This window comes from Triplophysa dalaica, chromosome 17 (genome assembly GCF_015846415.1).
Source record: "Triplophysa dalaica isolate WHDGS20190420 chromosome 17, ASM1584641v1, whole genome shotgun sequence".
Lineage (NCBI taxonomy): Eukaryota > Metazoa > Chordata > Actinopteri > Cypriniformes > Nemacheilidae > Triplophysa > Triplophysa dalaica.
The window spans coordinates 2410288-2482376 of NC_079558.1; the positions used below are offsets into that span (position 1 = coordinate 2410288).

Genomic DNA, 72089 nt, shown 5'->3' on the forward strand with positions numbered 1-72089 from the left:
AAATTGTTAGATGTTAAAAGATGTCAATATGAATTTTCCCCAAATACAGATTATTTATCTATAATCTACATTAATTTTACGGCTCCATAATCTTAAAGTAACAGTTCACCCAAAAACGAAAATGATTTCATATTTTACTCGCCCTCTTCTCATTTCAAACCTATACAACTTAATATCTTCTGCAGAACATAAAAGAAGATATTTTGAAGAAAGTTGTCAACCAGCACCTATTAACATGCATTAGTTTTGAGTCCATACAATTGAAGTCAATAGGTACCAACATTGTTCGGCTATCAACTTTCTTCAAAATATATAAGAAAATTATACTGGATTGAAATGACAAGAGGGTGAGTAAATGATGAAAGAATTTCATTTCGGGACGAACTACCACTTTAATACTTTTTAACAATTGTCTCGTATGTTCTTCTTTCAATTCTAGGAGAAACATCTGAGACTAAGTTGATAACTATAAAAACAACAGGGAACTCTTTTAAATCCATTGAGCTTGGAAAAAGCAAAAGAGCCATAACATTTTCCTCTGGGATAGTTAATATTCCTATCTTAGTATAAAAATCATTGCGTCTATAAAAGTAATCCTCACTCGTACATCTTCAAAGGTGTGTGTGTGTTTGAGCGAGAACAACAGACACTTGTGTGTGTTAGAATAATTACCTGCAGATGCCGGCCTTAGTTGGGGGGTATAAATCTCTAACCACATCAGAAATTATCCATAAAATTTACAGTTTAGGAAAACCATGTGTGTGGCTCTTTAGCACCCTAAATCTACAAAGCCTTCGCTAGCGCTCTCCCACAACAGGACATCGAGATGGGGGGTGGGGGGGCAGCGCAACGGAAGGAAATTACACCAACCCTCATCGCTAAATAGTTTTTATGTAGCCAACGCAACCTGCCCCCTCGCTGTCATGCAAAGGAAATAAATCAGTCAAAACAGCTCCGGTAAATGCTATACCTCCAACCGCGAGCCCGATGGATTGAATAATATTTTTATAGGGGGCAAAAAGCTAGACCATCATTCAATATAATATGGAACAATGGCTTAGAAATACAGTTGTTAGGATCGGGCAAGAAATGCTGTACATGTCGTGATCTTAACAAGAAAATATATTTGCCCATAAAGCGATTACTCGAAGTTTCCACCGGGGCTGGCACGAGTTGTACATCTGAGATGCATGACTCCAGATGCATCAATCTACTGGCTGTCTGTTGATTTACACAAACATGTGGTTCTGGGCTACTGTGTACTGACTGACAGCGTTTCGGAGCTTGATAACATTCTAGAGGAGCGTAATGATGCTCAGAAATTAAATCAGTATGAGATGGAAACTAGAGCAAAGGTGACGGAAGGTTATGGAGTTCATAACCTTCCGTTTGGTAGTGACTGATGGATAAGACATTACACGCTTGGGATTATTGATTTGTTTTGATTCTGGGGTTGCGTCTCAATTTCAGTTCGAATTCAGAGGAGGGCATTTTGTGTGAAAAAACAACAGTCCAGCCATATTTTAAGGCCTTTATATATTTTATGTTAATTCCAGACCTAAATAATGGAAATGTAAATGACAAGATGTAAAATATACCGATGACTCTTGCACTACTCATCTTGGCAGTCGTGGCCTAATGGTTAGAGAGTCGGACTCGTGATCAGAATGTTGCCAGTTGGATTCTCTGCGGGTAACGACTGAGGTCCCTTTGAGCAAGGCACCGTACCCCCACTTGCTCCCCGGGTGCTGCGGTGATAGCTTCCCACTGCTCCGGGTGTACGTGTGTTCACCACTTGCTGTGCATGTGTTCACTACTCTCTGGATGGGTTAAATACAGAGGTCACATTTCGGTTATGGGTCAACATATCTGACAAATATGTCACTTTCACTTTCACTTCACTTGTTGTCCAATCAAATGCTCTCTACCATTAGAATGATATAGCATAGCATAGATTTCTTAAAGGTGCAAGCTTTAACCAGACCAGGAGTTGAATTGAATACCTCAATTGAGTTCCACAAGTCCAAAATCTGGACTTGGCCTTTCAATGGCCTGCTAAAAAACAAGAACACACAAGAATGATCAAAAATACAAGAAACACACAGCAAAATGTAGCATACAACAAAATGAAAAACTGCCAAAATGATTTGAAGACCGGGTGAACCTCTTTTAAATCTCAAAATAAAGGTTTTATCTTAAAAACCCAAGCTTGGAGAGTAGCCATGTGTTTAGTCTCTGTCCACCGCTCTGCTTGCGGTGACATCATCAATATTGCTGAGAGTGTTGTTGTCTGCGTCCTACCACATTGATGTGTGCAATTCATAAAAATCTGCTTAAAAGAAAAACCTTCTCTGCAAAAAACGCAACGCAAACGCTGTACGCTCTTGAAATGGCACGACAGGTGCTCACCTTCTGCTCTCAGTGATGGAAAATGAAGTGGAAACCAAGCCAGTGTATTTCCCCCGAGGCTCATCTGTTCTTCATGGAGATGGTGGGAATGGGTCAGAAGATGCAGAGAGAGAGAAAGACAGAAGGATTGGTCGTCCTGTCCTCGTAATGATCTCAGTGTATTGGATGGCGTCAGAAGGCTCTAGGAGGTAATCACAGTGTTTATTGTCACAGGTGGACCACTGTGTACGACTCTGTGCTGGAAACCCAGCTGTAGGGATCAGCGTTACTGTCGGCCAGTGTGTGGTTGCGTGTCTGTGTTTGTTGCCGTGTGCGCTACATTGCCAGAGGCCTTTATTCTGACAGTGCTCTGAAGTTATGACCTTTGACCTTACAAGAAATAGGGAGAGTGTTAGTAAGATAGCAGAAATATTTCCATGTTTGGAACATTTCAACCCTTATTTCACCCCAAGGTCAAAACTTCACCAAACAATCAAATTCTTAATGTAAGGCTCGGCTCCCTGGTATTTCATCAGGATTTGAATCGCGGCATTACAGTAGCATTTTATAATGTTTCGAAAATAACGTTTAGTAGTAAATCATATTGAATAATGAAATAATTATTTTTTTTACTTTGATTTTATTTGTATAATTGTATTACTGTTTAAAATCTGTACTTACTTACACAATTACATTATATGAACTATACATTGAATTGAATTTTTATTGTTAAAAAATGATGCCTTCAATGAAAATTCTCCATCCCCAAAGTTATAGTTCTCCCAAAAATGAAAATTCTGTCATCATTAATTCCCCTCTTTATGTCATGCCAAACCTGTCTGACTTTTTTTCTTCAGTAGAACACAAAAGAATGTATTCTGAAGAATGATGGTAACCGAAAAACGGCCATTGACATACTTTAGTTGTGTGTAAATACAATACAAGTGAATACGTACCGGCGTTTTACGGTTACCAACATTCTTTAAAATATCTTCTTTTGTGTTCAATAGAACAAAGAAAGTCATATTTTTTTAAATGATAAATAATAATTTTTGGGTGATCTATTCCTTTGATAGATCTTTACACTGCTCCAGGTGTAAGTGTGTTCACCACTTGCTGTGCATGTGTTCACTACTCTCTGGATGGGTTAAAAGCAGAGGTCACATTTCAGGTATGGGTCACCAATGGATCTTCACCAATGGTGACTCACCATACCTGACAAACAGGTCACTTTCACTTGATTAGGCATTGAACAATTATTTTAAAGACATTATAGACCACTTCGGCAGACGTAAACAACGTTTTTCTATTTCACAGGTTTGAACAAAATGTAACCAACAGAACATTTAAAACCGAATCAAACTGTTAATCTTTAAAAATTATAAAAAAAATAATAAAAAAAATAAGGGCAATTCTAAACTTCAAAAGTTCTAATAAGTCTTGTTTTAACTAACTGTACAGTTTTAGTCACTATTTCCTATCAGTCGCTGTAGCTAAAATAAAAACATAATTTATTAGTGTTATCTATACTGTCCAGTGCATGCCACTGGAAAACAAATTATTATGATGTAAAACGGATTGAAGGAGCAGCAAATGATCAGATGACTGAATTCGAGATCGATCAGCTCAAAAACATCAGCGGAATAAAGATAACATCTACACAGTGGCACTGAGTCAAGTCAATTTTCCCTGTGGAGATCAGTGTAAACAGCACCGGCGACAGGAGTGGGATTTGATTTGGTCCGTGCAACAGATGGAGAAACAGGAAAGCGATGGGCTGGGGTAGAGCGTAATTGCAAGTGAAAATGATAGTGGGATAGAGACAGACAGATAGAAAAGACTCTGCCAGACAGTGTGGCGAGTCTTGGCTGAGCTCTTGTTTTTACCAAACAGCTGATGTCTCGGTTCATCCTAGGACAGATTTTAAGGGACCCAGACGCCCAATCTCAAGAATCAGAACCCAGACTAGCTCACTGAGCACCAATGACATCTACAGGAACTCGCAGTACACACATAAATGCTCTCGTTCCCTCTGGAGCTGACGAAAGGTTAGCCAAGTACCATAAATCTTCTCTCATCACTTTCTTTTATGGGATCTAATAATAGAGAGCATGGTCGTTACAAGGTTTTGAAAATTAGTGAGGTCCGTGTCGGGGTGTCAATAATTATACCTTATAATACTAATATATGCTATAATCATTAGACTTTAATAAATATAATGAAAAGTAAATAAACTAATTATACATTTATATCTATAAACAGGGCTTGATACTGTGGCTAGTCGTTTTCCAAAAAATTCAACTTGGCCTAAACGGGTCGCCAATCAGCATCGCTCCAATGTGGAGGCTAAGTGCCTGTTGATAGGGCACTTCTTGAAATCGGGGAGTCAGATTTACATGCACAGCCATCCCTCGCTGGCCTCCATTTCACTAGCCACCCAGTATTTTCACTGTCAACAATTTTGTTTTTGGGAAATGATTTTATATGACTAAAGTTGACATGAGATTACTCTCGAAAAACATGCCCAAAATAAAAACGAAAATGTTCCCATGCGCAACTCCCCACTTTATTAACTTTCTCTAGTGTGTCATTATGTGAAAACGTGTATGCGAGTGTGTCACTACAGGTACCCACACACACATTCAATCACAAATCTTTCGATCGGATGACGCCGCCAGTCTCCCGCATCAAGTAAAATTAATCCATCTTTTAGACCATGGACAATAAACTACTTTGTAAACTGTATAGACTGAATTATATATGTGTAACGAATGAGTTAATAATGAATATTTATTCAGATCTTCACATTTTATTTTTCAATATGAAAAATCACAGAAGTCCGGACCTCGTGACTTCATAGCTGACTACAGTCATGATAGAGAGAGAGGAAAAGAGTAAGAGACAGAGACATCTTTACCATTTCTGTGAATGAATGAAATTTTTCCATACTGAAACCAATCCGAGATTTATTGCATTTTAGTGCCGAGTTATGAGTTTATATTTAAGAAACCCAACGTTACTTTTCATATGTAATCCAACATTTCATTTCTCTCCTCCATGTCTTTTCGCTCTTATGATTTCATGCTAAAGCAGCTTCTCTGTCTTGTATTATACTTTACAGAACTTTAGAGAAGGATTGAGGTCAGGACCTCTTTGTAAATATACGTAATCTGCTTGAAAAATCAAATGGCTGTTTACTCATTAAAGGGATAGTTCACTCCAAATTGAACATTTTGTCATCATTACCTCATGATATTCCGACCCCGGGTTATTTCTTTTTCGGAGAACCGCAAAAAGAGATCTTGGGCAGAATGCCACAGCTTCTGTTTTTCATACAAGGATTTTCATACAAAGAAGATGGTGACTTACACTGCTAAACTCCAAAAGGTTAAAAAAGAAGCATAAAAGTTTTATGACTTATTATTTTAAAGTATCATAAAAGTGTCAAAAGTCTATATGCTATGATCCAGGATATCTTCCTTGTATGGACAAGCTCAGACATTCTGCACAAGATCTTTTTCTTTTTTTTACAGAAGAACGTAAGCATAAATTGTTCCTTTAACAGAATCATATGTGTTATGTCTGCTTTTCCCACCTGCCTGAATGCACTGTTGTTCAAAAATATTTTTTACTCTAAGATTGGTTGGAAATAAGTCCAATGTAATGAGGTTTGCTGCAGTAAAAAAGCAAACAGTATAATTCAATTAAAATGATTATATATGTATATATATTTATTATGCATTTATAACTGTGCAAAGGTCACATGTCTTTTTTTATTATAAAAAAACAGCTTATAAAAACAAATGCACGACACATTATCTCAGCGGTTACAATATCTCATTCAGCAACGGAAAACCTGGAAAAATTTGATCGCTGGAAACATTTACATGACTGCTCTTCTCCTGTGTTTCTATCTGCAAATAAACAGCAGATTTTCCTATGCTATGTGCAACACCGGGAGTGTGTGTTTGTTAGAGTGGACAGAGATAAAGTGAGAAAGATACAAAAACACTATGTGAGTCATACCGAGCGCTGTAAATATTTTACACATGCACGCACTAGAAGAAATTCAGTATAAAAGGCAAGCAAAAACCATATTTCCACAAACATGATCAAAACATTTTTCTCTGAAAATTGTTTCATCATTGAAACATTTGCAATAAAAGTAAAAATGTAATGCTCATGACGGGCATCGTCTACTCACGTCTCTAGCAGTCAGTGTTCCATAAGTGTTTTTCCCCATTCATTTCATTGAGATTTTTCTGAGCCTGGAATCAAACCAACAAGTTCCAATATAAATCAAAGTAAATGATATAAAGAACAGAAAGTATTTGAAAATCACTAAAAAAGACATGAAAAGAATGTGTACTCGTAAGGGAATGAATGAAGTACTTTTTCTGCTTAAAATATTTTGACGGATGTAACCAAATCAGTCAGGAATGTATTATCCCATTTTAAGGTAGGGTTACAACTTGACAGAACAAGATTCCAGTTAATGTTTTCGATATACAGCTGCAGAAAAAATGTAATTAAGAGACCATTTCAATATTATTATTTATAGGTATATGTTTAGGTCAAATTATCATTTTTGTTTATTCTGTGAACTACTAACATGAGTTTCCCAAAAATTCACATAAAAATATTGTTTCTAAATAAATTTGCATTTATTTGCAGAAAATGAAATATGGAGAAATGACAGAAAATAATCTTTGTATTTAAAAATAAATAAATTAAATTATTTGGACGAATAATTGATTACCCATTGACTACCATAATGGAAAAATTTACATTGGTAGTCAAAAGTGCCCCAGAACAGGTTTCTGTTCTACATTCTTTGAAATATCTTCTTTTGTGTTCAACAAAAGAAAAAAATATATAAAGCGATTTTTCCTACTATGATAGTCAATGGGGTCCAAGAACTATTTTGTTATAAGCATTCTTCCCATGAACAGAATAATTTTTTGGGGGGTGAACTGTCCCTTTTATAGCACACACATGCAATAGCCAAGGGACTATTAATTCTTTGATGTTTTTCTTGCTCTCATTTGTAAAGTTATTATTTGGGTAAAGGACTGGTGAATGCATCATGCTTCATTAGACTGTTCTGGCCTAACATACTTCACTAACCTGCGTTAATTAGCATATTGAGCCCTTCCAAAGCGCAAATGGAAACAAGACTGCCGGGCATTCACCGTGGAAATCATTTTCCAAGCAGGAACTGGATAAGAAAAGAGACAGAAAGTGATAGAGAGAAAGACAAAATGGTCAAATAATTGTGCAGCCGTCTAATTTGATATTGCATGCGTTCTGAAAAAAATGCAACATTACCAATGTTCTCTGTGAGGTATCCAAAGTAAGCTAGTAAAGAGCACACAGACCACCGCGCAGAACGAAAACAAATGGTATTTTTAGTGCAATGGAGAACGATCATTTACGTCGGACTATTTCCAAAAGTGAAATTGCTAAAAACCACTCAATTGAAGGGGCTTGCAAAGGGCGATATGTTCAATTTACACAAATAAAACATAACAAACGGCAGACAGAAATGTTTATTTTGTATGAAAAGCGAATAGACCGTTTGATGGAGCTAATATAACCGTGGCGACCGATGACGTTTAAAACACGGGCATTAAAAATAGCATCTGTATTTGTGCACTCAAAAACACGCTCTCGTCTCGCTAAAGGGTCAACGTGTGACCGTGAAGATCTAAAATATAGAAGCAAAACAGTCTGACAGGACGGTGACATCTTTACGAGGACTTCACGAAAGCCAGCAGACCTTTCAGTTTCACCGCTGTTCCGAAGCCTTAACTCAAATCACCAGGAAACTAAATCATGCAGATTTTGACAGAGAAATGAGATAATAAAGACATAAGCCTGAACCAAAAAATGGAAAGAGAAAAGGACTGAATGTGAAATATAACACGGAAAAGCAGGTCTGAGATGGAAACATCTGCGTGGAGCCAAGCGGTCGGGTCTCTCACGGGCAGGGCTGAGGAAGGGTGAAAAACGGCCAGGGAAAAGTGGCTATTTCCCCTCGCTGTGCTCCATCAGATTAGCATCAATACGCGGCCTCATCGGCAGTGACGTGAGAACCGTATGAAACTGCGACACAAACGTGAGCTTCAATGGACCACTGGAGGACCCAACTCAAATGCCAGGTTTTTAATGCACACCCTGGAATACACTCAATTTAAAAGTAGCTGTAAAATGCTGTAAATGCTTAATGTGGTCAATACAGCACGTGTTACATGGCCATCAAACCCATGACCATTGTGCAGTTGCCGTAATTTAAGTTACAGGAACACTTGACACAAGCTCCTTCTCTAGAAGTCTGGCTCGAGTTCCTGTTTTTCCCTTTAATAGCTCACATGTGAGATAAACAAATGACCCACATTGAACCAGGACTGACACCATCACAATGTTCTGTAGACAGGGTGGCCCACAGGGTCCCTGCAGTACAATAGTTTGTTTATTTGTTTGTTCGGTTAACTTGAAGAACAACACTTAAATAGGGGATGCTTTCTGAACCATTGGACACCAAATACCTTGAATACTCACTGACACGCACAAGCATTCAAAATCCTTAGGAGAATGAGCGCTAAATCATTACTGTTTACGATTGTCACTCATCAGGGTCAAAGCTAATTTAACTAGGTGACAACTACCACAGCGCTTGTGCTGATCGTATTGGGCAATTAAGCACAATGCATTGTGGGATACAATATGCTGTGTGTTCTAGTTGTATGCAGGACATTATTACAAAGGTTGTAGATCATGTGTGACCCTGGAAAACAAAACCTTTTCGAAACTAAGATTTAAACATCATCTTAAAGCTGAATAAATAAGCTGTCCATTGATGTATGGTTTGATAGGATAGTTGAAAAAAAAATTAAATATTGAGAAAATCCCCTTTAAATTGTACAAATGACGTCCTTAGCATAGCATATTACTCACTGAAATAATATTTACAGTAGGACATTTACAAAATATCTCCATGGAACATGATCTTTACTTAATATCCTTATGATTTTTGGCATAAAAGAAAAATCGATAATTTTGACCCATACAGTGTTCATTCAGTCCATTCAGGCCAATACTGTAAAAAACTTAGCGCCACTTCAAGCTTTAATAGGTTACATTGGCAACACTCTTACATGTACTATATACGGATTGTAAGACAACTAAACACTCTTAGTTTGTGATAACTCCTTTCTATTGCAACATAAATCAGACGGGTGGTAACGAACCACAAGAAAATAGGCTAGTTGCACGAAGCCGCCATATTATATTTCCGATCAGCGATTGTGGGAGGACTTTCTTCCGGTCGTATAACATTGTGTGGGAAAATAAGGATTTGTAGCCGGCAAATATGAGCGCTTTTTAGATGATGAAGTCAAAATTGATGTATCCGTGATATGACAGAAAATCCTTAATATATTTCTGAGTACCACGTTCAGCCAACACAACTTGACATCACAGCAAAAAAGGCTGATGATGTTTATACCCGTCTATGCAACTCCTCGCGTTTCATCCATATCACCATATTGTTTAAGCAACACAACAATAAACTCGTATGCACTACTCACACTGCTATCACTTAAGTTTTGTCTCTTAGTTTTAACTCATCGTTACAACATTGTTATATGATGAAAGTCAGACGGATGGAATATTCTGCGTTGTGGGCAAGAGTGATACTCATTTTGGTTAACCACATGAGCATGGAGAATAAAGGTATTTTTTCTTTTAAATCGTGTTGTGTTGGCCTATCGAGAATCTCAGCCATGTAAAGAGGTTTTTCTGTTATATCACGTATACATCCATTTTTACTTTTTTTTATTTACAAAGCGCTCATATTTCCCGGCCAAAAATCATTATTTTCACGTACAGTGTTAAACGACCGGAAGTAAGCCCGCCAACACTCGCTGATCGGAAATCTAATGGAGGCTACGTGCAACTAGCCTATAGAGCTTGGCAAACTAATCACTGCGCATTGAATTATGGGTAGTCGCCGCCATGTTTTAGGTAACGGTCGTACGCCGTCAGTATTACAAGATAGTAACATTAAAAAGAAAAAAACAATGCACCGATCCAAGTAAAAGCAAAATCTTCCTTACCGAGAAAAGCTTAATGAAGTTTCAAAGCTGTGGTTATTAAACATTTTAATTAGCAAGGTAGCAACACGCTATATTTACATGCCTTGCTTTAACAACAAAATCAGTCGGATGTATTTTGTTTTTGATTTACCTTTGTGGAAATGCATTGAACAAACAAAAATGTGCCTGGGATCTTGGTAGAAGTCATGCTTTTCCGTCTCACTGCTACTACACACGCCACGCGATGCCGTTTTGTTAACTCGGACACTTGGGATCCAAGGTGCTTTTTCCAAGTTGGAAAGCTGAAAAATCCAACATTTGACAGTCGTGAGTGCGATTGTGGCAATTAACAACGCAACAAGGAGATGGTGGTCTAGTGGGTTCCGAGACTAGCTCCTTATCCTCCACCATTTGCACAATAACCTGCATTTCACCATTAGTAAACAATGCTTTAAACAACCGGGTGTAAATGGACCTCTCACTTTTCACATATAGCAATGATTAAATTCAGGCAAACTTTAGCATATAACTTCTATGGACGAATAAGTATGTCATTTCTCTAGAATAGTAACAAATGAATACATTTATAGTGAAAACTAAAGCATGACTTCAACCTATAATCGTTTGGATCAGTGCTAATCGTCTCAGTGGTTAGCACATGGCGCTATCAACGCCAAGGTCATGGGTTAGATCCCAGGGGATTGCACATAGTCAGAAACAAATGTATAGTACAATGCAATGTAAGTCGCTTTGGATAAAAGCATCTGTCAAATGCATAAAATGTAAAATGTAATCCTTCTGGGTCCTTAATGGACTTGACATTGGGAAGGTTCCCAACTAATGAAATCTAATCTTAGACTGCAGTGTGTTCACTTGCTTTCTCTTTTTTTTTTAAGTTGAAACGATTTGATGTAATAACAGACTGCAGTTCTTTCTGTTTAAAACAATAAAACCACAAAGTATTTGCAGTAGGCTATGGTATAAAAGGGTTTTATCATCTCATATCTTTTATATGGTTTGCAACTATGTTTTGTCAAGGTGTGCATCATCAATTAAAATACACAACTTAATAAAAGCAAATACATTTTGCAGTCATGCAGTCATTTTACCATTTACAGAAGTAAAGGTTTAATATTTCTTTAGTTCAATATTTTCTTTAATCTTTAGGTCAACACCACCTATTTTGCAGAAATTATATACATTACATTATAGGGGTAAACTAGGCTACTTTAATTACAAAAGGAAAGTTAGTCTTCCATAATAATGTAATAGATACAGAGTAATTGCATGGAATAAGAGAACATTTAAGGGATATACAGTAGGGACACTTAAATGTTGATAATAATAATATTTATTAAATATTATATCAACTGAATACTTTCACTTCACAAGGGATAAACTGAACACATTAGACAATGTACAAGTATGCTGGTATACAAAACATCTGAAAACCTGTGTGGAAACTGCACTATTGAATGACCCAAATCACTTTAAGATCAATGGTTAACAAAAGACTACGTCTGACACAGGTTTCCACTAGTCAGAACGCTGGCTAAAATACGTTTCTATTACATTTTCATATGAATAATCTATGCACTGTAATACATTACTGCTCCTCATATAGAATAACTAAAACTTTATTTATTGATTGATTTTTTTAAAGAAGCGTTTAATCATTTAAAGGTACATTTTGGTAATTAAAAAGACAACCAAAAATATAGCGTGATTGGACATGTTTATTTCTAGTTCGAGCTTTAATATTTATGGGTCATTTTTATTTGTAGCAGGATGGAAAGGTTCCGGATGCTGAGGCATAATCTCTTGTTTCCATTGCAATAAATTTGCGTGTAGGCAAAACAGCAGCAACCTGCCCGGAGTCGGTTTATAATTTATCTTTACTTCATTTCTCAAGCCATGGCAAACGGAAAGATAATGGTCCTGCATTTATGAAATCAAAGGAAGGGCCTGTTTCTAACTAAAAGTGGCCATAAATAAATAATGTGGCCTATAGACCTATACAAATTTTGTTTTTGAGAGTATGAATGGCTGGGTCCCTGATGTTAAGTTAGCTGTAACTCTAGATATCTAACGACAAGCAATACAGGTACATGTTGTCTGTGTTTACTGTGACAACATGGCCTCACTCCCGGGAGCACGTACAGCTTTATTTTACACAGCTGTGTCAATTTCTTACTTGTATGTATTTCTGTATACATACCAAAGCCAAATCTCTGTTTGTATAGGAGTTGTGACAGACATAAAGTCATATTAGAGATGATATTGTCTGGAATGACCATTAATCCAGGTCATTGGTGAAATTTTATAAATTTGAAATTGAATGAAAAGGTCTCTTTCCTCTTTTATTCCTCATAAGATTTGGTGGATTTCCCAGTTGCATTTTATTTAAGTATTAAGGAAAAGTCAAAACCGTTTTTGAAAAAAAAAAAAAAATGTACAACTATATTATAAAAATGTCTTGAAATAAATCCTGTTTGTTTGTTGTGTAAAATCCATTAGCATAGTCACTATGGCTCCACGCATGCACATGCTCTCTCTCACACACACAGCAATTGTAAATTTTGTCTGAGCATAGGTACAGGTGGGCTGGATCTGTCACACACGCACCCAATCAAGACTCTACAGCCAGTGCAGTTTGTGTGCAGGACACAGGTTAAAACTTCAAAACACGCCACACTCTTACAGCGACAGCAGAAGACGCAGAACAGGTAGGGATCAATTTTCTCAGTCTGATTTTTATGCACTACAAACAGCAACCATCGCTGACCTGTAAGAGACAACAATACATCATACAAGCAATACATGCTGATTAAATAAAAGCAGTTGAGCGCTCACTTTTCCTAAATTTGGCAAAGAATAAATCTAAGTTAGTCTAATTGTAAACTGCGTGTCTGTCTATTTACTCACCATCATGCCTTCTTGAATTTGTACTTTCTTTCCTGGAACACAACAGGACTCATTTACAGCACAATGTCAAAGCTGTGGTTTCTTATTCAACGAAAGTGAACTGAAAATCCTTATTGACAGCAGTAGTCGCAATGAACAACAGCTTAGATTTCAAATTAAAGCACATAAATGACACCTGCATTTTTTTAGAAGACAAGAGTGTAAACACGTAAATTGAAAGTCATCGAAGTTTCCCGAAATTAGGAAGAGTAAATTATGACAGAATTGAAAATTTCTCATTAAACTGCTGTTGTCCGACAATGATCACGTAATACAATAGCGGGCAATCAGGTTTTATGATGACAGACGCTTTACCAATTTTAACAGAATTGCAGGAATGAATATTTGTATTTAAACTTTTGTTTTAAAAGGGGTACGAGATGAGGTCAGAAATGGGTGAAACCACCGTCCAAAGGTCCAGTCATCCACCAAATGGTATTCCTTGCTTCCTGTTGTTGTCATACAGAGATCAGGGGCTTGTGAGCAGAGATAGAGTCGTCTGGTTTTCGGGGCGTTAGAGGAAGGGCTGAGTCAGGATATGGGCGACACTTGAGCTGTATTTAGGGAGTACATGAACATGTCTTATGCAACCGGAGAACATGCCGTATTAGGAGGAAAAGCACTGGACCCAAAAGACCCACACGCTGAATAATATATATTTTTTACCAGTGAATTCTACATTTAAAAGATATTTTATTTCTTATAAAAGAAATTACAAATATTTGTTCGCAAATGTAAATAGGGACGAATGCATTAAGATGAAATTCTTCACAGGCAGTAATACATGTCGTTTAACTTCTGTAGACCGCCCAACAGACTGTGTTTTTACAACGTCAAAACAGCTGACTGCGCATAAAACAATGTTGCATAAACATTCCAAGCTAATTTGTTTCTACTGATCTTTAACTTACGCAATGCTATCGTTCATGTATTCCAAAGACGTTAAAATGTCAACATCTCTGTTTCTGTTAAAGTGTTACAAGCAAAGATTAACGAAGCATAGCTAACAAAGTACTCATGTTAGCGTTAAAGCTACACGAAGCGTATAATACTTAAAAAACGTCCTACCGAAGACTAAACAATGCAATCCACTTTAATTGTGCTGCAAACAAAACCTGTGATCAACTTACCAAACCATGACTTTAAAAATATAATCAACTTCACCTGTGATGTGCCATCTTCCAAAATCTGTGATATTTAAAAATTATTTAAATTATTTAAATATTTAAAAGCTGCTCTGGTTCCGCATGAGCCTGTGACAGTACTAGTAAAACTTTAGCTAAATTAAGTTCCTAATACTTCTTGGAAAACTGAAACTGAAGGTCATTATGGGTGAGACAGGGCCCGGGGCGAAGAACTTCTGCTCCCCACACACGGGATGGTTTCGTGCCACTGAGCCCTGTGTAGCTGCATGGACGTTATGCAGCTTTAAGTGGGCATGTAATGGTCTTGTTAAGCCCTGGAGCAGTGCAGGAAGCAAAGTGGAGGTAGACTATACTAGGACTCTGACATTCAGAACATTGCCATATGTCACCCATCAGCAGTTTATGGTTACACCCTTCAGCTGAGCATGAGCAGAACAATCATTCGGGGAACAGAGAGACAACCTAAACATACAGTACAGTTACATATACACACGCCAGTGCGCACAACCTACCTAAAAGTTGGGGCATTCTGTAATTTTTTGTGGACATATTTGCTTAGCAACCGAGAATTAAGATCGACTTGTAACTCATCTGGTAAAACATGGCAATAACAATTAAGGTCAAAGGTTTGTTTACCTCCCAGGGAACACATGCATACTGATAATACAGTACCTATTTCTCATCACAATTCTCTTTTTTAAATAGTGCCTCCAAAAATGCATCAACGCTACAGGCTTTCGTGGTAAACTCTCCGCTTTACGACTTAAAAGTGCTGTGTGTAATATTTAGGAGGATCTACTGACAGAAATGCAATTTAATATGCATAACTTTGTCTTCAGAGGCATATAAAGTACATAATGAATCATTTTTATGAACTTAGAATGAGCTATTTCTATCTATATACACCGCGGGTCCCCTTACATGGAATTCACCATGTTGTTTCTACAACATCCCTTAAAGGACAAACTGCATTACAGAACACGTTTCGTTAATATGTTATCTCCTTCGGCAAAGATGCGAAAAAGCTGCAACATCTTTGTCCTGTGAGAAGCATCGTAGTGTTTCGAAAGGGGGGGTGATGGGTGGCGTGAGGGGTTGGTTGAAATTCACAACCTCACCGCTACATGCCGCTAAAATCTCAACATTGTTCTTTTAATAGCTTTTATCAAAAGCTATGTGAAGAAGTCCTTATACATCACATACATTATTTATGAGAAAAAGTGTATGACGGAAATTACGGAAAATTATGTTGGGTTTAATTTGGAACCTTCACGATACGCATATATGACCCACTCCAGTATTCTGAGTGTGGAGACTTGGGCCATAAAACTCTTAGGCCAGTAGGCATGTTTACTTTCATTTCAATCACAGGCTCAATAAATGTAATTAATTTGCTTTATGGTCAGGGCTGGCTCTAGGCATGGGCAGGGGGGGGGGGCTGAGCCAACCGGTCTTGCCCAAAAATGAGAATAAAAAAATAACACCATAAATTGCAGCATTTTCTATTGGCTTGAAAGAAATGTCACTCTTCACTCACAGAGCGGCTTTAGTTTGTAACAGAGAAGCATGCTACATGCTACAGTAGTAGAATACTTTGCAAAGGAATTTTAGACGCACTGCACGCTTGCTTTGAGTTTATTATAAACAGCATGTGCAGTGAAATCAGATTAATGTATTATGACTGGAGTATTAGCAGTGTTTTATGCTGTTAAAGGCAGGATAGGTGATCCTGTCCAGAAAAAAATTGTCATGCTGGTAGGAAATCTCTTTACATCCTGATAGCAATAAAAAAGTATAGTGATAAAATTATAATTTTATATCGTCTGTGAAAGATGTAGGACCGGAAAACGTTCACTCCAACAAAAAGTTTGTTTTTGAAAAAGGCATTGACGAAAATACATCTGGATCATGGAAGAGGAAAAATTTGAATTAACATCTTTCCAGATTTTACACGATGGAGACAGCTCAGGCAAGCAAAGGGTCTGAAAGACGATACCATTAATCTCTTTCTTTTGGACAGGTATGTACATGCTTCGAGAAGAATTTAATGGATTTAGTTTGTAATTCCTTACATGGATTTGGGTTACATGGGTTCATGTGTTTGGAGGAGGCGTGGCATTGGACAGCGAATCGCATAGAGAGTGGGATTATAATTTCAGTGCTAGCAGGCTAATTTTAGCATACGGACCTCAACATATGATGTAAAGTTCATTGTGCAGTGTAATCAGATTCATTCATTAAAACGGGACTTTTTTGCTACATTAAACAGAAGTCAGTGATTGTTCAGTGATGGGGAATGTTCTTAGCCTGCTTTCTTTATAGGCTTCTATTTATGTCCAGTTTACATAACTGCGTTATTAATGCGTAATAAATCAATAAAATCCAACCCACACAGCTACTATACAAAAGGCAATAATCAACAATAATTATTTTGTTTTAATCTTGCAGTCTTCTATAATGAAAGCCTGTTTTATAACATCATAAATAAAATGCAGTGTTTGTTGAATTCCAAAAAGGCAAAAATCAATAGTGACTGTCAACAGAGAAAGACTGGGAGCATGATAATAAATTAATTTAACAAAATCAGGTTTATTTCATACAACCTTTTTTTTACCTTTTCTAATACATGTTCAAACATTAGTTTTTTGTTGTTTAAAACTTAATAAAACCTTTTTTATATTCAACGCAGATAGAGTTTTCATTTGTTTTTACCTGTTTTCTACAGTTCGTTTTCTGCAAGCAAATGCAAATAAAACAAAATTTGTATATGAAATTCGGCAGAAATTTTATTAAAAGTTCACAGAAATAAACAAAATTATCCTTTTACCAAAACATATTCTTATCATAAAAATATTAAATACTTTTGAAATGGCATCTTAATTTTTTCTGAAGCATTATACCGTATGTGAGGTTGGGGTATATGACCACCCAGGATATTTGCTAGCCCACCCTTTTGAGCCTGGCAGAAACCGGGCTAGTTTAGAGTTGGTAGTTTTGGCAAATACATTCACCTAAATCTAGTGATACATTCATAAATGTTAATTGACTGTGGTGGCTACACAAAAAAGTGAACGGCTAAATATTATTTTAAATCACAGCTAAGCATTGAGAGTTAATTACAAGTATTCAATTGATAGACTGACATAGCCAGATAGTCCAAAAGAGCTGGCTCAAGCTATGGTGCAATGGTTCGGGTTTGTCCAATGACAGACATGTTAGGAAACCCTAATTATTTGTAGAGGTAATTAGTGAAATTGTGCTTCACAGTTGTATTTGTACCGTTTTAAATCTATCAATATGCTTTGTCTTGTCAGCCAAACATGCGATGGAGACCAAAAACCTCTCAAAAAGAAAAATCAATGTTGGTAGTCGACAACAGAATACAACTGGATGACAATCTGACTCTTTCACACGATTATAGAACCATTGCTACATAATCTGACATGCATGTCTGTCCAGAAGGAAGTGAACTCTGGTTCACTTACGACAGTTAGCTGGTGGAACCTGCAGTCCGGTTTGGCTGGATGGTAGCAGCGATCAGAGCAGAAGATGTTTACAGTGGTTTGGCTCTGATAGATCAGAAAGCTGCCAAAGGCTCTCCCAACAGGATCCTTCCAATTTCTATCCTCTTTAAGTGTTGCAGTTCAAAAGAGTTTCCTTTAATGGTTAACGGTGAAGCTCAGGACTCCACCCAGATAACAGTTGCTGCTGCCCTAGCCGAGCATCTACTTTCCAGCAGTTTGAAACCCCTGAGCCCTTTATTAATCCAGAATAAACTTTTGAAAGAATATTCTGACAGCATAATAGCAGTCTGATAAAATGTGAATTATATGAAACCATAATTGTCTCTGGCAAATATAAAATTGTAGGGATAAACCAATGCAAGTGCAAATAGACATAAGCAACTCACAGTGATGTTTTACAATAATGTTGCATTTGTTAACATTAGTTGATGCATTGACTAACAATGAACGATACTTCTGCAGCATTTAATCTTAGTTCATGTAAAAAAGCATTTACTGAAAAATATTATAGAAATCAGACATTGTAACTGTTCACATTGATCTCAACATAAACAAGGACTAATACATTGCTGATAATTACTTTATGATTTCATTGTAATTGCTTTAGATAAAACGAATAAATGTAAATATGAGGAGAATTTATGTGGGCCAGAAGCATCCATTAAGAAAAGTAAATAACCTAATGATTTCCCATTGCTTAAATTAACATTGCTTTTAAATCATTTGTTCATTCATGAAGAATCTATAACTACTATTATAAAAAATCATGACACATGGGAGTTTTGTTCATTTGTTTGACGTGAAACCTAATATCACTCACGATCAACAAACAGTAGATTTACACGCCATTAGTACTTAAATTACAAACAAGCACGTGTAAGAATTACTCGGCAACCAAAGTTATCAGGTGAGAAGGGACTAAGAAAAGAGCGCAAGCATTGGAGATATTGGATTTCTCTGTACACATCTTCCACACAATGCTGTGACGTTTCAAGAAGCCCACAACCTGGAAAAATCACAATGGTTTGTTGCAATGAGGTCTGTATCCCCAGGCAACCGATCTATTATGATAAACTGTATTGACACTAAGCAAAGAGAACATCGAAAAAAATGACCAAATGGTAAACATTCCCAGATTGTCATCTTTAAATAGATTCGGGAAGCCAAAACGTACCGGTCAAACCAACATCTGACAAAACTCTTATGAAATGGATGAAAAGATGAAAAAATAACCGCTACAAAAATCACATCTAGAGTATTTCTTTCTCTTCTGTGTATTTTTTCCACTAGTATAACATCAAAAGACCAGAGACAGAACTCTGCAAATATTTCTTCTTTCAAGTTGTGGCAGAAATGTAACCTTCATCATGTTCTTTTACAGTAAGTGCATAAAAAAACAGTACCAGTTTAGTGGAGGGTCACAGAGTCCAATGTAAACAAGAACATTTAGGAGGAACATGGCTGTATCTCATTCACTTATACTTGAAGCTGAAGATATTACACAGATAGTGACAACTAAAAGTGAATTCTTCATCTAACATTGTGTGTTCCCCGAACACTGAAAAATCAACAGTTTACGCAGTGTACAACTAGATTGAGGCTGTTTCCAGCCGTGAAGGGCCAGCTGGAAGTACATCCTTTGATAAAGGACAGGGACACTTTTAAATCAAAGATGCCAGGAATTCCCGCTAAGACAAGGAACACGCCGTGCGTGAGATGTAATTACAAGTATCCGTTCGCTGTTTATTCCACGTTAAACACAGACGGACGACGCTATTATGGGTGGTGTGGACAATTTCATAAGTTGTGTGATGTGTGCATGAGGTTTGGCGTGTGCGTATGTTAGTACGAAAGAAAGTCAAATAGCAAAAGTGGGGGAAACTAAGTGGTTGTCTGTGCAGATTTGTTTTGCCGCAGGAAAAGTTTTGCTGCTGTATCATTACCACCAAAAACATATTTTTATGGCATCTCATTCATAAATTTAAGGTGTGTGTGGGGGGGGGGGGGGGTGGTGTGGCTGTATGTTTGCTCTCCTATTAGGCTAAACGGCAAACAAGTAACTACATCATCTTGCTAAAGGGGAATGTCCACTTTTGAGCCTTATGATGTAAAATAAACAGACACAAGCGCTATGAAGTGTCCAGAACATGTCTGTTTGCATAACAAATTTCGACACAAACATTAGCTATAGATTGTATTTTATTACAGGGAAAAAACAGAGATACCAGTCTAGACTTGCATTATCTGGAAAGGGGGCACCTGTTTTCCAACAGAAACATAAATGTAAATAAAACAGCTTAAAACGTTGGCCCCCAAAAAAAGGCTCATGGCACACCAAGCGACAAAACATGGTGGTGTTGACAAAATATGTTCTCGTAAAGGGTTGCGATTACCGCATTTAGCAAAAATGCACTTACACAACATTCCGCAATCTGGGTACGTCCGATTTACTTACACCGACAAAAACAACCAACTCAAGCCATTGCAAGATATGATAGGATGTTTACTGCTTAACCGTACAAAACAACAACCTGCCTTTTAATTGAGACGATTGCAAAACTAACTATACTACAAAAACAGCATCTTAATACATATATGCAGGGAAATAAATGTAGTTTCTCTGTATTAATACAGCAAACTTCATCAAAATCATTGATGCACACTTAAAAATAAATTAGAAATGAACTTCCCCATTAAAATTTAAAATGCCAAAATATTAGTTCCTGTGGTTCAACATAGAAATAGGTCAAGTGCAAGTCACCATCATATCTAGTGTTTTCGTCTGCTTTATATTAGGTTTCGTCCACTGGAATCATATTTTGCATAAATGTCTATTCTCGGTATTTCAAAAATTTTGCATTGTCTCCAATTAGAAGATTAGTTACACACAATGAAAAAAATTGACCCGGTGTGTTAAAACCCAGCAAAATGTAATTAGACATCAAGCATCCCAGTTGGATTTTTATCAATAATTTATAATATTTTATTTATTATTTTATCAATAATAAATAATAATTTCAATTTCTGACAAGGCCTTACGCAGACAATTTAAAATACCAAAGGTTTATAGAGATGTTCTTTAGCTTATGTAGGAAAACAGTAAATCACAAATGACTTTAGCAAGGTTTTCAGTCACTGGGTCAAAAATATGTCCTATTTGCTTACCCTCATAGTTTGTTGTTCCCATGATGTTCTGTGTAACACACAAGAAGAACTTTAGGAGAATTGTGTTCGTTCTTCTATCTTGGCATTTACAATGAATGGGGCTTTGAGATTCTAAAAGAAAGCAAAAGAAACATAAAAGTATTATTGAACAATAATAAAACAATAGAGATACAGTATATTCAAGTTATTTGAAGTCATACTTCATCAATTCATTCATTATTTTAACTTTGAAACTTAGCAAAATAAAATTGTCGAATTCCTTTTTGAAAAAATATATTTAGCAATGCAAAAACCTATAATTTAATCCTTATCAATGTTTTAAAAAACAAAACATGAATTTTGCATGCTTTGCATTTCTTTATAGTCAGTGCGGTGGGATGAGTATGAGTAAATTTGAGTGCATTTCTCTCATCTCTAGACTGACCCAGCATGAGCTCACGTGCACCACAGTATTCCGGAGTGAGGTGCAGTGATGACGTACCCCGCTTGCTCACTGAAGACGTCTGCTACACTAAGAGAAAACGCTACGTAAAAAAAGATGGGAGCTGTAACATGGAGGTGCGTCACGTTCCAGAAAAGTGGCTCCTGTGGTTCACGGACATCTTCACTACCCTGGTGGAGATCCGCTGGAGGGTCATGTTCTTGACCTTTGCCCTGTCTTACATTTTATCATGGCTCTTTTTTGGAGTCGTGTTCTGGATTATTGCACTGTCCAACGGAGACATGAAAGACCCTACCAATGAGCCATGCATGTATGAGGTTCGAAGCTTTACAGCGGCCTTTCTTTTCTCTTTAGAGACCCAGACCACCATTGGTTACGGCTTCCGGGGCATGTCCGAGAACTGCATGATTGCCATCATCGTAGTTACCATTCAGGATGTCATTAGCGTCTTTATTGACACTTTTGTCATTGGTATTGCAGTGGCCAAGATGGCCTCTGGCCGTAAGAGAGCCCAAACGGTTGGTTTCAGCAACTGTGCTGTGGTCAATTTGCATGACGGGCACCTGTGCCTGTCCTGGCGGGTGGGCGACTTTCGCAGGAACCACATGGTAGATGGAACGGCACAGGCCCAAGTGGTGCAGCACACGGAACACGCCACTGGGAAAGTCGACGTCTCGTACAAAGATCTCAACATTGAGGAGAGCAATATCATCCTGGCCACCCCAACCACCATAGTTCATAAGATCGACTCAAGCAGCCCTTTGTACAAAGTGAGCTTGCAGGACTTGAGGAAAGAGACCTTCGAGCTGGTGGTATCTTTAACCTACACGGACGACTGCACAGGCACACTACACCAGACACGCACATCCTACACTCCGGACGAGATCCTGTGGGGCCAGCACTTTCAGGAGATGATCAGGGTCACCCGCAAAAACTACAGGGTGGACTACGCCCTGTTCAACCACACGGTTAAAGTCCCGGTCGCAGAATTAAGCGCAGAGGAGTATGACCTTAAAAAGTGCACTGAACAGCCAAAACACAAACCGCTCCACACAAGTTCTCCAACAGCAGCTGTGGAGTTAGTTAATGGGAATAGGCTCGAGGCAGAAAAAGCATCCACCAGCATTGCTTTCCAAGGGAACAAGCTATAATATTGGTCCTGACATATCTTGACTCTACTTTAAAGCACTTTAAAACGGGGCTTCCTTAAAAGGCATCAATAAATGTAACAATATTGTATTTAAACTTAGCTTAAATATTAAGGGTGTGCTGTGAGTAAGTGGGACATTCTTGAAATGCACCTTTCTAAGAAAAATAGCGCTTGGACCTGGAATCATCACCTTAAAGTCATGAGGTTTTTTATGGCCTTGATGAGGAACCAATAATTCAATGTTTTCGAATAACTGTATGTTTTTCGTGTATCTATTGTAGCAGTCTTGCACAAACACTCTCTTCGAATAAAAATACACATCTTTGCTTGCTATGAGATCATAGGTAATACAACTTTGAGGTGCACTACAGACTCTTACTCTACAACCTTTACGGTTGTTTGACATCCAAGGACTTTGTTTGTTAAATTTCGCACTTGACCTACATATGAGGCTATTGTTGCATTTTAAAGACACTGACGTTAAACTGACCCAACTGTGGTCAGTCAGAGTCTCTTTGGCATCAGCTGAGGATGTCCAGAACATCGTTCCACCTTATTTTGCAAAGCGGTTAACCTTTCCGTCCAAACAGCTAATAAAATATTTTGGAAACAGAGGCTCTTCACAATGTGCAATTGGAACACAGCAAGCATCCAGTTCCCCCCAAGGACAATTTAACAGGTGATATCAGAAGCATTCAAAGTACAGCATTGACAAATGACTTCGTTCCAGCTATAGACGCCCCTTAACAAAATGTGTTCTTATAATATATGTATTCCTATATATACCCTTATAAATGTTAATAAACGCAATTAACATATATTGTATTTATAACAGCTATCACTGTAATGTCATATGCAATCATATTGACCAAACCCCCAAGCACGTGACATCAAATCAAGCACTTGATGTCCTTCTTAAGACACACCAGGAACCAGTGGCACGTATTTTGTCAGTTATTAACAAAAAACACATGGCCATCAGAATAAATAAAACGGAACTGTAGGGTCTCGGGAGATTTTCCTCGGCAGTCTCCAGCTCTCCACCTTGTGGTTGGACGCAGCGCTGTTCAAGCATCGCCTCAAATTAGGCTGAAAGGTAAATAGAGAAGGGACAGCTCACCGCACCACGTTTCGCCTATAAATAGTCCGTATTATTTATAGACTCGAACAAGAAAGTAACCAAAATAAGCTCTTTGAAACAGCTTTACAAACACAAGTCGAGCACGGCTCATTACATATGATAAGTAAGCAGTGTGTGACACGCAGCAGCCAGGAAGAGCAAAGGCCTGTGAAACTAACATGCAACTGATGAGTTTCATTGAAAATTTCCTTTGACTGTAAAGCAAACATCATTCATTTCTTTTACAGGGGTCTCGTATTAACAAAATGTATAGAGTGAATTCTGGTATATTATGGACGGGTTTTCACAGTCGTGCGTCAATATCAAATAACCAATAGTATTCCTGATCAAACGCCTTGCTCGAGACCATCGGGATGGCAAAACCATTGGTGCATTACAGACGCTTTTTCTGACTTTTAAAATGATTATTATTTTGTTATTCTATTTTGGCTACACGACAAGAAAAGACAAAGGAAAACATACCTCGTGGTGCTTTGTGTCGCGCTTTCATATGTATATGATTTTATCTATGAGCATATCTTGTATTTGACAACTGTAAAACAAAACATGTCTATTCTTGAATAGGCTACATTGAACGCAATGAAACGTTTATAAATAAGTGTTAGACCTTAATGCGGCAAATGGTCAACTTGTAACCGTGTGTGTCACGTAACTTTCACCCTGTTACGCGTTTGTTTGTTATACACAAAAAATACGTACCGAGTTAATATCCTACAAGAAATCTTATATTGTGATCAATTCGGTTCTCTGTCTATTCTCCACAGCGGATTCTCGAAAACAAGACGAGAAATCTGTTGTCTCACAGAGTTTAATCTCACCTGAGTTTGCCTCTTATTGACACTTGCCGTCCAGTCAGAGCTTTATGCGCGCGTGAAACTCTCACTCTCTCCGGATTGGTCGTTTGTAAGGGAGAGGGCGTGGCAAGCCGGTGCGTGTTATTTAAACGGCTTTGAAGCCTAGACGCAACAGCACATGAGTTACCGCACGCTACTAACAAGTGGAGACAAGTGAAGATTTCTGATCGTTTATATAAAACACCACAGATCGTTCGTGGAGACAACATCATCAATGAGGAGACACTGTGGATAGTAAACGTTTGGGGATATATATGAAACGCTTTCTTTTCATTTGCAAATACATTGGTAAGTGTGCATTTCATATGTGCATATGTGCATTTCGTTTTATATACCTTAATAAATGTGGATTTAGTGGCGATCAAAGTAAGTTTTCATTCATGAAGATTGCATTGTTCCGTACTCAATTGAAGTACATTATACGCACTAGTTTAAAGGAATATGCGAGTGATCGATCTGATAAAATAGCTGGACACGACCTCTTAGATATCTTCAAAATGCTTTCGGACTGTAGGCTAGGAAACGATTTATTGAATGACTCGTTTTTTTTCTCCCGCACCTGTTGACTTCTCGGTGCTTTGACCGTATTATGCATATAGTTGCATACAACCTTTCAGGGTTTAATGTTGTTGCTTTGTAGTCTGTTCTTCTAAACTGACTGTTACGTGTGCATTTGTCTATTTGAAGCACAGCTGCGCTCAGCAGTTGTCAGCCGTCAGTCGCCGGACAGACGCACAGTTATGCCTTTACTTGCAATTGCCATCTAAATTGCATCTTAACTTGTTTTTGTCGAGACCACCAACTGTAAACCGTTACCAAGTATAACGGGGGAAAGGAAATTCCCCTAAATATGCAAGCCGGTGACGAGCATTCGAAGAACATCCTAACTAGATCACTTAAAAGAATGTAGACTTTTATGTAACATTTTCCATTGATCTTGACTATTCCACGCCAACAAAATAATATTCTTTCCTGGATGTAAACATTGTCATATTACGTTTCATGTAAGAAATATGTGTGTCTATCAACCTGCTAGGGACCACATTAAAAAAGAGGGAAAAAAGGGAGTGGGAAATGTAATAACAGATCAATTATTCAAATGGGCCTTTTTCAGTTATGGTTGCTAGTAGGAACATTGAAGGGAGAAGATAAGCTTTAATGAGTAGTGTTTTAGACATCCCAGGGGAATTGTCACAGGGCTGTCATTATACTGCTGAGAGAGAAGATGAGTTCCCAAAGGACAAGCTCTCAAGTCAACAAGCTTGGTGTCGGTCCCTGCTCTGCACCCTGCAGAAAACCAGTCTAAGCTTGTTTTTTCATTTGCTGATGTTTCAGCAAAAGTTCAGAATGTTTTGTGCTTTGATTTGGTCAGGCACAAACTACAGTAGCTATGTTTGCATCAGAATGCATGTTTTGAAGAGACGAAGAGTAAAATATCAAAGACTTTGTTTAAAAGGAAAAAATGGATGCATGATGCAAAACAGCTTTCAGGCTTTTACCTGGATTGTACATAAAATCTCCTTTAAAAGACATATTGAAAGCTTCTTATTAACATTCAGCAGACTTAAAATGTATTATAAAGGCTTCTGGTCTTGAGTAATGTCTGAAGAGTTTCAGGACTCCATCGTTGATTAGATGTTCTTTTGCCAATTTGCATTAGTGTTTGATAATAGACATCCATGACTGAGCAAAACAATTTTCCATCCACCCAAAGTCTGATTACCACAGTACGTGAAAACGGTATTACTAATGGTCCTGTGGGCAATAAGGCAACAAATGAAAGCGCATCAACAGGCAGGCTGCCATGGCATTAACAAGTTATGTGCACAAAAGTATGTGTTTTGTAAAGACCGTAAAATTCCTGGAAAAGTGCCTATTGTGACAATGTAATACATTTGAAATTGTTTTCAATGGAAGAGTAAAAATTGTGAAGTTGGAATTTTTTTTTAATAAAAGAGTTATCACTATACAACCAACAAAAATAATGAATGACCATACCGTTGAAAGGAAGCTTTATAATTTATTAGCCTTCATCATTCTTTGCAGCCTCACTGAACTTCAGATTGAAAGAAGTCAGAGTTTGGTTCAGCTTTGTTATTTTGTCTGTTTTGAGTGAAGTCTTGTTGGCTCACTGTGCTGTTTTTTTTCTAAATCTGAAAGGAATGGTCAGGATCCTCTTGAGTTTCAAAGTACGAGTATTTGATTAAGCATATACCATGCATCAAAGTTAGTTTTATTCCACGTGACGCTAAATTCAGATGAACGTTATGATCTAATCAGTGTACAAATTTATAAGTTCAAGCTGAGGAGACATGAGAATGCGTTAGAATTATGTACATCGACTTCGGTCTCAGAGACACATGCGTCTGAACCGGATTTTCCTTTATTGTGATTTAAGCTAAACTTTTTCAACCAAACTATAAGAACAATGTTGCTTTGGTTTTATGGCAACGAATTCTAACTGTTGCATCTTGCCTCTTGTTTCTGATAGGAAATTTGATCGATGTCATCACCTGATCCGATGAGACAAGCGTGACCAGTCCACCACTGGCTCTTTAGACCTTTCTGACAGTCAAAAGGTCCTACTGGAGCAAAGAGACGCCTCCTGCGTCCGGCTCTGAACAACCCCACCATTTCCTGCTTGTGTTGGTCCCCTTGAGTGTTTCAAAACTGTTTCTCCAACGCTTTTTCCAGAAACTAAGACTGTTTTCCAAAGCAGAAACAGCACAGACCTCCCAGACTGAGGTGATGGGAAGTGTGCGGGCCAACCGCTACAGCATTGTGTCATCAGAGGAGGACGGTATGAAATTGGCCACTGCTGCGGTACCCAATGGGTATGGTAACGGGAAGGGCAAGGTCCACACCCGTCACCAGACCCAGAGCAGGTTCGTGAAGAAGGACGGACACTGCAACGTGCAGTTCATCAACGTCAGCGAGAAGAGCCAGCGCTACCTCGCTGACATCTTCACCACTTGCGTGGACATTCGCTGGCGATGGATGTTTGTCATTTTCTGCTTGGCGTTCTTGCTGTCCTGGCTCTTTTTTGGATGTATCTTCTGGCTGGTGGCCATATTTCACGGGGACCTGGAAAATGGCAGCCCAAAGTGTGTCTCGAACGTGAGCACCTTCACAGCGGCGTTTCTCTTCTCCATTGAGACGCAGACCACTATCGGCTACGGCTATCGCTACGTTACAGACGAGTGTCCCATCGCGGTGTTTATGGTGGTATTTCAGAGCATTATAGGCTGCATCATTGATGCCTTCATCATCGGTGCTGTTATGGCTAAGATGGCAAAGCCCAAGAAGAGGAACGAGACACTGGTGTTCAGCCACAACGCTACGGTGGCCATGAGGGACAATAAGCTATGCCTGATGTGGCGCGTGGGCAACTTGCGCAAAAGCCACTTAGTGGAAGCCCACGTTCGTGCTCAACTCCTCAGGTCTCGAACCACCGCTGAGGGCGAGTTTATTCCTCTGGACCAAATGGACATTGACGTCGGCTTTGACAGCGGCATCGATCGGATCTTCCTGGTGTCGCCCATCACTATCGTCCACGAGATTGACGAGGACAGTCCGTTCTATGACATGAGCAAACAGGAGATGGAGAACTCTGACTTTGAAATCGTCGTCATCCTGGAGGGTATGGTGGAAGCCACCGCCATGACCACTCAGTGTCGCAGCTCCTACGTGGCCAGCGAGATCCTCTGGGGACACCGCTTTGAGCCCGTCCTCTTTGAGGAGAAAAACTATTACAAAGTAGACTATTCTCGCTTTCACAAGACCTACGAAGTGCCCAGCACACCCTTGTGTAGTGCAAGGGACTTCGCTGAGAAAAAATACATCCTATCCAACTCAAATTCTTTTTGCTATGAGAACGAGGTGGCCCTTTTAAACAAAGAGGAGAAAGAGGAAGGGAACAGCGATAGCTTGAGTCCTGGGGGGACGAACACAGACACTAGCTCGGACTCTGACCACAGCCAGGCCACCGTTCCTTTAGAAACGCGGCCTTTGAGGCGGGAATCTGAAATATGACTGTGCAGAACTTGCGGAAAGGTTTAACGGACACCTTTTCATTCAGGCACATTGAGCTGAACTGAGCCCTTCGGCGAGGCAGGCTCAAGCTAACGGTACAGTTACGAGGAAGATCGATCGGAGAAACTGTACAGAAGTGTTCTTACGAGTATGCATGGTTAAATAAACACTGCATAGAGGCACTGCATAGCTATTGAAGAATGCACGTCCAAGCGAAGAGAGGGTTACCCAATTAGACTGTTGCTTCTAAATCACACGAAGCTGGGAGATGTGCTAGGCAAAACTTGAAAATGAGCAGGCATGTGTCCGTGTGCATTTGTCCTGAACAAGTTTGATATCTCTGACATATGAATACGTCTGTTATTCGCTCCTGCTGCTGCTATGAAAGTTTATTCCCATACATTTTAAATTGGCATGGAAATTTGCACCAATGTGTTATCCAGTTTTGCCCATTTCAATGACAAAATTTCTAGACTTGTTTGATATACAAGTAGTCAGTGGCCCTCTGCACATTTTAGGAGCGCTTTTAAAGATGTGGGCGAAAACGCACAGACCCATGCCTGTTTATTGCGATACATCAGACAGGCTCTTTACATCAGTATCAGAGACATCACAGACATTTGTCGGCAGAGACAAATAGAGTGAACGTGTTATTGAATGTCTTTCTACAAGTGCTGCTATGTTGCATTTTAAATCGACTTTTAGACTTAAACCAAAGAGTATTCAAAATGATCTTTAGGTAAATTATTTTAAGGACGACAGACAAGTCAGACCATGGAGTACAATATACATATGTATATATATATATATATATATATATATATATATATTTACTGTATATATTTGTAAGTGGACTGATTGTTTGTTTGCTAATGCACGCGTATGGTCTATTTTATTTCGATTATTTTCTTATTCGAAGCCAAATGTGTATAGGACAAAGATAAAATATAAAGTTGAAAATAAGCAAGCTACAGGTTAGCTAACCTTATTTTCAGATAATCTCTTATTTTCTTCCCTTAACTTCAGTGTTACTGTAGTTTAGTGCTACATAAGTGTTTGGGTTGAAAACTGTTTCTAGAAACCCTTTAGATGTAAGGTTCTTTGCATGGATTACACATATATTCATTTACAGGCGTGTGAGTGTGTAATGAAGGTTTGGGTTTATAGACTTTTTAACGTAAACGAAATTCACTTTCTCGTCTGGTTTAAACCTTTTTTAATAATTCATTAATTCTCAATCAACTCTAACCTCGCCTGACAAACTGCAATACAACCCAAAGCACTCATTTGGCAGGTGTACCGAGAGCCGGGTATGTAAGACTGGGTTATTAGACTGAGATCATGGTACTGTGATCCAATGACAATCAGAACGCAGAATCTGAGCTCAGAACCGCACTTGCACATGAAATCGTGCACTTGTGATATCACGCTTTGATAGTGATATCAAACCTGTATCCTGTTTTCTTAAATAGGCCTGCCTGAAGTTATTCAAAGACGGCCGCCAGAGCATGTTCTCCTGAAAGCTCTATAAAAGGAGACGATAAATTAGGGGATTTTTTTCTTGTCATACGTCTGTGTTCACAAAAAGAGTATAAAATGCTTTTAGTACAACTTCATCTGTAGTAAGCCTGGTGTGTACCGGACTTCTGCTGGCTCACGGGAAGCAAATGCTTCTTTTATTGACTGAATGTCTATAGGCAGCGTTTCTCTTTGTTGTAAATAATCCCTATACTTTATGCAGTCGTTTTGTATCAGTCTTCCCTAATGTACTGAAAAATAAAACAATGGAATGTACAGATTTTTATATTATGATTAATATTATTGTTCTTATAATAATTATTATTATTATTGTAATTATTATTGTACATGCTATTTTATTTCATTTTTTAAATAAAACAAGATTGAATGGTCAAATCGTTGTTTGTTTTTTTGTAAAGTGTCTAATTTGATAGATATTTTAAAATCTGGTTTGATCTTGCATGCAGGAATGAATGGCTCCAACTATATTTAAATCACCAACATGAAGCAATAATGTGAGCAGGGAATATATTTGTTTAATTGAGCAAGGTGACACAAAAGTAAAACTTTATCTTTCAAAAAATCTTAAGACTAGTACAAACAATTTATAGACAGCTGCTTTAAGTTGCTCGATTCCTCTGTTTTTGCTGGCACAGCACCGCAACCCAGAAGATTGTCTACTGCCAAACAAACCAAAACATAGAAAACCATCAAACAATGAAACTATAATGTTACTGTTATGTGTCCCTGAACTGGGATAGGCCTACATTAGAAAGGAAATGTAATGTCCATGCACTGGGTTGAATTTGTGCCTGGCCCTTCGTGTGTTGCCAGTGCCGCCGTTCACAGTGGTGTCAACCACTTTGTCACATCACTATATTTTATTATGGTGCTTCTGATTTTCATTCAAAAAGGTCAGCTGTATCCCAGGGCATGTCGTGGTCATGTTAAAGAACCTAGCTATGTAAATCTCTCAACCTGCTTCTGTGAGATAAAGAATGAGTCAGAGGTTTAGTTTCTCACAGAACGTATCCAATATTTTTTTATTGAAAGTAGATATTTGGCATCTTCTATTGATCTTTATAACCAACTGCTACAGTTTTCATTTTAAAAGTTCAAATTAAAGTATAAAATGCTATTACAGAGTAAAAGTATGTACTTTATACTTTAATTGACTGCTAAGAATGACTTCTCTACAACTGACTGCTGTGTTTATAAAAAATACCAACCATGAAAATGCATGGTTCATAAGTGCTACTATTAAACACTTAAAGAGACTTTCTTTCACACCTCTCACACCAGCACTGATCACATCCCACCAACATCATCAATATAAGAGATTACAGTTTGTTAAGGAGGGGAAAAGAGTTCATTCATGATGTCTAATAGGGAGGTTCTACGCTGCACATCTATGAGTTGTGTTTTAGAAAAAAAGGAGAAACTAGATTTAAATGAGTGCCATGGAAAAATATCTGTATACACAGGAGGGTTAGATTGACACTAATGTCAACTGAGGTAGCCTGGATTTGTGGAGCGATGGAAAAGGAAGGAACCAAGTGTGTGTGTGTGAGAGAAAGACAGAGAGAGAGACAGCTCATCTGCTTTATTCGTTTGTGGTCATTAGTAGATGCTCTGATGTGATTCTCTGAGGGACAGGAAGAAGAGAATACCAAAAAAGCAAAGTGAAACGTTCTTGAAAATTTGCTACATGTATAAAAAATACAAATTCTATTGAAGTGCTACAATAATAACCAGGAAAAAATTGCACATCCACAATGAATGTCTCTACAATGCTATAGACGTAATGAAGAAATGATGCTAAATTAAAAGTGCCTTAAAAATGAAAAGTGGGAGTGATTATTGGTTTAATGCAGAAACAATTTGCATCTGACAAAACGAAAAAATAGCATTAATGTGAATGTGAAACGCTCTTTGAGGCTCGTACGGGACATGCTGTCATACTGGTGGGAAAATACGGAATAGGGTGTCACCCGTTTTCCGGTCACACCATTTAATATTCGATTTATTTATTGAATTATTCATTTTACGCTGTGACCAGGAAAGGCGCAATGAGCCTGTGCTTCCTTTCTGAAAGGATCGCATTGTTGGGCAAGATGCAGAGTAACAGAACTTACTAGGTGATTTTTTTTGCTTCCCGTTTCTCCACCCACATGCTTTAGATTTCTCGTGTGAGTCAAATAAGCTGCAACAATGTTCTGATAAAACATACATTAAGGGCACAACCACCATTTACCTTAAAAACTTATTTATCAAATTATGCATAATTGTTAAAGCCATTTATTATTATGAATCATAAGTCATATAATTCATAAATCAATATCACGAAGGGGTCATCTTTTTTCCTCTGTGAGGTATGTTATTATTGTTTTTTGTTCCATAAACAGCTATACCCTACATACTCCTTCGGTTCACAAAAGAACATATGCTGTAACGGTGGATTAACTGACAGAAATTGAAGTATTTTTTGCTCATTTGCTCTTCTTGTGTTGCCAATAATTATTGTCAAAAGCTTTTGCAGCTCATGGTTAATAAATCAAATTAAAAAAATCACTGGAAGACATTGAGTTCTGAAAGTTACGGTATGTTTTCATAGTACAATGAGCTCTTTTATCTCAAATGATCATGGAAAATTCTTCAAATTATTCATGATATGACTCCTTTTTAATAATTATATTTCTCCCATATGGAAATGTTCAATTGCCTTTAAACTTTGGTATTTAAAAAATATCTGATCAACAAACCAAGTGTCCTCCATGAACAGGTTCAAGTTATGGGGCATGGTGGTTGATTTAGACGAGGCTCTGCGTGCATCATAAACAGGTGATTTCTTTCAAGTTTACTGCCCAGCTGTGATCTGAAGGGAAGGTAAACAATGCTGAACTCACAGGCCCTCTGTCCAGGCTACAAAAAACAATCCGTGTACTGACAACTATCACCGGAATAACCTTCTAACAAACCAACGTCTGGGAAATGGCTCTCAGACACTCAAAGCGCTGCTGCAGGTCTGTGAACCTCACGCTTTTGTGCCTGTTTATAGAGCACATCGTTCCGGTTTCACACAATCTCCTGCAGTAATGTCTTCCAGAGCGCTAAGAGACCAACATTTCTGGCATAGTGCAAAACACAACTTTCACAATTGCTATATGAAGAATGCAGAACATGATGGAACATGAAGCGAGATGCATAAAAAACACTGTACATTGAGCGTTTTTATAGACAAGAAAAAACTTGCAAATCTCCTTTTTTTGGAATTGGTGAGATAGTGAGACCTATAATGTCATTCAGTGAAATGCACTGCAAAGCGCAATTGCTCCACTTTCAAAGCAAAGAAGATTCTCAAACTGTGAGGTTGGGACAGATCAGAAATACAGTAGTAATGCAATCTGAAAAATAGAATTAAGAGAATAGAAACCACTGAGAATGATTTACTTTAAATATTTAAATATTCAAAAAATGACAACATTACTATCTTTCATCACACCAAAGAGTTCAATTTATAAAACACCTTTCATGAAACTGCCGTATGTTACAATAACTCACTAAATGAACTAAATGAATGCGTACAACAAAGCACGACTTTAAAAAAAGTAACTGGGCAATGCATTGTGCTTCAGCCTCCTTTTCTGAAATCTGAAATGTCATTCCGTCCCTACCACATCATTTAGTTACAGTAATACTGTAATAAGAATATAAATGTTGGAAAAATTATATTTCTAGCACATAGTGCATTTAGTACCTGTAACTGAGAAGGTAGCTTTGTTGTATATCTGGGCTAACCTGTATATTACAACAGATATTTCATGATATGCACAATTCATGAGTTAACCTACTTACTAAAACTTTAACAGAATATTTGGTATGACCCCTTCGTCTAACCATCTGAAAGAGAACTCCCATAAGGTTTTTTAGCATCTGGTGATTTCAAGCCCCAGGCTACAAACATTGTCCTGCATGTGGTACAGTAAACCTGAGGGTGTAAAAGGCCTGCAAATTCAGCAGGGACCGTTTTGCAGAAGTTTAATGTTGAGTAGCTATAAATCACACTGAGTTCTTTAAACAGGCTATTTTTCTTTTGAGGCTTGTGGGTCGCTGGAAAGAATGTAAGGTATGGACCAAAAGCTGTCGAATCAACGGGCACACATAGTATGCAATAAAAATATATGACAGAGTTACAAGCTTTAATGTTGAAGAATGACATACCTTAGTTTTACACCATTTGGGGAAAAATGTGATTTTGAGCTTCCTTTACGTAAACAGGACAAACTCACTAATATCCAAAGTTTTAGTTCAATGTTCCGTCTGCTCTCTTTCACACTGTCCTGTTAAAAGTAATACGACCAAATATTTAGCTCTGGCTCAAAAATGTTATAGCCCTACATCTCAGTTATCAAACCAAATGATTCCTGGACAATTTTTACACATGACAGTAAATGACAGTTTTATAGGAGATTGATATTGAGAATTTTACACATCTGTCGAGTTTTACTGTGCTTTTGTGATCCTTTAAGTTTGCAGGACAAGTTGCAAAATACAGTCATTTTGTAAAATAAAATACTATGTGTGGATGGTTGGGTGGGTGTGTGTATGGATGGATAGATAGATAGATAGACAGACAGACAGACAGACAGACAGACAGACAGACAGACAGACAGACAGACAGACAGACAGACAGACAGACAGACAGACAGACAGACAGACAGACAGACAGACAGACAGACAGACAGACAGACAGACAGACAGACAGACAGACAGACAGACAGACAGACAGACAGACAGACAGACAGACAGATAGATAGATAGATAGATAGATAGATAGATAGATAGATAGATAGATAGATAGATAGATAGATAGATAGATAGATAGATAGAACGATGGATGGATGGATGGATGGATAGATGGATAGATGTTGGATGGGTAGATTCTTTTGTGAAATTCACACAGGTTTAAAATGAGGGCTCAGTAAATGATGACTGATTTTTATTTTGTAGGTGAACTATTAATCATTATTCTAAATATGCTGATCAATACGGTAATATTGTGGTAATATATATAGTGGTAATGTTTACCACTAAGCACTAACATTTTCCCATTTTTTGTAATTTCCCCATTTTCCCACAATGTATAATGTGTAGTCAATGAAATCAAATGGCTCTTCAAAAAACTGACCCACTTTCAGCGGGGGAGGACATGGCCTTCTTTGTTGTTTGTCTGTGTATCCTCTAAACAAACATCTTCATGTTTTCTCTCCCGTGTCGGACAGAATTAGCCCTGATGGACAGGAGATAGAACCGGCATATGCAGTCATGACCTTGATGAGACCACAGAGCTGAATAGAGTTCAGGCTTTTGGCAGCAGGTCTCTCGTAGACATACTGAAGCTGGCACAAGGGTTAAAACCCAACAAATTTTCCTTTGGTCACTCTCATTTAGTGAGAGGAAGAGGAACAAGTGATGCAGAGATGATTGCTTTGGTATCTCCAAGTCCCAGTTCTTTTTGGGATATGAGAGGCTGGGTCAGAATTTTCCAGCAAAAACAAGGCATGTCTGATTTTAATTTCGTCTTTTGTGGCCGCTGCAGCATTCTTTCAGTAGTTGCTGAATGAATCGGAGAACAATCGTGACGTCTCTAAAAGTCCATTTGAAAGGCTTGCTATAACCTGAGACTGCACTGAGATGTATACTATGGGGTAAAGTTTTTTCCTGACATTCCACTGAGTCATGTCTCCCATCTCACAGATCACTGGGGTAAAGAGATGATGATGAATTAGTATTTTCCATCCGTCTGTCCCACCGTAATACTCCTGACTGAAATAGACCTGTTGTAGGCAGAATCTAGTCTGAGATAGGCAGCTGTGATATTATAAATGAAGTGTAAATCCCATGTATCTTCACGTCCTGATAAAAGATACTCAAGATCGTGAGGTACTAAACATACGTCCGTGTTTTTTTTTTTTTAATCAATCAACTGGAATTTATTGGCCTATTTGTATTCATCCCTTTCAGATACGAGAGCTAAAAAGATCCAGTCAGGTTTTGCTCGTGCCAGGAAACTGGAAATCATCACTGCTTTTAATTCATCAGGGTTTAATAAGAGAAAACCTCTGCTCAGCTTCATCGCAACTCAGATTCATAGAGCGGGGCTGAAATGAAGAATGGAGACTCAAATAGCGCACAGCAAACACTTTATTTTACCACACGCACACTTTCCCTCTTCAAACCAATTAACTTAACAATTGCCAGGTACTAAAACACAGAAGCTGAGTGCTTTTCTTGGAACTTTTTCAGGGCAAACAAGAAAATATTGATGTTAATTTGGGGTTTAAATGACTCTGATGTTAACTTAAGATGTGTTCATTTGCCAAAATCCATACTTTTTTACAACTAACCCTAAATTAGTTAAAGTGATAGTTTACCCCCCCCCACAATATTTTTTGTCATTATTTATTCAGCCCCTTGTCATTTCAAACCTGTATGACTTTCTTTATAATGCAGAACACAAAAGATGATATTGAATGTTTATAACCGGCACACATTGACTTGCATTGAAGTGAATGGGTCCCGGCGCTTTTCAACTTTCTTCAAAATATCTTCTTTCGTGTTTTGCGGAACAAAGTAAGTCATACAGGTTTGAAATGACAGAAGGATGATTAAAATTAGAATTTTCGTTTTTGTGTGAACTATCACTTTAAGTACATACAAAATAGTCATTTTGACTTTATTTGATTTCAACCTAAAGATAAAATAACTAGTTGTTATCAGTTTCAACAGTAACGGTGACTGCAACTGGTAGAATTTTTAACCCTTTGACTGTAAGATTGACATTCTGAGGTAGGTCAAGAAACCCGACTGTTGTCCAATTATATCAGCTTGGTTTTAAAAATAAAAAGTAATAATATTCCATAAAATATCACTGTTGTCATGTCTATGTTTTACGATAATTAAATAATGGTTGACATACTTCAGGAAATAGGAAATTCCTTTTTTCTATAGCTGTTTTGAACAACACTGTGGCGCTAACTAACGCAGACTGACAAACCATGTGAAGGTCTGTAGCTCCATCCATGAACATGGCTCCATACAGCCAACCAGGAAGAGCCATCATCATCATCATCAAGATCATTATCGAGCTAGATCCTTGAGTTAATCTGATCTGGTCACTCTCAAGTCTAAATTTAGAACATGACACAACCTTCTTTCCTCTCTGATGCCAAGGTTACAATTTGCTAATAGAATTTATACTCTATTGTTGTGTCCTCTTTGAGCACTGTTATGCAAAAAAAAGATCTAACAGCCCATGATAAGACAAAACAGCAACATGCATATGTTAGGTGTTATGTTAATGGGAAGCACATCTGCCTTGGTGACTAAGAAGCACGTTTAAATGTGTCATATGCGGTTGTTTTCTCTGCATGCATTGCTGGGTGACAGTAAAAACTCACAGCTGAAGAGATTATGTGGAAGTGTTCGCGAGGATATGACAGCGATCAGGATGTTTTTATAAAGCTGATTTGCTTTCAAAACAGGCTGATGAATAAAGAATTCATCCGGCATCATTGTTGGGAAAAATGTAGACCAACACAGAGTTTAAATACAACAAATCTGGAGTATTCATTTCATTTTAACACACTGCTGTATTTATCATTAGGGTAATGAAACATCTTATGTTCTTGAAAGAGTTAACGCTACACCGCATTGTAGTGTTAATTATATTTTTCGGTGGTTTGTTTAGATGATTTCCATCAGAACAGGAAATTTGCTGTGAGCCCCAGTGGGCCTAAGGGCTCTAACATTATGCACCACCTCTCACCCCATTAGTGACAGTTTAGACAATCGCACATGTTAAACTTTTGTTGACACTGATGTATAGACAGATCCGAGCTATGACAGTATATGAAATGCTCAGACTTCTCTGAATAGGTCACTTGTTGTTCATGCCAACTGGGCTTTTCCTGTGGTTGGTAATGGTTGCGATTACAGCATGCACGGGGTGGTTGCAGAATTCACACTTCAGTCAGCTATTACGTTGTTTAGTGCTAGTATACAAAATGCAGAGTTGGCTTTAAATTAACCTATGCTATGTTTCAGACCCAAATGCTGGAATGTTTTCAACCCACGGTTGGGTTAAATATGGACATTCTCTAGGTCAATTTAAAACAACCATGGGTCAAAAGCAATGTAGCATAAAATGTAGTACTTTGTTTTTTCAACACAAACATAATTACACAATTAAAAGAAATTAGATTGTTTACAGAACTGTTAAAGGCGATCAATTTATATGCAAAATACCAATGTTTTACCACCAAGCATAATTAATCATAATTTCTAGATCTATTGTGTCCATTCCAGTCCAGTGTCTGTTGAATTTCAACAATATCAAACCTCAGGAGTGACATAAAGTCATCCAAAAGCAATGTGAAAGAGTGACAGTATGACAAGACACGTGAAAACTGTGAAAACAATTGAGGTTATCACATCACATTTTTGGGGGACTTTGCCTAAATACTGTTGTATTGCTAAAAAGGAATATGAACTTATTTGCACAATATGTACAATATTTGTGGTCTGAAAAAAATACTAATGATCTTTTCTCTTATTTTCACCTGTTTCTCCAGTTTTCATTTTCTGCAAATAAATGCAAAGAGAAACAATATTTTTATTTGAAATTTGGGAGAAATATTGTCAGTATTATGATCATTTTACCTAAACACATACCTATAAATTGTAAATCTAGAAAAACTGAATATGGTCTCTTCATTTTTTCCCACAACTGTATATTACGTACACCTAGAATAGATCAAATATATGATATAAGAAATGTCTATTGCATAAATGTATATAGCACCAACACAATCGTAAATAGCAATTCTTAGCAATTTTACTTTTATTGTGGCAAATTTGGGGTGTTTCCTGAACAACGACACAACTCCCTGGATAACCACCATATTCCGATGCATCGTTGGGGAAATTAACCATGTAGTTACGACTGTTTCTGACTGTATGTTATTATTATAATTATATGTAATATTTTATCCCTCGTCACCCCCCCAAGGATTCACCAGGGTCCTAGATCACGCAGGTCATTCATGCGCACTTAAAAAAAAACGCTTCTAACCACAGCTCTTGACCTGTAGTTCCAACCACGCAACTTTGTAAGTGAAGTTTAAAGCCGCGGTCACACTTCACTATTCCCTCCATTGACTTCCATTCATAACCATCGATATAAACAATATTTAGCATTTCGCTGCGTAGCAAAGTTCGAATTTGACCTGCGAATTCGCGTCACATGAGTGCGTCAGACCAGTAGAATATCAAAACGTCACAGCGTGACCTCTCGGTAAAGAAATTAAAAAAATGGATGAATCGCGCACGGCCATTTTCGTACAACCGTCCGATCGATCTTCGCATGCTCAAAATCAAGTGACCGCGGTTTAAGGGTGGGACTTCAGTGTTGCATTTTTCTACTATACAAATTTGAATGATTCATATTTTCTGAATTTATATAAATAAGCCACTTTGTTATGTTAAGAAATCCCATGAGATCTTTAATACTCTTATACTCCAATACTAAATGCAACACGTGTTCCTTTGAATTGACACTATTCTAGATTACAAAAAGAATAAAAAACAGATTTGTGCAACTGATAAAAACAGAGATCAGGGATGTTAAATGTTAAACCTGCAAATTGTCTTTTAGACAAAAGTGACACACAGTCTGTGCTGTGTTTAGGGTGTGTAAACCAGTGGCTAGACCCCTGACAGCTGGGATCACCGAGCCAACAGTATGGGCGGATCAGGGATCAAGAGAGGTCACTGAGGTCAGGAATTTCACGAACAATAGGAAGAGCTTTTTCTGTCTGGCATGCTTTTGATGGGAATTTCAAATGAGGATGTTTGGTTGTACAGGTAGTAGCCAGCATTATCCAGTCTGGTGTCGTCTGCAGCTGCGTTAATATTTTATGATGAAAGCAGGACAGGAAAAAACACACATCATCCGTGCCCTTGAATCTGATGAATCTCATCCCTGAGTCAGAGCTCATCTAAGAGAGATACACAGCAGCTATCCGCGCCCGTCCCATGCGCTAGAGTTGTTCTTTTCTTTTACACGCCTCGCTGCTCGCAGACTAAATGTTTAAAATGAAAACAGATTCATCAGCAATGAAGGACTGGCACTCATGCTGTCCGAACAGTACAACAGCATCTGACTTATAAAGCAAATGTTGACTAACACATCCAATGAAAGCACGCAAATTAAACTATGAGCACACTTGTTAGTTTGTACAAATTTGTTTATGGGTCAGCATAATGTGTATTGCTTAGACGTGAAATTTGATAAATGTGTCAATAACATGATGTTCATTTTTTATACCTTGGGATCAAAGGACTACAGTACACCTCTATAAATCACACCAATCATGATTAGTCATTGACCCATGCGTCTTTTGTAATGTATTAGATGGAAATTAAATGTCATCTCAAATGTGAAATGTATCTATTAAAGGGGCAATGCAGAGATTTTATCAACATTTAGTGGTGAGGTTGCGAATTGCAACCAATGGCTCACTCCACATCTCCCTTTCGAAGCACCATGGCGGCTGACACAGAACTATGTCATCATGTTTGTCCGTTTAGGGCTACTGTAGAAACAACATGAGGAATTCCACATAAGGGGAACCGCGGTGTATGTGCATTGAAATAGCTCATTCTAAGATAATAAACATAACGCTTCATTATGTGGTAGTCAATGGGTGTTGAGATCTGTTTGGTTATAAGCATTATTCCAAATATCGTTCTCTGTGTTCATCAGAACAAAGACATTCATACACAATGGAACAACTAGATGGTAAGTTAATGATGACAGAACTTTCATTTTTGGTTGAAGTATCCCTTTAAGGGTTGATAATGAGCAGCATTTCTGAACAGTCTGCACTAAAGCTCGGTGAATGCTGCGTTGCAGTTATACACAGACCTCATGTATACCCCACTTTAGTATCTGTGGGTCTCTGTGTGCTTTTATTGGTTGTTTATGTGGCTTATGCTTGTCTCTTGGTGTGCAGTTGTGGATGCATGCCTGTTTATAATTTTAGGTGTGTATGTGTCAGCCAGCAAGAATCTATCACTTCTGTCCTGCAAGCGCTGGCAGGACCATTTGACATCTGGGTATCTCTCAACAGACACTAATTTTGGAAGCCACGCTTCTGCACAGGGTTTTCTCTCTCGCTTGACCCCCTCTTTTGGTCTCTTTACCCATAGCTTTGATATCAAAGAAGTTTAATAACAACACATCTGATACTTTTATTAACAGTAACAACAGTCACCTAGGCCGGAACAGCTGTCACTGTGTATTGAAGCCGGACTTAATGTCAAGGACACAGAAGTTTCTGTGTGAAGCCATTCTGGAAGGACTTTGGGAAATGTGCTTGTCCTTCCAATGTTGACCTACTCGAGTTAACATAAGGATGACTGATTGAGCCCCAATGACAGTCAACACATCATAGCTGCTGTTTCACGGTGCTGATAAACGTCTCCAGACCATGCGTTTGGATCAACATGTAATCCAGTGTTGGACATTAACCTACACAGTTATGTCATATGAGTTGTAAGCCCAGTAGTGTTGTGTCTGTAACTGAAGTCTGGCTTTGTGCAAACTCGTGGATATAAACACACAGTTATGAGTTACATATGTGCTTAAAAGAATGCAAAGTGTCCTGGTGAGTATAAGAGGTCAAACAACGGTGTAAAAATAACTTTGTTGCACTTCAAGTGGTACTGTTCAGAGATACTATCTGCAGCCCTGTTATATAACAAAGTGAAAAAACTATAGCTGATGACTAGGTCTTTACTATAATCAACAGAGATAGAGTATATACAATAGTGTTCATGACAGTGGATACAGGCGACTTCATGATATACAGCTAATAGAAAGTGTGCATAAAATATTTAAATTTTTACCATATGAAAAGCATTCTGAAATTAACGTTTGCACTGGGTAGTTACTATTATTGATAAATAATTTGCATTATTATATCCTAAAGCTGTCCAGAAGAAAATTAAACAGGCCGGATTTAAAATAAAATAACAATAATGAAATTACATTAAAAGCAGTCCAAATTAGATTAGTCACAGACAGAATGATACTGACTTTTGTCAGTTATACTCCCCTGCTTTTTTGTAGAAAAGTCCAAAAATTTTTAGATGACTTTGCTAGGTGGAAAAATTGGGTGTGTGTGGGTGTGGGGGGGTCAGAATGCTGATGTGAAAGTCAATATGAGAATGTTAAATCTGGTTCATTGGGGTAACAGGAGCTTTTTCCAAAGACTCGATATGGGAAGGATGGGGCGTGTAAAGAGTAAACAACAGCTGTAGTAAGGATGAGATTGTTTTGGAGAGCATGTTCAGTGTGCCAGGAGTCTGGCAAACATCTCCGATCACACCTTTTTTGTGGCCATCTCTCTGGCTTCCTGGGTATATCAGCCAGCTGAGACACACCGGTCCGCACAAGACACAGCCTCTTCAGGAGACAGCTGCGAGCACAGACATTTCCAAAACAGACTACCGTGTCGCTCGTGGTCCTGAATAAAGTAAAAGAAATTGCAAATTTCAGCATTTCAGCATTTTTCATATCATAAATTCAAAATTCTCGATTGAGCATTTACTGAAATGTCAGCAATTAACATTTCTAAAAGATATATTTTAAAACAGCCACAGAGATTCAACTGAGACCCAGAAACTAGAGTATTCACGTTCAAACTGAATTACTCCCACACGTCTTAGTTACTGTGGAAAATGTACCAACAGTAACTGAGCACCAACAACTGTTCTACAAGCTCATTTGAAGTTCACTGGAGACCTACGTAGCCACTGGAGAAAGAAAGGTAGAGAGAGAGAGAGAGAGAGAGAGAGATATGTAAACATTAAATAAGACATTGTTTAATAATATGTTTTTAATTAAATGCATGCCAGATGAATAACAAGCCTGTGTCCATGTTATATTTTTGTATATGTATACAAATTAAACATTCGCATAAATAAAATATGACTATAATAATATAATATAATATAGTTTTATTATAGTTTTAATTCATTGTATATAAATTATAGTTTATAATATTCAATTTTTTTCCGTAATATAACATAATATGAAGAGTTCACACATATTAACAGTGAATCATCAGAGGTGTTTGGTGTAAGTAATATGTTCTATTCTAACACGTGCAGATCTGTACCGTAATACCTTGTGATATTCAATTTAAAACGTTTTGTTTAGCTGTGTGGATAAAGTTCTTTGTGTGTGTGTAAATGAGAGACACATGTCACCTCTGGACCTTGTTAGAGGCCTGTGAATCATCACCCAAACTAAACCCCGACATGGAAAAGTGGCACAGAATGGGCCAGTGCCTCCTCCATGCTCTTTAACCAATTAACCATCCAATAATAGCATATACAGCGCCAAGGCAACGCACCGAGTGCAGCAGTGAGGGTTGAGTCGTGGGAGGGTAAAGACAAGGTGATGTAAGCACTGTGAGAATAAAAACATATGCACGTGTGAGCACAAGGTGATGCTTTATTAGAAAGAACATATTGAAACGTAATAGAACACATGCAGATTTTGCTTAGTAACAATGCTTACAAAAACAAGTCATGCAATCAAGTTATACATTTCACCAGCACATATATTCTCTGAGAATTATACCCCATTGCCCTTGGCATTCACAGCACCAGGCAATACCAAACCGAGCTACAACGGGAGCACGAAACAGGTACAACAAAGACTGTTCACACGCAACCAGACACTTGGATAGGAGGTTACAGGAGCATCTTGTACACTTCTGGTAAAGTGTCCCCACTTTACAGGTCTGAGGAAGATTAATGTCAACATTAGGTGAGTTGTTTTCGGCACTAATGGTTTGGTGTAAGTGTTTGCTCCCATCACCTGACCCTTCTTAGCTGTTCTTCCATCAGCTGAACCTTACCTCTATAAACCACACACAGACTCTCTCACATACACACACACACAGTCATGGCAACCAGCCGCATGGGAGGACAGGTAAACAATGCACGTTTAACAGCCCTGGGAAAAAGACAAGAAATAGAGGAGAAAAAATGAGAAAGAGGTGTGTCAGGAAAGGTTCTCTAATGGCTTAGATTACGCATGTCTGCAGAGTCATTACGAGAATTGAATGCCAGGATTTGACCGTCGTATCTGTGCCACCTGCTAAAGAGAAATAAATGCATTTCCTTGGAAGTCACTTATATAAAACAGATGCGAATGCAGAGTTATAGACGGTTTCATTTTAACAACATAAACAAACGTTAATACGCACTGGTACACTTTTGTGACCACCCAACTGAACTTCCTGTACACATTCACAAACAATTGAGTATCTGTAGATTATCTCTTATCTAAATCTAAAGTAACCGTGAAGAACCGTTACTTGGCTAAACTTGTCTCTCCAATATTTTGAATTTCGTCTCTGATACCAAGCTCAAACACTTGAAGTTAATGTACCATACGGTTTGTTTAAATAAGACCGAACTACAGGACCTATTCAATGTTTATATAATATTATTATTATACAGTAAAATAATAATACATATAAATATTAACATAAGTAAAATAAAATAAAATATAAATGGTTATATTACACACTAGCCAAACACAAACCGGAAATTAACTGGGGGTCAGGCGCGCGTCTATACAGCCTTGGAAAGGCTTCTTCATCAACTTTTGAAATGGAAGGGAAAATGTTTGCGTTCATGGAAAACATTTGTCATGTGCTATGTAATACATTTTTGTTTTTCAGCAAAGATCTATATTATAAATGCACATTTCTAATTAAGTACAAAAATGCAATTCAACATTTCACAAATTGGCATATTAATATTATGTATTAATACATTATATGTACACTGTTTTTAAATTATTATAGTGTGTTGTCAAACTTGACAATCACTTTTTAATTCTTTTTATCAGTTGCCAAACGCATTGCCAAATAAAGAGAGTGACTAACAATAAAGAATTGTGGCAAAAAATTAAAAATATGAAATATGGAGATACGAGGATTCATAAGAGACCAGCAACACATGCACACACACACACACACGCACGCACACACACACACACGCACACACACACACACACATTATCCCATGACTGAGAATCTTCAAAAAAGCAGCATGTGTGCTTCAGTAACCTCTCACAAAAGGGTCCTATAATGTACAATTTAGGTATACAGATATGTATACATTTGGAACCAATACAACTAGGATTTACTTAATTTGTTGTGTTAATTTGCTTGCTTTTTGCACACACTATTTTTAGGTAATTTTTTTTTTTTTTAAATGCAAACATTTTGCACACATTTTTTGTGATAAATTAAAGAAAATGAAAAACTTCCCACCGTTTTTTTTTTTAAAGTAAATCTTATTGAACGTTGCAACTATCTCTGTGAGTTTGCTAGCAAAATCATCTGACCTTTTGTGTTTAAACAGGGTCAATATTACAAATTCGCTATAGCAACCTAGAAAACATGCCATAACTTGTGTACTGAATGTTATCTCTTTTTTACAATCCTAAAACATTATTTGTTCCAGCTAGGTTAAAAACAAAAAACAGAAGGAAATCCCCAAAATGCACTGCACTTTTGCACCCCACATCATTTTGAAGTGCTATGAAACTGGATACTACAATATATGACAAAGCACTTGTGCTCACATTAACATCTCCCTATAATTTTCCATCAATAGATGTCATAATTTATTGCAGTGGCATGTTAATTTCCTGTTGGAGTATCATTAGAAAACGAAGGTAATAAAAACCCTATAAGTAAATGTTTGTGGTGCGGGTTTCTGTGAGAAGTGCAGCAAATAAATTGAATATATTGATACCCGACACGATGAGGAATCTTCTGTACGCTACTGCACTAGATCAGGTTTCAGTCAAGACAATCACATCGCATAATGTAAATGTGCTATTGAAGTTGCTGTGTGTTGCTAAACAGCAAACTGAATGACACACACACATATATCAACCCTCAAACAAAAGGCAAACACACATATCGGATCCCTACCACCTTATGTACACAGCGTCTGTAAATGAAAGTGCATTTTTCCATGCAGAACAGACCAAACTGACACGCATAGTGACTAATACATTAAGTTAATGTAATCTTAACCTTATTGGTCCAGCATGGGATAGACAACCCCATTAGATAAGAGCGGCATCAGAGATGCTGTAAAGGTTGGTTTTCCACATCTAATCAGCAGACATGTAACGGGAGAGGCTAAAGAACATGAATCTTCTGCATTTGTGTGTGTGCGTTTCCGTCTTTCTCTGTTAAAAAGTCAAGTCACCTACATGTGCGTTCATGCACGACATGCTTCTGGGTCTCTGCAGTACAGGAGCATTTGTTTAAGGTATAGGATTCAAGTGCTGACGTGAAAGGGAAATTGAGAGAAGAGGCACAATTTAATCAGTCTAATTAAACATTCTTATTCTCTCTCTCATACACTCCCTTTTTTGTTTGCATGAAACACATAGAATACAATTGAGTCTTCATTATACATAGGCTTACTATTGGTCTGTAGTATATAATATACTGTTGGGTTCAAAAGTCCGAGATTGACTTTCCGCATGAATTTAAATGGTTATTAGATTTATCATTTTGAAAATTAGATCCTGTTTGGATCACAGGAGGGCTTTATGTATCCGTCCCAACATCTTGAGCCATAGGCAGCACACACCCGGAGATGCCCAGGCAATCACATTTTTTAATTGAAGAAAAATGTTATGCTGCACAACATGTCCTGAAAATGTTCTGCACTATTATTAGATCACTTATCAAATGAATACATTTGTGACGCCGTTTTATGCAAACTGTTTTACACTTATTTTGAAGCACAAGATGATCTTGGAACGTTTAATGGAACATTGATCATGTTCAATTCTATGCCAGCTGTCATTAACGCAAAAGGGGGCGTGTCAATTTCTTAGACTATTTAAAGTTAATCTTAAAATGTAACTTTTTACCAAAATTGTTATTCTTATATTATAATTTGTACTTTTAAATTGATGTGCGTAAAGGTTTTACATAAATGGACCCCATAACATATACTATACAGTTCACCCCAAAATAAGAATTCTGTCATCATTTACAGAAGAATGCTTGTAACCAAACAGGTCTTGGCCACCATTGACTACCATGGTAGGAAAATGATAACGGTTGTCAAAAGTGCCCCAGAACTGTTTGCTTTCCTACATTCTTCAAAATATCTTATTTTGTGTTCAAAAGAGAGCAAAGAAATGTATAAAGCAATTTCCTACCATGCTAGTTAATGGGTTTTCAATAATGCAAGCTTATTTTTTTCCTTGTTCCTTTTCTTACGATGACCCTTTGAGAATGTGAAAATCTGTGTTAATTTTGCACTTTCATTATATATTTTTTCTCTGTTCCTTGGTTTCCACGAAGCTCACCCAAGACACCAGGGTGTTCTGTCTTTTTTCAAGCTGAAGTCACTGTCAGTCTCAAGAAATGCCTGACAGAAAATATCACAGTCTGTTCTCCTTAAGTTTTTCACAAGGAACAAAAACAAGTGCCGTTGCTCTGCGGAGCATCAGGTTAAGTGCGCTGTGCCCACACAAGAGCTGAGAGGTGTTCTCGTAGCTGGTCGTCATGACGATGGCAGTACTAACAGCTGTTACAGTGTCCACCTAATGAAAGTTAATGAGACATTAAAATAGGCTGACAGTAAGCTTCCGTGAAGTCAATGCGGAGGGTCTGATAGAAAACCAGCAGACTAAAGATGAAATTTTAAAAGTTTTAACAGACTAGGTTTTATTAAATCAGTGCTATTTCAACCAGTTATTTGCTGTGTAGTGCAACTTTTAATAAAGTGAAATTCAGTGTGAACACTGTTCACCCAAAAAGGTAGATTCTGTCTTCATATACTCATCCCCTGGTTCAAAATCTGTATAGATTTTGGTTCTGATAAACACAGAGAAAGATTTTCGGAGAATGCTTGAAACCAAACAGTTCTCATACACCATTGACTACCATAGTAGGAAAATGCTTTAAAAATGTCTTTGTTCTGTTAAACACAAAAGAAGATATTTTGAATAATGTCGGAGAGCAAATGATAGTCAGTGGTGACCAAGAACGTTTTGGTTACAAGAATTCTTTCAAATATCTTTCTCTGTGCTTATTCAAACAAAGACATTTGAGGTTGAGCAAATGATGACCGTTTTTTTTTATTTATATGCATAAACAGTTGTGTTCAAAATTATTCAACCCCCACTGAAATTGATTGTTTTGGTCGGTTTGACATTGATTATGATCATTCAGTCATCCTGCTTACAATTAAATCAAAGAGGCACGTGTAGGTCAGACAAATATAACATAACATTTATAATGAAATAACCACAAATGTCTTTTCTGAGCTCACATCATTATCAGTTTTATTCAACCCCTAAGTGACATTCAATCTTAGTACTTAGTACAACATCCTTTTACAGTTATAACAGCTTTTAAACGTGAAGCATAGCTTGACACAAGTGTCTTGCAGCGATCTACGGGTATCTTCGCCCATTCATCATGGGCAAAAGCCTCCAGTTCAGTCACATTCTTAGGCTTGCGCACTGCAACTGCTTTCTTTAAGTCCCACCAGAGGTTCTCAATCGGATTTAAGTCTGGTGACTGCGATTGCCACTTCAAAATGTTCCAGCCTTTTATCTGCAACCATGCTCTAGTGGACTTGGAGGTATGCTTGGGATCATTGTCCTGTTGAAAGGTCCAACGTCTTCCAAGCCTCAGGTTTGTGACGGACTGCATCACATTGTCATCCAATATCTCCTGGTACTGAAGAGAATTCATGGTACCTTGCACACGCTGAAGCTTCCCAGTACCTGCAGAAGCAAAACAGCCCCAAAGCATGATTGACCCCCGGCCATGCTTCACAGTAGGCAAGGTGTTATTTTCTTCATAGGCCTTGTTCTTCCTCCTCCAAGCATAGCGTGGCCCAAACAGTTCTAATTTTGTTTCATCAGTCCACAGAACACTATCCCAAAACTTCTGTGGTTTGTCCACATGACTTTTGGCATACTGCAGTCGACTCTTCTTATTCTTTGGTGACAGCAAGGGGGTGCGCCTGGGAGTTCTGGCATGGAGGCCTTCATTACGCAGGGTGCGCCGTATTGTCTGAGCAGAAACTTCAGTACCCACATCTGACAAATCTTTTCTCAGTTCCTCAGCAGTCACACGGGGACTTTTCTCCACTCTACGCTTCAGGTAGCGCACAGCAGTCGAAGTCAGCATCTTCTTTCTGCCACGACCAGGTAGCGTTTCAACAGTGCCCTTTGCCTTGAATTTGCGAATGATGCTTCCTATGGTGTCTCTTGGTATGTTTAACATCTTTGCAATCTTCTTATAGCCATTGCCCTTCCTGTGAAGAGTAATCACCTGTTCTATTGTCTTCCTGGACCATTCTCTTGACCTCACCATGTTTGTAACCACACCAGTAAATGTCTAGAAGGAGCTGAGTATCACAGTCATTTTAAAGCTGCCTAATTGGTGCTTATTAGGCTTTATTGCTGCTCCCTGATATCCACAGGTGTTTTCAATACCTGATTGAAAACACTTCATTGAAGATCTGTTCTTCAGAGTGGTAGTCTTTAAGGGGTTGAATAATTATGTCAAAGAAGAATTCACAAAATAAACATTTACTACTGTATTACAAAACTAATTGATGTCATTTTAGTTGCATATGGTTCTTTAAGAAGTCCTTGTAGGATTTCATTCTGAATACAATTACAAATGTACACCAAATTCCCTAAAACCATTTACAGCATTGGGGGTTGAATAATTTTGAACACAACTGTATATATAAGTCTAGGACTAGTCTTAATCAATGTCTGGGAAACCATCCTTCCCCGAAAAATGTATTAAATGATGGACGTCACAGTGCCCCAATCACCTAGGGCAACAGGTAGATCGATCTTGTTTGTTCAGACAAAAATAATAATAATTGCTCAAATCTTTTCCACACTTGATGTTATGAAGGAATAGCAATTCTGTTTCAGCTTTAATTCATGGCATACATTTTTAAAGATTTGCTGGTGACAAGAAGATAACCAATCTAAAGGGGTCTCAGTAACGCTGCAGTTCAAAGGTCACTTCTGTCGTGGATCGAATTGCGGTTGTTTTACGTTACCAAAGCGGATCCTCAATCACAAGCCTGTGATCACTCTTCTCTTCCGTGCCTTTCAGGTAATCAAACGTCTAGTAATATTCCTGCTGTAAATGAAAAAATGAAAATGATTGACCTTTTTTTGCAAGCAGGTCATGTTCAAATGTTCCAGGTTAACACTCAAGCTACATCAAATTCAAGGCCCATTCGTTCTGTGGAGCATAGATATCCAGAATCTGATTTGTCAAAACAACGTGTGCCCTTGAATGGTTCATAACACATCATGTTATTTTCCAGTCCGGGTTCTAATTTTAGCTTTAGTGGTAGAGCAGCAAGGTTATTGCACAAAGAGTGTGCTAAGACGTGGTTTGAGTCAATGCAGAAGATATTTAACAGATGCTAACCTGCTTCATTGTTCCATCTGAATGAGTTCAGCTTGACCAGTGCCTGAACTGATGGGTCCTGTGTCACTTTTGCGGGAATCAGATTTCAGCCACTTGGGGAAATTTTCAAAGCTAAGTGTCCTCAGAAGAAGGGTTTGATACTCCCCAAGGAACTTGAGGACCTGCTTCAGACAGCCATTCAACCCCATCTTCAGATTGATCTTTTTGAAGAGTAATTGTGAAACAATGCTCGCTTTGGACACTTTTTTTTGGACGACGTCATTGCGTGGGAAATAATGCTGTGGTTGTGTAGTAAAAGACAAAGACCCTCCTCTTCACTACCCTAATAGTTCCTCTCAGCTTTGTTTCTGGACACTGAAAAGGGTAAATCAACAAGAATCAATAACATAAGCAGACAGATGTCGTCTTGTTTAGAACCGGGAATTTTTGTTGGAAGATACCATGCGGGAAAACAAGAGGACATTTTGAAGATGTCTGTTTGTTTTAGGACTTTCAGTTTCAGATATAACCCTTAGAAATGTTATTTATTGTCACTGATAATGACTAGTGTTCAATGTTTCATTACATTAATAAAACCCAGTTACATTTTTTTTGAGGGGAAACTCTGCAATATAAATGCCAGGTTGAATGCCCTTGGGGCAAGTTGTAACATATGTTTTATGTTGTTAATTTTCACAGTTTATTGTCCTTTTATTGCCTATTCATATTTGTCTTACCATCCACATTTGTTGTTGCATAAAAAGTCGAAGTTTTCAATAAACCACGCTAAAATCTTTCCATACTTTCCTGTAGCTCAGTTCTAAGAGCATTACATTAGCAACGCAAGGTTATGGGTTCAAGCCTAGGGGATTGCACATACTTAGAACAAATTTTTAGACTAATAAATGCATAAATGTAAAAATAAAGGTGCTACAAACGGTGGTGCACAGTGACGCAAAAGAACCATTTCTGGTTCCTCAAAGAACCATTTACTGAAAAGTTCTTATAAGAACTTTTTCTTTCTTATAATCTGAAGGACCTTTTCTAATACAGAGAAACTTTTACAGTTCTCTGTTCGTGGTTCTTTGTGGAAACATAAAGCCAAAAATGTCTCTTCTGTGGCATCGTGAAGCACTTTTTAAAGGTATAAAAACAGAAGACAGATCTGGAAAAAAACTAAAAGGTCAATATATAAAATGTAGGCCTTAAATACAAAAGTTCCATCAATATCAGACATTAAAGTAATGTGCCTATTTTCCTATGATCTGCACACATTGCTATACTTTTAGGCTACTAGATAGCAACAGTCGGCAGTCGGGTCACAAAGAATATTCTGCCTTCTGGAAAAGAGGCATTATGATGACAATTAAAGGAAGATCCCACTTTCCCTCTTGAATGACCTTCAGAGAATAAAAACAGCTCTAGTAAAGGAATGAAAGTTTTATTTTTAAAAGCATGTCTGGTGCTGTTTCAGATTTCAACCCAGCTGTCTCCGCTTTCCCGCTCAGCTGGTCAAAATACTTCCCTCTCTGGCCTCGAAACTCAGAACCACACTCAAAACGGGACACACAGAGTTCAAAAACAGCAAGCGGCTCTAAAACAGCGATTCTCTCTTTTTCGAAGCCGCACACAATCCAATACTCTCTCTCTCTTTCTCTCTCGCTCTATCTCTAACAGCTGCCTAGCATTGCACTGAGCAGCTGCCTCACACACATACACTTAGCTAAGGTCAATATGGTGTTTTCCTCTTACACACACACAGAGAGAGACACTATAATGGGAAATCCCAGGGTGGGACGCATACAGTTGACCCTCGTGAAAGCAAAGACACATGTCTGGATGTCCATAGACTTCCCACCCGGTTCACCATATACCGATGGTTTACAGATGCCAGTAGATCACAGATTCAACAGATTCAACATACAAGACTATCCATACGGCACAGTATTGATGCATGATTAGAATAAAATGAATGCAATTTTAAAATTGAAGAGTGTTGAACTTTACTTCCTTCCGATAAAAATGTCTAAGAATAGATTAGGTGAGCCCGGTTTTCCAGTCTGAGTTCTTATTATATCTTTACTGGTATAGCAACAGAGTTATTTGGACATTTGGGTAACGGCAGAAGATATTTAACAAGTGCTTACCTGCTTCATTTTTCCGGATGTCAAACTGAAAATTCATGAGTTGGGTGATGGGGCATCCTTGGAGCATCAAAAATGTCTAAAAATGAGTGAAATTTTAATTAGAAATTAGAAATGGAATATAATATACATAACAATGCCTTTAGAGGTGTAAAGACCTTACATAAGGAAGCGTAATGATGTTTTTACCTTAGTGTTAGTTATTTCTATCTACATAAACCGCGGGTCCCCTTACATGGAATTCACCATTTTGTTTCTAAAGTAGCCCTAAACCGACAAACCGCTTTTTTCGTTTCGTAAATACGTTATCTTCTTCGACAAAGAAGCGAAAATGCGACGTCCTGTGAGAGCCACCTTAGTGCTTCGAAAGGGATGGGTGGACTGAGCCGTTGGTTGCAATTCGCAACCTCACCACTAGATGCCATTAGATTTTATACACTGGACCTTTAATGACAAACATTAACCGTAATCCAACATTACAATCACAAAAATGCAATTTAAGAAATTCTATTTGCATGTGTGTTGGATTAAGATGATCAATATTGACAGAATATTTTAAAATTTTCATTGTAGTTGTCATGTTACTTCAACTAGCCAGACATCTGCAGAAACTGTCGTGCATATGGTCTCATTCACCTCCCGTTGGCCAGGGTCCTTGAATATTTGTATTATGGTGAACAGCTGTGATCTAAATATAAAGTGTCACATCCTACCTTCAGGAAACACAAGATTGAGGGAGTGTGTTTGTGTGCAATTTTCTCAATCCTCTCATCGATTTCCTGTTGTGTCGATGCCTCTATCACAGTAAGCATCATCCCCAGGAAACCGGGGCCACGTGACCAGGCTGTCACGTGCTGTAGTATCTATACATTGTTTCATTGCAGTTTGAAGAAGAAACTTCTGAAGAAAGAGTTTGGTTTCTGATGTGACACATGTCATGACTCATGAGCACAGCTGACTGTGAGAGTTCCTCAGAACCTCAAAACCGCCAGATTCCTCACACTGCATGCAGGCTGGAAAAGATGTGGGTAATCAATAATTTTGTTGTTGTTGTTTTTTCATTTAAACTGATTTATGCATATTTTGCATCTATACGCACGTAGATTATTTGTTGCTGTCTGTATAACAATGGGCAAGTTTAATTTTGGACATATCATCACACTTGCAACATCCTGCAATATTAGTATTTTTAAATACCACATTTTAACAAAATTTGCCAAAAGAAGTCTTCAAAAAACGCTTACTAACTGTGAGTTCATTTATAAGTTTATCTGCTCCTATAATCGTAACATGTAAGCATATTGGGGGTTCAAAGGTTACGCTCAAGGAGGAAACTCAACTTGAGCTACGATTTACATCCCATGGGACTCCTTAATGGATGTAAAATGTTATAAAGGGCAGGATGAAGCAAACGAGAGAGGGATGTTGAAAGGACGATAGAGTGACGCCACAGGCAAACCCTATTTGAGCGAACGCTTCATAAAGAAACATTAACATTTTCATAAAGGTTTTTTCTAAAGAAAAAGGGTTCTTCAGACTATTAAGAAAGGGATCTTACAAGAACAAATGAAAGTGAGAAGAGAAGTGAACTATTAATAGTTCTTCTTTGGCATTTCTTATGTATGTTTATGAATTAATTGGCTGAATAGATGCGATGGTTGCGTCCAAAATTTATTTAGAGAACTTTATATGTGCCCTTATTGGACAGAACAGGAAAGCAAAGGGTAGAGAGAAAGCTAAAAAAAAATATTGAATAAAGCTAATAATTTGTAAATACATGCTTGCCAGTTATGTGTGCTATATTCAGCAGACGGTTAACTGTTTTGTTGATGGTTTGTATGGGTGTGCTTTTTACTAATAACAAAGAACGTTTTTTCCAATGTCTTTGCTCAGATCTTCAAAACGTCTTCAGATCGCTTTGTTGGTACTGTATACAAACAGGTGAAATAGACGCACAATAACAGCGTCACATGCAGGCTAAAGGGTAAACTTGATAAATTAGTAGTGTGTAACTTGTGTGATGTCCGGCTTGGGCACGGCGGGGCTGTACAAGGGTAGGCAGGTCCTCAGTCGGGTCCTTCGTGTTGAAGTGACTCTCACAGCAGCAGCTGGTTCCGTGTATTGTTTTGGACGGAGGGAGAAAGCGTCACAGCTGACCGTGTGACATCTCTCATGGGCTGTCCCCCACACGACCTGAAAAGACATCACCTTCCCCTCTCTCACACCATTAATCTCAATATGCCAGATCCACTGCCACTGGAAGCAATACGTTTAGGTTGGCATGGCAACTCGGCATACCGTAAATACAAAACAAGGACAGATCATGAAGGTCACATTCTCCATTTCTGGGTTAACGGGACCCTTTGCCATTATATTGCCAGTAATGGCTAAGCCCTTTGTAGAGTGTCCATTCCTCCATGCTGTATTTAGTTGCATATTTTAATTTAGCTGTGATGTGTGAGTGGAATCTGCGTTATTTTAGTCGACCAGCTGTATTAAGTGAGTTTCAGCTGTGCATGTTTTAAATTATCCGTGTCATTGCCTCTGAATGTGTTTGGAGAGATTCAGTCACAAAATACGATGTACCCTTTTTTCACCTGCATTCACTGGAAAACTGTCCATATCAAATCACCCAACAGGGACTTATACCTACTGTGAACATTTAATTTTACATTCGCAATACTTCCAAAATCTCAATATAACCGTATGAGGTTCATGTTAACGTAGTCATTTAAATCTGGTTTACATTGAAAGGATAGTCCAATATATATATAATTATATCTTTCAACTGTATTTTCTGACATTACCTCTCTTATAGAAGACTATCTTAGACAGTGTAATCGGACACGTGCCCGGCCAGAAGTTAACTTCTGATCTATGTTATTTATTTGAATTTATATTCATATTATTTTATATTATTTTATTATTTATTAATTACATAAAATTGCATTAAAACTACTCAACAGTTATTGATATTATGCAGAGGCCTAGTTCAGTTTTTTGTGTAAATGCCTTGAAACTATGTGCGTTGTGAAAGATGCTATGCTATACAAATATGTCAATTGAAAATGAACTGAGTGAATATTTGAGGGATCTTCAGTGCTATTTATGGCCTCAGAAGACTCGAAATATGAGTCGCACATTCTTCTCGCACATTTATGAACCCATAAATTTCTCCATTGATATCAATAGAGATTTGTGTATCTAGGCTACAAAAATATTCTTAATCTCAAAAATCGACGTACAAAAATATTGGGATGCCTCTTAATTTTAATGCACAGGTTTCAATAGTCTTTTCAGCATGACGTATAATGATTTTCTAGAGAATTGTGTGCTTTTAATTTTATTGCAACAGTTTGGCCAGGACCCTTTATCCATTTCAATGTGTCAATGACCCTGCAAGGTTAAGAAAAAAATTATTGATTAGGTCAAACGTGGAAAGACTTGACTTGTCTGTGTAAAGCCTACACCTAAACCCCGCTAAACAACCAGAGTGTAACCCTCGCATGTGATTGAATAGTGTGCTATGGGGTCAGGCCTGTGGAAAGTTGGATGTCAGTACTCGGTACACAAGGGAAAATGCAACAAGAGTATATATAAACAACCAAATACATGCTTGACGGGAAACCTCCTATAGACCGTCCGCTTTCCCCTCGCTTATCACTCACTCATTAACTCACTTTTTTTTTATGAGTTGCATCTTTGCAGCTGTCCAAACCTTTTCGGTCTGCTTGCCTCCCAGGTACAGATCTTGTTTCAGGTTCTGGAAAAAGCCTGAAGCATAAATAAGCCAAAAAACATCCCGAGTCGTAGGTAAACAACTCGGGTGGTGCGTGCTTGGGGTCACGTTACCCCCGCAGAGTTTTGACCTCATCATTAAACCCTTTAAAGTAGACTATTAAATGACTCTGATGGGAACAATGAAATATTCGCAGCCCCTTGCCCTGCTGTTTCAGCAAAGGTCAACGTGTGTCCATCAGGAGCATCTAATGAGAACTGTAGGCAGATCTGATGTATCCCTTCCTCGCAAATCTGTCAATGGGAGTGTTTGAGAAGTTCAGAGCTTTCAGTGCGCGTGTAAATCAAAGATGATGTTATTTGTGTCTCACAGGGCAATGACTTTATAACTCTATTAATTATGCACTGTACTTTTAGTAAGCAACTTGGAAATATTCGTTTCAATGGATGCATTTAGTGTAAACATGTTGTACGATATTTTTAATATATCAAATGTATTTATTCATGGTTTTATTTAAAATTACATTTTTAACACTTTTAAAATCAACATAAATCTCTTTGTGACAAAACAACCAAAATGCTGGAAATTACACACTTTCTACATTATTCCTCAAACGCACGATAAAGAAAAGTTGTCGGCTTCCAAGATATCCGAAAAACGATTCAAGATTTACAGTTGCCTTGGCTTTTAAAATGGAAACCATCCAAACAAATAAACTGGAAATGAACATGATCTCAAACAAACTCCCATTACTCTCCGTTTCAACCAGGCCTCTCCTCTATCTGTTCAACGTAAAGCCTGGCTTTTAACACAAGCCTCTGAAAATTGTGTCGCGCTGTCTTGGGTTACACAGAGCACAAGTTGGTGGAAAGAATATGAGACCGAGACATCCGACACAAAAGAGGCAGACGGAAAGAAGCCTTGCGACCGTGCCAGAGGACCCTCGAGCTCTCCGCTGCTCGGCTGGCTAAAAACATAAAGACATTTCTTATCCGGTGTGTGTGTAGAATTCTCAGGGCAGGAATAATTTCACACCAGCTTCTGGCCTGACGTTTTTGACTTCCCCCCCACCTCTCCCAGTTTCCGCTGAGGTCTTTTTTTAAAAGCTTTTCGCTTCCTAAAATCACCGCAGACCGCATGGGAAATTCCTCTCCTTTTCCCTCCATACAGGGGCCTAACCACGTCCAGTCAATAAAATTAAATCCTCTCTCTTTTTCCTCTCTGCACACACACATTTCATTCATTCTCCTGCTCACACACAAGTATCATGGCCCTTTGCATACATTTTTACTTGTGAGAGCTTTACTAACCTAACATAAAAAACTAGCTATTCTGTAAAAGTGAATCTGACTCATCGCCCTATGTTATCTTCTCTATTGTGTATAGTTAAGCTAATACGAAAAAATACTGTAAAAATACTGTACATTTATATCTTAACTAGGGTAATTTACCAAAAAAGCTTGTCTTGTCTATGCAATTCTCTTCTTACTGCATGAAAATGGATAGAAATTTAAATAATTCATATAAAATTTAGTTTGAGCACCATTAGCTGTGCATCTTTTTAGGCTTTATTAAAAGTTGAGGATTACTTCTATCCACCTCATAATAACCGTTTGTCTTGTGTACAGTATAGCCTGGAAACTTTTCACCTTAACATCCTTCACTCAAAATCACCTGTTCCTTTGTTATGAAATACACATCCTTCCCTAACCCTGAATCCACCTTTGTATACATATCGAAATAACAACTACAGTAGTTCTGTTGTTTTACGTTTGCCCTTTCTGTATTCTCTGATGACTTCTGACCCACTTGTGCTCCGCAACCTCAGCGTGAACGTGTGCGTGAGTGTGATAACACTAAATACTATGTTGTTTTGGTTGGTAGTAGATGAGGAAATTGTTGTGAAAGAAAAGCGAAGTAAAGCCAGCCAACTGATATACATTAATACAGCTTCTAGATGTTCTGTAATGGGCTGGGGAAAATACAACAACATATTTGGATTTGGAGTCATGCCTTGTGGGATTAAAATCCACGAGGAAGGTTGGAAAATCTCAGTTTGCCTATCGGAGAAACTTGATACGATTGTGCATCAAAAGGCGGGTGAGTCAACAGCAGATGGACTTAACAAGCATCCAAGCAATGGAGCATGACCAACTTTTACCTCCTACTTTACCTGTTGTCTTAAAGCAAACAAATACACATTATATACACTAAACTCATCTTAACTAAAAAACTATTCCTTCAAACTAATTTCTTGTTTTAGGTACATTTGTGAACTTTTCCCCCTCGAAAAATCAATATATCCAGTGCTCTTAATGGCTTTTAGAATAGAATAGAATAGAATATAATAGAAAAGAGTAGAGTAGAGTAGAGTAGCGAAGTAGAGTAGAGTAGAGTAGCGTAGTAGAGTAGAGTAGAGTAGGGTAGTAGAGTGGATTAGAGTAGAGTAGAGTTGACTAGAGTAGGGTAGTAGAGTGGATTAGAGTAGAGAAGGGAGTTGAGTAGAGTAGGGTAGTAGAGTGGATTAGAGTAGAGTAGAGTAGAGTAGAGTTGAGTAGAGTAGGGTAATAGAGTGGATTAGAGTAGAGTAGAGTAGAGTAGAGTAGGGTAGTAGAGTGGATTAGAGTAGAGTAGAGTAGAGTAGAGTTGAGTAGAGTAGGGTAGTAGAGTGGATTAGAGTAGAGTAGAGTAGAGTAGAGTTGAGTAGAGTAGGGTAATAGAGTGGATTAGAGTAGAGTAGAGTAGAGTAGAGTAGAGTAGGGTAGTAGAGTGGATAAGAGTAGAGTAGAGTAGAGTAGAGTTGAGTAGAGTAGGGTAGTAGAGTGGATTAGAGTAGAGTAGAGTAGAGTAGGGTAGTAGAGTGGATTAGAGTAGAGTAGAGTAGAGTAGGGTAGTAGAGTAGAGTAGAGTAGTGTAGTAGAGAAGAGTTGAGTAGAGTAGGGTAGTAGAGTGGATTAGAGTAGAGTAGAGTAGAGAAAAGTAGAGTAGGGTAGTGTAGAGTAAAGTAGACAGCTGCACTGCCTGGATGGATGGCATAGGCAGGCTTTGGATGGCACAGTGATGGGCAAAAAAAATAATTTGGCACACGTGCATCATCACGTACACAGACACAGACACCCCCAGTGAGATAAATAAAAAACAGTGCGTGACCCAAAGAATGTGAAGGGTATATACCAACCCCTGTTCCAGAAAAACAGGGCCTAAGTCAACATGAGGACAGTGGTAGATAAGAAGAGGCAGGGGCAGAGTTGGCATGGATACACATCAAGGCCTAACAAGGGCCTTGATATTCTCTAGGGTTTATTTCCTTCATTATCCCAATTACAGATCAATCCTTTCATCAAGAAGAGCATGTTAAAAGCTCCCAAAGAAAACGGGCTGGTGCCTATCCAAGGCTTTCATTTGGTTCTGTTACATCATCTGGCTTATTTCAGCTAATAATTGTGTAATCATATCACATGTTTTTTGGGTTGTAATCGGGGGGTTGACTGATCAAAATGAGAAGGAGTTTGGCTGGGCGGGAGAGCCAGAAACACCCATGTATGAGTGTTATTTAACATGCACCTGCTGCAGCAAAAAAAATCCTTTTCTGAATACTGTTTGTGCAGTCACACAACTACACATTAGTGTTGAAATAGAGCAGATGAAAAGAAAAAAAGGGTCTAGACAGAAGGGTTCAAGATTTGGGTCAGCACGGTTCAAATAGCCCCTGCTGGTAGATGTCGCAACTACACCATCTGATTTCACATCTTTATCAATTGACGGCAAAATGTAGCGATGTATTCTACAAATAATTAAAACAGTACTTTTTTTGAGGTGTATGCTGGTTTGGAGTTAGTCATACTGGTGTCCCATCAACTAGCATGGAATTTCTGCTGAACTGTGGTTGACCACAAGAAAACCTGAAAAAAATTCATCTAAAAATATAAATTCAGTCATCATTTATTCAAAATCATTTCATATAAGACCTGTATATGACTCTTTTTTGGTGTAACACAAAATATAATTTGAGAAATGGTCTCAGTGGTTTTGTGTCCATACAACAGAAGTCAGGAGTTCAATGTTGTTTGGTTCCCAACGTTCTTCAAAATATCTTCTTTTGTGTTCTGCAGAAGAAAGAAAGTCATGGAGGTTTGAAATGACACGTCGTTGAGTAAGTGATGAAATAATTTTCATTTCTGGGAAAACTATCCCTTCAGTTTTGTCTGTAGAAAATAATGGATAGCAATCACTCGGTAATGTCGATTTCAATGTGCTAGACAAGCCATTGGACAATATAGTGCCATTTGTTCTGTGAATCATTCACCAATTGTTTTTTCAAATCTGTTAAGACTGTAAAAAATAAAAATTCAAGCGCGATAGAAAGTCAAAGATTCTTTATCGAACAATACAGCCAAAACTGGTTAGTTTATGGTTTAGCACCTTTGTTTTTTTATTTGCTCTTCCACTCTCCAATTGTTGTTTATTGCATGCTATGCTGAGAAAGGAAGTGTTTATTTTGTGTACAGGATGCGCTTTAATACACCACACAGCAAATAACGTTAACACTTGCCTTCCCGTTGCCAAACATGAGCTTGACACACACACACGCACTTCCCTTCACACGGCTTCATCCTCTAAAAAAAAAGCATGTAGGAAAAGTCTCCGTGTTTGTAGACATAATTAGACCTCACTATTGGTTCAGGCCCTGAATCACTTGACTAGCCAGGTTGGATAATAATAGAAACAAACTGCTCTGAGGTCAGCTGTAAGCGGTGACATTACCACAAACTTAACTGATGTGATGACTGAGGCTACATCCTCCGCACTCTTTGAACACAGACAGAAGGAAGTCACTTGTAATAAGAAACAAGTAGGAAGTATGGTATAGCGACTCACGTTTACCGTGAGGAAATGATGGGGATTCTCTCTCACCTTAAGGCCAATTTTATGCAGCATGGTTACAGTATCAACAAAAGGAAGCACTTTTATTCCAGTAACAAGACTAGTTAGTCACACTATCTTTAAGTGGGAAGGAAATGCACTCACACTCCCTTATCTTTCTTTTGCCTCTCTTTCTCTTTCTCTCTCTCTCTCGCTCACAAACACATACACCATTCATCGGCTTCCCCCTAAGGTAAAATAAATGAAGAGGTGAATGAGACTGAATCAATGAAACCCACTCTGGAAGACAAGTTTCCATTCACTTTCCATTCATAATACTCCCTCACTTTTTGCACACACACATACACACACACACACAGCCTGAGGAGAAGGGGGAGTGTGGGGCCGAAATAGGATGTTGTTTAAACTCCGTATCCTGTTTTTTCTCTTTTTTCCCAACGAGAAACGCTACTGCAGGTGCAACAGGCTGAGCCCCCCTCTTTTTTTCCATCTTACGAACTCATCTTCCTCCACCACATCTGTTATGGGACGCTCACTATCAAAAACATAGACACATACTTTGCTATCTCAAGCACTAACTTGCAACAAACCTATAAAAGCATTTGGTCTTGATTCTTTTTTTTTGTCCAAAAGCACTGAAAAGTATTTCAAAGCAACCATAATTAACATATCTTTGCTCAGAAAAAAAAAGATTATATAAAATTTCAAACAGTGGGGCTACTTTCTGTAATATAAACATACAGTATATGAACCACGTCTTCCAGGGCACCTACTAGTTAAATTGTGCCTCAGAACTGTTCGGTTACAAACATTCTATCTATTGAGTGGAACAAAGAAGTTTATACAGGTTTGAAACGACATGAGGGTAAATAAATGATGACAAGATTTTCATTTTTGGGCTTAAAATGCATTAAGAAAACAAATGGGATTTTACCTCTGAACTTGGAATTTATTGCTGAGAAAACTGTTAGTAAAATTAAAAATAAAGGTGCCAAATGATGTCATATAAACGGTTTAATCGGAGGCACGAGCCTGGCCCGAATTTCAATTTCGGTCCGTGTTTGGTTAACAATTTATTTTATATTTAATTTATGTTAATAATTTATTGCATATTAATTGTATTAAAAGAAATTAAAAATACTCAACAGTGTTTTATTCTTTGCTGAGGTTCGAAGTTAAGTTTGGGCCACATACCATAAATGTTGTTGCTGCTAAAACGTCTATGGAAGAATGATTTTTGGCTGTAAGGTTCCATGAAGAACATTTAACATTCACACAAACTTTCTGTTGCACAAAATGTTTCTTAAAGGATCCATTCTTTAGATGTTTTTGAGCCTTTGATTAGTTTTTTGGGGTGTTTATCTATGGATGTTCATGTTTCTAATTTCAAAAAACACTTTATATTGCATATATATCAAGTCTATTGTTCACCGCTGTCCCTCTTCTATATAAAGTCCCTCCTTCCGAAACGCTCTGATTGGTAAAGCTGAGCAGGTCTGTTGTGATTGGTTCCCCGCTTAGAGCGTGTGTGTGAAGATGTCTCACCCATACCATATCAGCGAGCTTCCGCTTCTCAGGCTGTTGTGATTGGTCGGTAAACGTGTATTCATAATCTTTAAGCAATAAACAGTAACAATTGCGTAAACTTCACTTAAACGGTTAAACAAATGCGGATCAATCGAAGTGTAACGGCGGTCTCCTAGTGCATGTGTAAACGTCTGTTTTTTGACCGTTGGTTATCTAAGAATGTGTGTAGCTGAATTCTTATTACCAGCTGTAGGACTGTGATGAAAGTGAAACTTTAGCGCGTAGCTCAGTCAAATGTGTACAATCTCTGATAACCAAACACTACTCCAGCGGCTCTTCCTCTTCTCTATGGAAGGTCTCGCCTCTTTTTTGGAGTATTCCTTTGGGCGGAGGTTAATATTGACATCATGTACCCGGGAAGTAGAGGGGTGTAGTCCGACTCCAGCCACTCTCTGTAGTCCTTAAAAAGCGAATTCCGTTAAAGAAAATATCTCGCTTGTCACTGAACTTTGAGCTTTATCATTTTGCAGGCATTGTGTATGCTCTAACAGCAACATTACACACTACTAAAGGTTGAAAAATGGGACCGCAGGGAATGTGATCTTTGAAGTGGAAAAGACTATAAAAAGGAAATAGTTCTTCTAAGAACCTTTGACTTAGGAGACCCAATAAAGTTTATTTTAATCATCCACTATTGATATTTTACAAATGATAAGTCATTTTACAACTTCCTCAACTACCATTGAGTAGAATATTAGTACACTGTCTCTCTTATATCTTCTTATACAGATTTATTGAGATAATACTCACCAATGGCTTTGAATTTGTTAAAACTTGATTTTCACTACAATGGACTTTAACATAACAGTCTACTTTAATAAAAGTTAGCTGAAATGTAGTCGCAAAGTTTATCATTATAGAAAATATGTCTAAAGTAGACTATCAAAATAAAGTGAACAGGCTTCTTCTATAACATCGCAGAGGAGAGTATTTTGTACAGTCTACATGCAAGAGTCTGTTTGCTACATTATGTAAGATCCTTATGTCATAACTTTTTTGTGCATACATCAAAAATAGCCAGCGAGTTAACAATGTCCTATAAGCGTAAGTCACATAAGCCCCCAGGTTCCTCGCAGCGTGCTTTTCTGTTTGAGCGGTCTAGCATGAGACCGGCAGTTTGATATAAAGGTCTGCGTCTCGGGTCAAGGGGTCTTTTGTACTGCAATCAATTTGCAGCGCCTTGCATGGAAAGCAGAAACGAATGTAAATGTGCATTACAACCTTCTCTACCTGCGGCCCAGTTTAAAAAAAAAATTCAACATGGGTCCCACAAAAGCACCCTGTTCTGGATTACGTAAACGCATAGATCTCTGAAACGTATTGAGTTCAGCTCAGGTAGATGCGTTTAATGAAAGCAAGGGGCTTGAAGACCCCCCAGCACACGCAATTACCCTCGAAAACGTAGAGAGGAAACGCTGGGTGAGAAAGCTGCACTTCATTACAAATCATTTTCCCATTTTTTAAGTGCGATCATAACAGTTTCCATGACATCATCAGCTGTCAGTATGGAAAGCCGGTCCTTTATATTGTGAAACTCAAACCGGGGCACGGAGAGGAAACCACCCCCCCCTCACGCCTGGAGAAGTCCCACAGAGAAACACACTCAGAATGATAAATGTTAGACATGTGTATAAAGGTGTGAGTGTGTGCAAAGCCCTAATAGTTATGAAAATTTAAACGCAGGTCATTCACGGGTCAACAAATGTGTGGCTACATTATGACCAGTGTTAAACTTCACATCGAGGCAATTGTGTGTTGTTTTATTCTGACAGAAATACTTTTAACATTATGTTGGAGAAGCAAAACTTATTTTGTTTGTGCTGAGGCAGAATATGATTTACATCAACGTTTTTACAACTTTTGTCAACAAAGCCGGAGTACGTAGAATATTTTAACACTTCCTCCGAACGTCTTGTGTTTATGACCCTCAGGCCTTGAATGTCGCATGTTAAAGGAAACAGGTCCAGAGCCAAGTGGGTAAACAGCTTTGCTGAAAATCAGTGAAGGTTAGTCAAACATTTAAACGGACCTTATTTACGTTTATTCTGAAAATGTTTTTTAAGATTCAATGTTTGAAATCAGTTTCATAGACAAACAATTAAAGTGCTTATGTATGAATATCTTTTCCAATCAAATATTTGAAATAAACATGGATAGTGAAAGCAGCATAAGTAAAACCTGGTTTGCCAGTAACTTGCTGTAGATTTTATTAACAATTTAGTTTCAAACATAAACGTACCTAGCTCTTATATTTTCTTCGATAAAACAAGACTAAATATCTTAGGGAACTTTTCTTGTATGTAAACTCAAATTGAAAACAGTACTAATAGAAAAATATTAAGAAGTAATTAAATCTACAGTAAGTAACAGCAAAAGTTTTACGGTGTAGGAACGCTTTACTGTAACAGAAGTTTATTGATGTGAAGCAATTTCTCGGGAGATCCTGAAATGAGGCCTTGAAGTAAAGTCCTCCTCTGTTAAAAATACCTCCTCTTTCCAAACACGATGTTATTTAGCTCAAGTTCATGTAAAAAACACATCAAAGCAGGTGGCTATCAAGCAACAGTGAGGATCATCTTGACACTCTCTTATGTACAGCCAGGCTTTAGTTTTGTCATGTTTTGTCTGACGTCTTTGCTCTTCTTGGCTCTACTTAATGTGAAATACCCTCAACAAGTTCAATGAGTTCATGTGGCCTTCTTACAGTAAACACTCACAAAGCTACGTGACTGTTGGCTAAAGCCGTTCGCTTAAAAAAAGTCTGTCAAAGCTTGAGCTGTAGATTAAACACTGGAACACAGCCATGTGTCAAATGTTCGCTTTAAAGCCCACTTCTCTCGTTCTGGTAGTATGGGAAGAACCAGAAAAGCATTTGTGGAAGTTGAATACCTGTTTTATTGAAGGCCCTTTCGTTCCAAAGGAAAAATCTGTCGATGTAACATATTCATATTCAAATAATTGAGTTATTAGTGTAAACACTGACAGACATTTTGGAGAAATTGTCTTATACTGGCTGCTTTATTTCAAATGTCTACTTTCACATTTACAGGCAAACTCTTAAAAATAACGGTGCTTAAAAGGTACTTCATAGGATGCCATAGAAGTACCATTTCTGGTTCCACAAAGAACCATTCAGTGAAAGGTTCTTTAAAGTACCATATCTATCTTACCTTTTTTCGCCATAAAGAACCTTTTGTGAAACAGAAAGGTTTTCGGATGTTAAAGGTTTGATAAAAAAAAAGGTTCTTCTATGGCGTCGTGAAGCACCTTTACTTTTAAGAGTGCAGATGAAGCGAAAGCCTCCACTTTGAACCAGTTGATTCAATGCCTGTCGTCAGCTACAGAGTAGCTTTGCGAGAAAAAAAAGTGAAAAAGGTTTACAAAAAGGCCCAAGGTCCTTAAGCAAAAGAGTCACTTTGCTCTTTTTATTAATGCCTATATACACAATGTAACAAAGGCTGTTGAAATACTAGAGAACAAACTTGCTGTACATTCACTGCCGAGCTCCACACACACCAGAAACATTTTGGACAAATGTATCTGCCAGAAGCGCTTAAGCTATTAAAAATGCCATTTACCCTGTCCAAGGTGGACTTGAAATGCAATTTGTAGTGAAAGGTATTCATTTTGTAACAAGATTTAGTAAATGTTGTAACAAGCTTGCTTTTAATAGAGTAATGTGTGTAAATAGCTGTGCCAAAAAAACAGCCACTTAAATTTGGTCGCTGTTCTGAAACCTTGAGTTTCCAAATTAGCTCAGGAGATGGAAAAAGACACTTTACTGTTTAAATGATTAAATACTGTGTTGTATTGGTTATCTGGTTAGATATTTGTAAAACAAAGTGACAAACATGTGACTAACAATGATGATTTATGGCAAAAAGAAAAATCACAAAATATGGAGATACAAGGTTTCAGAATGACAACAGCGATTTAAAACGGGTTCGTCCAACCAAGACAGACATTTGATGAGGAAATATAAGGATCAAAACCAATGCACAAATGAGCTCTTTCATCACATATCGACAGGAGATTGTATCATATAATAATTAGGCTTAGTGTTTGTCCACTTATGCTGCGATTTCCCTTTCATTTCTGTCCTCTTCTGTTTGATAGGAAAATGATCTGTCACATCACACATTTCAGCATTTCAAAGAGGTATGTTTAACCGCTGTGCAAGTTTAGATGTGCTTGAAACCTGTATCACTATCCCACTATCGGGCCTCCTGATGACTTAAAGGAGTAGTTCACTTAAAAATTTGCCACCGTTGACGTTCCATATTAATCAAAATTACTATTGAAAGTCAATTGGGGGAAATTGTGAAGTGAACTACTCCTTTAAAGTGGTGGTTAACCCAGAAATGCAAACTCTATCATCATTTACTCACCCTCTTATCATTTCAAACCTTATAACTTTCTTTCTACAGCAGAACACAAAAGAAGATATTTTGAAGAAAGCTGGTAACCGAACAGCACTGGACCCCATTCACTTCTCTTGTATGGGCACAAAAACAATGCAAGTTAAAAAGGTCCAGTTGACAACTTTTTTAAATACCCTTTTTCTGTTTTGCAGAAGAAACTCATAAAGGTTTGAAATGACAAGAGGGTGAATAAATGACGACAGAATTTTTACATTTGTTTTAACAATTATTTTAAATAAGCCAAAACACACACTTAAAAAAACAAACTAAACAGCTAACATTCAACTGATACAAGTACATTTACTGCACTTGACACAGGCCATGTTTAAGTCTTTTGAGATCTGGATGAAAAATGTAGAAAGAGTGCACTTGGGAAAGTACCGGACCCTTCACCTCCCGATCATATGTAAATTCCCCACTTGATTTTTACGGCTACGGAACAGGAACAGACATGTCCTTGCGTTTCCTTGAATTCTTTATTTTTGAAGATTCAGTCATATCAACGTGCAGGCAAAGCTCTGTGACTGATTAAAGTCTTATTCTCAGATTCTGGTAAAAGGAAATGAATCCATCTGATTCATACTTTCTAAGAGCACTCGGTTAAAGCGAAACGCTGCGAAACGTTTTTACGGCACGTGGGCCACGTTTTCCATTGCACATGTTACATGTATAAAACACGAGTTTAATCAGAATATGGCTATCAGTGTCCACAAATGGAGATACAGTCACATGGAAGGCGAAACACTTTAATTAGCAAATGCACAAAAACACCTTGAGATGCAACGTTTGACGGCTGTGTCACATGTGGCGGGACATTTTTCATCATACAGAAGTGGATAGAAATGAAAGACAAACCCCAGCATGAGGGAGCAAACACAAAACATAATAATTACTGTATATGATGATCTCCTGTAGACACATAATGAAAGAGCTCTTTTGTGCATCGTCTGGCGTGATGTTGAACTTATTAGTAATGCACGTTCACAACCAAAATAAAATAAGTCATGCAATGGGGTAGGGATTCTTGATATTACCAACTCGAATGCATCTAGCCGTCATCTGCTCTGAAGACAGAAACTGCCAGAACTACAAACATCTGTGATGTGTAATGTTTGTTTCTTGATTCTTCAGCAATTTGCATTTTTTTATTAACCTTAAATGTCCAGATCATCTGAACAGGTTGATGATGTCATTAAGATATCCAAACATTTCAGGTCAAAATCAACAAAATAATCCATGTCCTTCCTGTAATGCATTTATCTTTAGAAATACATATTATATTTAGTCAAGTTTTTAATATATTTCAAGGATATTGTTTTGATTTTGGGGTGAAATGTTTGCATGTCTTTATGAGATCTAAAAGAAGAAAGCTCATTATCTCGAAGGCTCCTCTAATTTTACCAAAGAGGTGGTGATGTTAGGTCACAAGGAGCTGATATAACAGCGCTGACGGGAAATGATGATAAATGATAAGCCTGTTGGAGAGGAAAGATCGGTCTTATTCCACAGGCCACAAAAATGTCATTTTCAAAGGGCTTGAGCTTAATGTCATCACTTGTAATGTCAGCGCATAGTTGTGTCCACTTAAAATCATCTAATGGGAAAACTCATGTGGATGAATGGGACAGACAGAGGGGAGATTTGGGCGGTATCCAGCGGTCATCTGCTCTGAAGAATCTTCCAGAACTACACTGTCAGAAAAGTACAAAACCGGATACTGGAACGGTACCCTTTAAAAGGTCCCAATGTGTACTTATTTTACACATTTCATACCAATATGTTCTTACAAGGTACTAATATGCACTGTTTAGTTGCACAAAAAACCACATTTCTGACGGTGTAGAAATGTCTATGAAGAGCAAGGTTGGTTATTGAATATTTCATCTTCTCCAATTTGTCTTTTTTTTATCTCAACCTACAATTGTCCGGAGAACCTGAATGAGTGTATGAACAGGTGGTGAAGTGATTTCACACCCCAAAATCAATAATTACAGATAAAAAGACAAATAATTATAAATTACACTATTATAAAATAATGATCCAAGCACACACACAAATGATTTCCATTATGCTGAAAAAGCGCATTGTTTTGCCATTTTCTTTTAAAACTAAACTGGGAAAGGCTTGAAAATAATTACCATTCAGTTTTCATAGTTCACCAGATAATGAATTCTGTTGCATTTTCGCAATATAATGTTGAATTATTCAAGAATACATAACACATATAGATTTAGTGACACTTAAACCAAGACAGAAGAACGAATAAGGTTTCTCAAAGAAAAAAAGAAGAGGTCATTGTAACTTAAGCCTCACATCAAAAAGAAGCAGCGAAGATATAAGAGAACTTTTATGTTTGAATCAAACAATATAACGATTACAGGCAAATCAGCAGTGTTATCCATTCTGTATACAGTGGTCACAAGACAAAAAAAAAACACAAAAAAAAAACACAAAGAGGAAAAACCCACACGTTCGCACGCATACGTCATCTTCACCTTACAGAAACATTACGAGAATAAAACCAGAAGCCCAAAAAGCAAAGCAACAGACCCGTCGCCACTATCTGAAAACTGTGGACAGCAAAGCATTGTGGGACTTGTAGTTTTCATGTGTTTGATTATTTTTTTTGCATTTTAAAGAGGCACAAAATCAGGCTTCCAAATCACAGTGAAGCTTTGAAATAAGTGTCAGCTACGTGTGTTAAGACCGTAACCCAACGTCCACATGCATACACACACACGTTCTCACTTTAACACGCGCACGCACGCAAAAGATCAGATGCTCACACCTGCACGCAACTGTAAAATTAAAAAGAAATTGTCAAGTTTCCAATGAGAAAAACAGCAGTTACAACACGTACAGAATTGGCAGAACACCTCATTACTTTTAATACATATGCACTGTGTATAATAATAATTATTATCATCATAAAAATAATTGTAATAATATATTTCCAGTTGGATTGCAGTTGGAAAGAGAGATCAATTCATTTGATTGGCTCAGAGACAACTAGTTGTAGCCAACGGACTTAGATACCTTCTGCCCCAAATTACCTTGGTATAGAGTTGCAAATAAAGCACACACGTACGCACACACATATCCACACAGACATCCAAGCAAAGTACTTTTCATCTAGCTGTTAACATGGACAGCTCTTCAGTTGCTAACCCTTAACATTTACAAACTGATCTGAGATAAGCATAAGATGACACAGACGCACCAATCTGTCTTCGCAAATTCAGATGGGAGAGAAAAGAAAGAAGTGTTCATTCATCCATTTTTAATAGGCAACACAGTATATTGTCCTCGTGTACTCATTTAACAAATTCAAGAGACAATTAGAGTATATATACATATCTAGATAATAGATAAATATATCTATACCACTCTCATTTTTATTTTTCTAAGTTAACTGGACGTGGTGCGTTGGTAACATTGCTGAATACTTTGATACTGAAGTGCCGGTGGGGAAACATTGATGTCAGACTCTCACCTGATGCTAAAACGGCTTTATGAACTGAGAGGAAAAGCTGGGATTGAAAAAGTGTGACTTGAAATTCAGACTTGGGACAGTCAAACCTTTTAATGCACATGGATGCACATACAGGCAGGCAAATAATTCACACGCACACAGACGCACTCGCTCTTGCACACGAACCCACGCATACGTGCACGCATGCACTAAGATACCCGTCCCAGGCCCTACTCCGGTGTGTTGCTAGGAAACGTCCCGCCCCCCTCAGTTTTTGTGTTCTCTCCCCGGACCTTCCTGGGTGCTTGCGCACCGCTGCTGAGGTGGGCGTGTCTTACAGGTGTTGAGTCTTGCTATTGGTGCTTTTTCTGAAACAGTCCCGTCTTCCCCCCGCGGCAACACGTCAGTTTTGCTGAGAGGGACGTGCTCAGTCCCCAAGGATGCTCTTCACAAAGCTAGCGACGTCGGTGTCTTTGGAGTCATGGAGGGTGAAAAATGGATGTTGCTGCAGGTGGAAGAGAGTTTGATCGACAATATTTAGTCAAAATCATCAGAAGTGCACATACATTTGTAACGATAACTGTTCGATTATTATGAACAATTCATTTTTAATATACATTACTAAATAAAACATGCACATGCAATTACAATATCTTATAGCCAAGCATCACCAGAAAAATGTAAGCAATAATAGAAATTACAACTATAATTTTTACATTATAAAACATAGAATAAACTACATAAATAAATATGTTATAATTTAATAATTCATATTAAATATTTCCTTTTCAAATGTGAATTGTACATTAAAAGACCCATGTGCATTAAAAGAAAATGAATA

The 72089-nt window shown here is 37.9% G+C and overlaps 3 protein-coding genes and 1 long non-coding RNA gene across 5 annotated transcripts in view; 2 read left to right on the plus strand and 2 right to left on the minus strand.

Annotated features, from left to right (window-relative positions):
* Positions 1–6571: 6571 nt before the first annotated feature.
* LOC130439162 (uncharacterized) lies at positions 6572–21388 on the minus strand. The gene is made up of 3 exons (XR_008909411.1): positions 21283–21388; positions 7516–7606; positions 6572–6656 (listed from the first exon to the last, which is right to left on the minus strand). It is a non-coding gene; the product is annotated as an uncharacterized LOC130439162 (long non-coding RNA).
* Positions 13088–23694, plus strand: kcnj16a (potassium inwardly rectifying channel subfamily J member 16a). Its single transcript, XM_056771619.1, has 2 exons — positions 13088–13210; positions 21701–23694. Exon 2 carries the CDS (start codon positions 21712–21714, stop codon positions 22873–22875), a length of 1164 nt encoding a protein of 387 aa, XP_056627597.1. The 5' UTR covers positions 13088–13210; positions 21701–21711; the 3' UTR covers positions 22876–23694.
* A 1307-nt stretch (positions 23695–25001) lies between these two features.
* On the plus strand, positions 25002–30689 carry kcnj2a (potassium inwardly rectifying channel subfamily J member 2a). Its single transcript, XM_056772077.1, has 2 exons — positions 25002–25157; positions 27361–30689. Exon 2 carries the CDS (start codon positions 27618–27620, stop codon positions 28899–28901), a length of 1284 nt encoding a protein of 427 aa, XP_056628055.1. The 5' UTR covers positions 25002–25157; positions 27361–27617; the 3' UTR covers positions 28902–30689.
* Positions 30690–70105: 39416 nt separating this feature from the next.
* map2k6 (mitogen-activated protein kinase kinase 6) overlaps positions 70106–72089 on the minus strand; it is an 18986-nt gene continuing 17002 nt past the window's right edge. For both annotated transcript variants that reach the window (XM_056771323.1, XM_056771322.1), the window contains exon 12: positions 70106–71753. In XM_056771323.1, the coding sequence (XP_056627301.1) occupies positions 71676–71753 (78 nt within the window). In that variant the 3' untranslated portion in view covers positions 70106–71675. The remainder of the gene's footprint in view (positions 71754–72089) is intronic.

Coding starts and splice junctions, on each gene's coding strand:
- kcnj16a (XM_056771619.1), top strand. CDS start 21,712: ATGAGCTCACGTGCACCACAGTATTCCGGAGTGAGGTGCAGTGATGAC.
- kcnj2a (XM_056772077.1), top strand. CDS start 27,618: ATGGGAAGTGTGCGGGCCAACCGCTACAGCATTGTGTCATCAGAGGAG.